Here is a 71,356-nt window from a genome sequence, read left to right as displayed (position 1 = left end):
AGCCATCTCCACTTCAGCTTTGAAAGTGTAAAGCAACTGAAAGCTTTCATTCCATGGACCATTGATCTTGTCAAGAGCCATTTCCTTTGCATAGAACATCCTCATGTAAGGTACTTCCATTTTATACTTCTCAACCACCTTTTTTACGAGTGCTGTTGGACCAAGTGAAGGATTTTCTCTCAGCCAATCTAGGATTATATCTGCCAACCACCTAGTCTTCGCTAGCTTTATTTTCAGCTCTGGCTCTCCCCCTAGAGGTGGACACCTATGGATCTCCTTATTCTTCTTTATCTGAAACATAATGATAAGGGATGTCAGTAATACATAACAAATTTTACACCATGATCTAAATACACAACTGGTTGGCGTAGTACCTGAACCAAGCTGCTTCTGCGCATTGTGGATGCATGCAGCCTAAACCTACACCTTAGGTACGGGCATTTAATTGTGAACCTACCTGGCTCACTTTTAATAACCTCATAATTATTCTTAGTGAGAATGTGATATGTAGTAATTGCATTACGGCAGTCCATCATCGTTTGAAACACGGTGCCTTCTGCAAGCTGGGGATCCTCCCTGTTCCACTCAATTGTTGGCAAGTCTTCACCTTCGTAATCGGCTAAAACGAGGCTGTCATCATTCTCATTCTTCTCTTCATCATCAGTGTCATCAAATCTGGCACCAAAAGCAATATCTTCCATGTATTGATCCTCCATTGCCCGCTTATCGCATCGATCTACCAATTCAGGAAACATCAACTCATCCTCATCATCTTGAGGAGACCGATCCTCAATGTCCGCATCGTTCTCCACATCGACCGTACGAACGATCTGGCTACCACTAGCACTGGGGACAGATGGTGCTGTTGTGGACCTACAAGGAGCGCCACGGCGCACACTATTAGCAGAGGCAGCAGCAGTAGATAGACATGATGCCCGACCACCTGATGATGCCCCAGCACAGATGATGCCTAGCCCCTGTCCACATGGATACGAATTTTACCGAACCGGCAAGAAGCATTCAAAGCAAAAAGAATTCCCAGATCGTCTTCAGAAATTAGTGGAACAAATCTTCCCTCCGGGCTGTTGAAATATTCGAAATGAACTGCATCGAAAGAGCTCCAGGTGTACTTATCGTAGATGTTAGCTTTGAAATCCCTTAACGAGATGGTGGTTACAACCACCGCAGGGAAGTAAAACCCAGTCTTACAGCATTTAGAATCACGCGTAAAGCTAGAATCCAGCCTAACCACCAGCCGAAAAGCCAGTGCTGGATCCATCCTATTCGAAAATCAACGCAGTTAGTTGAGCAACAACGATTGGCGCTCAAAAACTGCCTACTGTTAATTCACATAGGCAAACGATGCTTACCCAGATGGAATCCATGCGTTAGATCCCTCTGATTCCCAATCTTCTCCACGGCTGGCGGGAATAGTCGGCACACCTGTTTTCACCAGAATTTGACCGAGTCAGAGGTGGGCCGCGATCAAGATGGATTTGAAGAATATACATGGAAGAAATACGTGAATCGGCCTGTTATGCAAAGTTTGGGCTAGTTGGCCCGTGTATCTGTAATTTAGTAGGATACGTGTCGGTTAGGTAGAGTTTGTCTCATGCACGGTGGGGATTATTCCCACGTTAGAAAGTCCCCTGGACTATAAATATGTATCTAGGGTTTATGAAATAAACAACAACCATCGTTCAACACAAATCAATCTAGGCGCATCGCCAACTCCTTCGTCTCGAGGGTTTCTTCCGGTAAGCATCATGCTGCCTAGATCGCATCTTGCGATCTAGGCAATACAAGTTTATTCGTTACCATGCGTTGCTCGTATCGAATCCTTTTTGATGGCGAGCAACGTAGTTATCTTAGATGTGTTAGGGTTAGCATTGTTCTTCGTATCATATGCTCGTCGTAGTGCAACCCTTATACATCTAGCCGCCCTTACACCTATCTTAGGTGTAGGGGCGGCACCCCGCTTGATCATTATTTAGTAGATCCGATCCGTTACGGTTGCTCCTTGTTCTTCAAGGATTAGTTTAATATCCGCAATAGTTAGGCCTTACAAAGGGTTGGAGGATCCAGCGACGCGCAGGGTGTAGTTTGCTAGCCCTAGACAGGATGTTCCGGGGATCAACCTCGTGTTGGTTTTTAGGCCTTGTCTAGGACCGGCTTACGATCACCGTACGTGACCGCGAGGCCCAATCGTGAGTAGGATGATCCGATTATGCGGTGAAAACCCTAAATCGTCGTAGATCGCTTTAGCTTTATCTTGATCAAGCAGGACCACCATATATTCGTACACCTCGTACGAATCATGGGTGGATCGGCTCTTTGAGCCGATTCACGAGATAACCCGAGAGCCGATCGAGGCTCGTATTTAATGTTTACGTGTATGCCATGCAGGAAACTAAGCGAGGCATCTCCATCACCTTCCTGAACAGGTATAGGTCAGGTGGCACGCCCTTGCACCAGCATCGGACGTGCGTGCCGGAGGCTTTGCGGGCCGTCGCTCGGAGGGACCAGGGCCAGCCGCAGCCCTAAGTTGTTCCCGACTCTACTGTGTTGCCCGTCGCTACTCGCCGGTGGGTTTCTGACCGCAACACATTCTGGCACGCTCGGTGGGACGATCTTCGACATCAACCACATCGCCATCTACATCTGAGATGGCGGACGGCACCCCAGTCACGTACGAGGATCTGACCGACGAGCTCAAGAAGAAGTATGACGAGGTCAAAGCTATCCTCGAGGCCGACCTCATCGGCTCTTTTCACAGAACCCGTTCACATGGCATCAGGTGGAAAGGGTTCTCGCCTGATGGTGCGCTTGATGGAATAGACCTGTCTGCCCCGTCAGAAGAGCGCACCAGGTCCCTGCGTCAGGAGATTAACTACATGGTGGCTCACTCGCTGCACCGCCACTCTGAGAACCTGGTGAACACTTTGGAGCGTGTCGCTCTTCGGGTGATCCAGGAGATCATGAGGCACCAGTACTCTCCGTCAGGACCAGCTCTCGGGACACACCAAGGAGAGATGCCACTCCAGTCCCGTCCACCGCTGCCATTTGCGTTGGCAGCACCAGAAGTGCCGAATTCACCGGCATTCGTCGTCTACAAGATCGGTGGTGACCCTAGTGACTGCCGGCTCTTGCATGAGGCGCCTAAGGAGATCCCTCACGGGTACATGTGCACATACGTGCCGCACTGCGGTAATCGGGCACTCACAAACCAGGCCGCGACAAGCAGGGACTTCGGAAAAGCGGGAGGAACGTCGCCGACGGATCTTGAGAAGCGGACGTGGCTAGCTAAATATGCCACCCCGACGAACCTCCGGAGCTCAGCTCCTGCAGTTGGCTCAGAGCTGGAAAAGCAAGCATGGCTGGCTAAGTACGCTACCCCGGCGAATCTTCAGAGTTTGACTCCTGCAGCCAGCACCGCGGATCAAATCAGTACTATACTGAGAGATCAGTTCGGCATGGTGCCAAAAAGAAGGACAATCGGCTATTCCAAGCCGTACCCTGATGAGTACGAATTGGTCCCGCTACCACCCAAATATCGGCTCCCTGATTTCTCCAAATTCAGTGGATCAGATGGTTCCAGCTCCATCGAGCATGTGAGCTGATATTTGGCACAGCTAGGAACGGCCTCAGCGTCGGATCCACTACGCGTGAGGTTCTTCGCACAGTCCCTCACGGGATCGGCTTTCGGGTGGTACACTTCATTGCCACCGGATTCGATCCGGACTTGGAAGCAGTTGGAAGAACAGTTCCATATGCAGTTTCACTCAGAAGCTTCCGAGACCGGAATTGCCGATCTATCACAGATACGTCAGAAGCGTGGAGAAACTGTGGCAGAATACATCCAGCGCTTCAGAAATCTAAGGAACCGATGCTATTCGGCTCGTGTGACTGAGAAAGAAGCAGTCGAGTTGGCGGTGGTGGGCCTTGCCTCACAAATCAAGGATATGGCCTCCCAAGCAGACTACCCTTCACTGGCGCACATGGTTCAGAAACTGTCAGCATATGAACAGCGCCATCCGGACTTGTACCAGGACAAATTCAAGCGTGCGGTAGTCCTGGTTGAGGCAGATGAAGACGAAGGCTCTGCGGGAGATCAAGAGGTAGCAGTGGCTGAATGGACTCGGGGGGCAACCCCCGTGTCCTGCAAATGGGTTAAGCCACCAGGTCCGCCCAGAGGGTTCGATTTTGACGTGACCAAAACTGAGCAAATCTTCGACCTCTTACTCAAGGAGAAGCAGTTGAAGATACCCGAAGGCCTCAAAATCCCCACGGTACAGGAGCTGAACGGGAAGCCATACTGCAAATGGCATAACTCGGTCTCTCATGCCACCAACGACTGCAGGGTGTGGCGTCAGCAGATCCAAATGGCGATAGAACAAGGACGTCTGATTTTCAACCGCGCACGCCATGAAGGTCGACACCCACCCCTTCCCCGCCGTTAACATGGTGGAATGCACTTACCCCGAAGGTTGCCAGCCCAGGATCCTCGTTCAGCATCAACATGGTAGGACCTGGGCACCGCTCTGGCAAGGATGGAGACGAGGGCAGCTGCTCTCGTAGCAAGGACACAGAGGAGGCCGCTCCACGCGATCGGCTCCATCACGATGGCAAGCGCTACGTCACAGAGGGAGAAGTGAAGAACATAAGATATCAGCGACCTCTTTCTGATCACCTCCTCAATAAGTATGTGAGTCAATATAGCCAACGCCGACGATCCAGCGACGATGATGATAGAGACCATCTGGCTAGGGACGCTAGGAGACATCGTCGGCATGATCGCAATGAGGAGGAGTACGAGCGCCGTGCCAAGGAAGAATCGAGGGAGCAAGACGCCGAAGATAGGCACTGGGATTGTCCCTTCTTCAGACACTGCTGGGATTCAGGAATGAGCCGACTGCCTACAATCGGCAATTGCCCAGAATGTAACCAGAAGAAGAAGGAGGCAGCCAACGTGTCCGTGTTCCAACGCTTAGGGCCTCTCCCGCCTCGAAGCAAACACGCTGAGTCCCCTCGGGTGGAAGATCTCGAGGATTTGGAAGACGAGGGAGAAGAAGAAGAAGAAGACAGGTACCACCGGCCAAGGTGGTGCCCTGATGGACTCAGCCATTCCCAAAAGCGTAGGGTTCAGCGATTGCGCGGCTTGGAAGAAGCCGAAAGGTTATATCTGCACACGCTAAGGAAGGCGCGGCCTGATCTGGCCGCGAAGATCCAGCGAACCCTGGATGAAGAGGGTCGACCACAAAAAATGGAGTGGCGCCCCAAGCAAAGGAAAGCCGATGATGAAACATCGGCTGGCACAAACATGGTGTTCATCCTTCCTTCGGAGTTCAGTGCTCCAGGATTAGACGAGGCACCTGTGGCACAACTTGACTGCGGCCCACGGCCGGTTATCTTTGAGAAGCCACGAGAAAGAAGCTACGGACATCCGAAGGCCCCGTACTTGCGAGGTTATATCGATGGAAGGCCCGTCAATAAGATGCTCGGTGGACACCGGAGCGGCAGTCAACATCATGCCATACTCTATGCTACGTCGGTTGGGACGCTCTAGCTCGGATCTGATCAAGACCAACGTGACATTGAGCGATTTCAACGGCCAAGCGTCTGACGCACAAGGTGTTCTGAACGTGGATCTGACCGTAGGAAGGAAAACTATCCCTACGACGTTCTTCATCGTCGATAGCAAGAGCACCTATGCTGTTCGCTAGGAAGAGATTGGATCCACGCCAACCGTTGCATTCCCTCCACGATGCACCAATGTGTAATACGATGGGACGGAGATGAGGTAGAGGTCGTCCGGGCCGATGACTCAGCCGAGATTTCAACGGCTGGCATGAATGCTTGGGAAGCAGCAGGCCAAGAGCCACTCTCAGGTATCAATTTGGATGACTGCGAGCGCATCGACGTGACGAAGGGCAGGGTTAGGCTGGTCTTATCCACTGGCCTGACCGTGTAGCAAGAGCAAACCGATGAGCAAATGTGGCGAGGCCGATCCTTGGGATCGGCCCCCAAAGGTATATGAAGGAAAAGCACAACGCCTTCATTGAGCACTTCGATCAATATGGAGGCCGATTCCAGCAATCGGCCAAAATTATCCTCACCACATGTTCTGCTTGGAATCTACTGGGCAGCGGTTTTACGTCGGCTGATGAGTTAGGAAAAATCAACATTGGGCCTACCGGAGTCGACGTGCAAATACGATGCCTTGGCTAAATTACAGAGCCGATATCTGCAGTTCCCTGACAGATTCGGCTCGGGGGGCACCTAATCAGATGAACATGTGTGCAGTGAAACATTGGGGGCCGATAGAAAAATCGGCCAGTAAAAAAAAATTCATGACATACAGCCGATGCACAGCCATCGACTCTAGTACAATTACACAAGGTCTACCGGATTTCGACCAAGTCTAAGGCCCTCTGCTTCCTCGAGGGGGTGAACAATGAGAGCTTCCTCAGCTGCAATGAGCCGATTGCAACAGTACTGTCAGAAGATAGTTTTTGGTGTGCAAGGCGGCCTTTTGCTCGTTAAGCCGTTAGTGTTTCGTCTACAATATCGGCTTTCAACGGAGGAAGAAGCCATTGATGGGGTCAAGGGCGACTGGTTCGGCATGGTGGCTGTCTCAGAGTTACTTGGGTTCAAGGCCCTTGGTCTGATTTGTGCATCCTCACCGATATTCTCGCCTTGATTAAGGCTCGGGGGCAGCTCGCCTGGTAGATGCTCTGTTTAGGAGCCGATTGGGGTACCATCGGCTGATCCTTCGTCACAACCTTCTTCACAAAATGATGAATGCTCGCAGAAGAGGATCTCTGGAGCTGGTGGGAGAAATTTAAGGGCTTTCTTGAAGACTTCACATTATCCACCAGATCTCGAAATCATCAGTTGAAGAATTGAAGGATGGATTTTAAAGGACCGATGCGTTGCTATCGGCTCATTACGCATTGGCTAAGGGGACAAATCGGCAAAATCAGTATGAGGGGAAATCGGCTAAATTAAGCTCAAAGGAAATCGGCAAAATCAAATTGGGAGAAGTTCTTCATTGATAAGCAAGGTTTCTTACATAAAGAGCTGATTGCTCTCAAAAGGAAGTACTAGGGGATACATTGCCCCATCTACTACTACTGATCCTATGCTAAAGGTCCTATCTACGGGCCGTCGCTGCCCTCGTCGTCGCCGTCATCGCCGCTGTTGGCGCTACTCCCGGCGGGCTCGTCGTCGCTGCTCCAGTGGCCGCCGACCGGGCCCTCATTGTCCTCATCCTCCTCGTCAGCGTTGTCGTCATCGCTGTCGAAGTCACTGAGGTTCCCCGGCCAGGGACAGAAGCGTTTGGCCGGCGGCTCATCGGAGGAGGTGTCGTCCTCCTCCTCCTCCTCCTTCTCCTCCTCCTCCTCCTCGGGAGAGGTGAAGTCGTCGCAGGAGAAGCGATCGTCATCGCTCTCCTCCTCCGTTTCCCCGTCGGCGAGGAAGCGGAGGTCGCTTTCCCCGTCGGTCAAGGACTTGTCGTCCTCAGACCAGACGGACAAGTCATGGCTGGGCTCCTCCCCGGCCTCGATGGCGCGGCGGGTGTTGGCCGCGTGAACCTCCTCCTGGTTCGGCTCCGGCGTCGGCTCGCGGGACGAGGAAGACTGGGTGGAAAGATCCGATGAAGCAGAGGAGGAAGAAGACATGGTGGCGCAGGAGGGTTTTTTGAGTGCTAATGCGAAGGAGATGCGGAAGCAAACTGTTCGGAGCGGTTAAATAAAAGGGGATATAGTGGAAATTCAATGCCACAACAGTTTCCGAGGAAGTGGTGCCTAAAAGAAAAAAAACTGCCAGGTCACGCGGAGAAGTTGAGAAGGCAAGGCATCATCATGAAGGATACTGCGACGGTTCTACCACGACATGACCCAACGAAGAAAAAGCAGAGTGATTTTGGAATTATCAATTCCAAAACCAGGGGGGCATGTGTTATCACCAGAATTTGACCGAGTCGAGAGGTGGGCCGCGATCAAGATGGATTTGAAGAATATACATGGAAGAAATACGTGAATCGGCTCGTTATGCAAAGTTTGGGCTAGTTGGCCCGTGTATCTGTAATTTAGTAGGATACGTGTCGGTTAGGTAGAGTTTGTCTCGTGCACGGTGGGGATTATTCCCACGTTAGAAAGTCCCCTGGACTATAAATATGTATCTAGGTTTATGAAATAAACAACAACCATCGTTCAACACAAATCAATCTAGGCGCATCGCCAACTCCTTCGTCTCGAGGGTTTCTTCCGGGTAAGCATCATGCTTTGCGATCTAGGCAGTACAAGTTTATTCGTTACCATGCGTTGCTCGTACTGAAGCCTTTTTGATGGCGAGCAATGTAGTTATCTTAGATGTGTTAGGGTTAGCATTGTTCTTCGTATCATATGCTGTCGTAGTGCAACCCTTATACATCTAGCCGCCCTACACCTATCTTAGGTGTAGGGGCGGCACCCCGCTTGATCATTATTTAGTAGATCCGATCCGTTACGGTTGCTCCTTGTTCTTCAAGGATTAGTTTAATATCTGCAATAGTTAGGCCTTACAAAGGGTTGGAGGATCCAGCGACGCGCAGGGTGTAGTTTGCTAGCCCTAGACAGGATGTTCCGGGGATCAACCTCGTGTTGGTTTTTAGGCCTTGTCTAGGACCGGCTTACGATCACCGTACGTGACCGCGAGGCCCAATCGTGAGTAGGATGATCCGATTATGCGGTGAAAACCCTAAATCGTCGTAGATCGCTTTAGCTTTATCTTGATCAAGCAGGACCACCATATATTCGTACACCTCGTACGAATCATGGGTGGATCGGCTCTTTGAGCCGATTCACGGGATAACTCGAGAGCCGATCGAGGCTCGTATTTAATGTTTACGTGTATGCCATGCAGGAAACTAAGCGAGGCATCTCCATCACCTTCCCGACCGGGTATAGGTCGGTGGCACGCCCTTGCACCAGCATCGGACGTGCGTGCCGGAGGCTTTGCGGGCCGTCGCTCGGAGGGACCAGGGCCAGCCGCAGCCCTAAGTTGTTCCCGGCTCTACTGTGTTGCCCGTCGCTACTCGCCGGTGGGTTTCTGACCGCAACAACACCAGACGGAATTACAAAGAGGACAGGGGTAGATCCAGATCTGGTGGAGGCGGAGCCCGGGGGTGGTGGTGGGGGCGGGGCCGGCTCGACGGCGGATGACGCCATAAGGTAGGTGGGCAGGATGGCGTGGCGGCGGAGGGGCGGTGTGTGAGCTCCTCCAGTCTCGGGCGGAGGGGAAAGCTTTGGGTCAGCTCTTCCGGTCAATAGTCAACACATTTCGAAAGCAACGGTCAAGTCAAAACCACCGCGGCTCCCTAGCCGTTGCCGGTAACGGAAGGCCTCTGACCAGACGGCAACCCTCCCGTCTGAGCCTCTGCGAGGGGTTTCAAACTAGAGGGAGGGGAAAACTGAGGAAAAGTTAAGAGGCTGGGGAAAACTGAGTACAACTAACAAACCAGGGGCACGAAAATAGAAATCCCTTTAAAATTTGGGATGTTACAAACCCTTCCCCCTTAAACAAATCTCGTCCCGAGATTTTAAGAAAAGTTAGGTTCCTAAGAGAGATTGGGCAGATAGGTTAACAGGAGACCTACTTGGCATGGCATTGGGTGCTTTCTGGGCTTCTGAGGCACTCATGTGGTAGAGATGGCCGTTGCGGTTGTTCGGATTCCTTCTAGCTGCAAAGCGGCGCTGTTGCTGGGCAGGTGCAGCGGTATTGGGGGCAGTCTTGGCAAGCTTCTTGGGGCACTCATTGGAGTAGTGACCCACAGTTCCACATTCATAACAAGTCACTGTTGACTTGTCCTTTAGGGTGACGGGGACAGCGTTGCTTCCACTCCTTGGGGCAGTATTGGTGTTGTTGTTGTTACCATTGGAGTGGTTGTTGTTGTTGTGGTTGCTGCTGTTGTTGTTGTTGTTGTTGCCTCCGGGCTTCGGCTGTGCTCCATTGTTGCTGGGGTAGTTTGGGCGGTATGTCTGAGAAGGTGGCTTGTGGTGTCTTGGGGTAAATCCTCCAGATGAATTGTTGCGGTACTTCTGTGCATTGTTGGGTCCACTCTGGTTCATCATTCTGCGCTTGCGGTTCTCGTTGGCTTGGTGGAGCTTTCCCTCCATCTGGATGGCAGAGTCCACAAGGGCTTCGAGGTCAGCAAACGGGATGTTCACTAACACTGTTTGCATCTCATCATACAGTCCGTTCAGAAATCTCTCCTTCCTCTTTTCGTTGGTGTCGATCTCATCCGGGGCGTACCTAGACAGAGTGAGGAATCTATCACGGTATTCCACCACCGACATCCTTCCTTGCTTGAGTTCTCTAAACTCGTCTCTCATCTTCTTGATTAGTCCTTGGGGTACACGGTTGTAAGAGCAAAATCTAAACCCCGAGTTTTGTGTGTTTGATGACAACACTTGAGTAATCTCACCGTGTGCCTTGAGTATCATTGTTAGATTTGCAAGTGCACGGTGACCTCGCTGGACACGTCAAGATCGGAAGACTTAAGCGTAGTTTATAGGTTTTCTGGTTTTGTGTGTGTATCGCGAGGTGACATGGCTGGAGAGAAAAAGGGGAGAAAACTAGTTTTAGCCAGGCCGGTACTACCGGTACCTGTAGTGGTAGTACTGCTACCCCTATAGGTACCGCCCACGGTACCGCTCTGAGTCTGCGCTGAGATTGACCCAGGATACGAGTTGCGGTACCTCTGCAGTACCTGGAGCGGTAGTACCGCTCACGGTACCGCCCAGGTACCGTAACTAGTTACGGCAGTACCACTCTCGTACCGCTCCGGTACCGCTTCGAGTCCAGTAAGGTTTGGACCCTGTTGCGGTACCTCGAGCGGTACCGCGAGCGGTAGTACCACTCTGCGTCCACGTGGACCAGATCTGCGGAATTCGAACTCAGAGCGGTAGTACCGCTTCCCAGAAGCGGTAGTACCGCTTAGGCGAAAACTGGACATAACGGTTGGATTTGGAGGAGCCTATTTAAGGGCCCCTTCTTCCCCAACTCGTTTTTATCTCTCCTCTCTCTCTCTCCTCCATTGTTGCTGAGCCAAAACCTTGAGGATCTCCGCAACCATCCAACCAATCTTGCCCAAACTTTGAGGAGTGGTGGAGGAGACCCCGATCTAGCGTACTACCAAGAGAGATTTCACCAATACTAGCTATTCCTTAGTGGATGGGTTCCTATGGTGGGACATTGGAGATGTGCAGCTATGGAGGCTAGCTTGGTGATGTACTAGCTCTCCATAGGGTGTTGGGAGCATCCTTGTGTGTGGAGCTCGCCCCAACCTTGTGAAGGAATCACCGCCTCGACCGGTGCCTTAGTGGAGAAGGGGGAGCACCTTCGTGGAGCTCTCGAGGAAGAAGGTGAGGCCTTCCTTCGTGGTGTGGCCATCTAGTCTCTTGTGCGAGACTAGCACCTCCTCAACGCAGACGTACTTCCTATTGTGGAAGGAACTGCGAGAAACAAACCTCGCCTCGTCTCCGCGCCCCCGGTTGTCTCGCTCCTTACTCTTACTATCTTGTTGATTCCTTTGCTTGTTGCACTTGTCCTAGGATCATTGTAGGAACACCGCTATCGCTAAAGCTCTCACCTTTATCTTCCGTTGCACTAAAATTGAAAAAGGCTAAAACTTGTCGTAGCGCCATTCACCCCCTCCCTCTTGTTCGCTACGATCCATTCAAGTGGTATCAGAGCAAGGTTTTCTTGCTCGGGCTTTACCGCCTAAGAAATGGCCGAACAAGAGGCGGATGGGAATGGGTCACCTTCCCTTGTGCCACATGCTCCATCATCTCCCATCGATACCACAACGGCTACGTTGGATGACCTCAAGAAATTGGAGTCATCCATCGTTAACCAAATGAAGGCGATGATGATGGAGTTGGTTGCACAAAAACCGAACCCCATCGTTGATCCTAAAGCAAGTGCCGAGGATCCCCCACCAAAAGCTAACCCATTTCCTCTTGTTGATTTTATCACGCAAGCGACAAAAGATCCACAAAAGGAAGGGCTTGGGGAGACCGGCACTTCAACAAAGGGGAAGGATGAGACACCGGTTGCGAAATGTCTAGGGGTTATCATGAGGTGCCACCACCCCAAGTGATTACACCATAAATGTTCCAATACCTATGCCACATATCTTGTCGCATGGTTCACCACCGTTACTTGAGTCAAACAACTTTGAAAATTGGCAATTCTTAATGCGTTCTCATGTGCGCAGCGCATCTACCGAGCTTTGGCGTATCATCGAGGAGGGCTATTGACCACGAGACCCAAAGAGCTTGACAAGAAGAGAAGTGGTGGATGACCAACTCAACGCCACCGCCATCAACATGATTCACATGGCCATCACACCCAAGGACCGTGCTCATATCCGCTCGCTCAAGACCGCCAAGGAAGCATGGGATAAACTTGAGAAGCTCTTCCTCGGAAATGCGAGCATCCAAAGCTCTCGTTTTGATGAAGTGAACAACATGGCCGACAACTTCGTCATGAATGAAGGAGAGTCCCCCGAAGAAATGTATCGGCGCCTCATCGCTCTTGCCATGCAAATGCAAGATCTTGGAGCTTCGTTTGTGGATGACCATTGGATCAATCGCAAGTTCTACAATGCTCTCCTCCCATATGAGGAAGTGAAGTTGACGGCCATCCGCCAAAACGCCTCCTTCCGTGCTATAACATCCGATGAAGTTCTTAGCGAAGTCATCGCTTTGGACATCTCCAAGAAGAATGTGGAGGATCTTGTTGCTCGCGCCCACAACTCCCGCAAGCCCAACCTTGCATTGAAGATGAGGGTACATGAGGCTAGTGAAAGTGATGAGGATCCCATTGAGTGGGGACCGGATGATCTCAAGATCAATTATCATGAGCACATGGCTCTCACCGCCAAGAAATTTTGGGACGGAAACAAGTCCCGAAGCACAAGACCAAGAAGATCACATGATTCTCCAAGAAGTTTCTCCAAGAGCCCAAGGGAGGGGCAAAGGGGAAGAACATGCTACAATTGCGGCGACAAGAATCATTTTATCACGGATTGTATGTTTGAGAGAAGAGAAGATCATGGTGGAAGGCTTATCCGCAAGGAAAAGTTCAAGTCACTCTCCAAAGGATTCTCCAAGTTCTCCCCCAAGTCCGATGACGACAAGGTCTCCTTCACCAAGAAGCCTAGAGCCTTCATCATTCGAGAAGAGTACTCCTCCGATGAGGATGAAGAACGTGAGGACAAGAGCTCCAACAAGGAAGGAGAGGGAGTGGCCGCCATCGCCATTACCACTCCCTCTATCTCCCTCTTCGAATCTCCCAATGAGAACCTCGTCACCAACAATACTCGTTGCCTTATGGCAAAGGTATCCACGGAGACTCATGTTGGGGCTCTCTTGAGCCAACTTGGTGCGGCACAAGACCTTATAGAGGAGAAGGAGAGGTTGGAAAGGGAAGCGGCAAATGAGATTGCCTCTCTCAAAGAAGAGCTTGAATATGAACGAAATCTGCGCATGTCTCTTAAAGCTAGTGTCATCGTCCTTGAAGACTCCAACGAAGCTATTGTTTCTCGACTCACCAAGGATCAAGACCATGCTCTTGGTTTGATGGGTGAGCTCAAAAAGAAGATGCTCTCTCTTGAGGAAGCCAACAAAGAGAAAGATGATGAAGACCCCAACTCTTGCCATGACGAGCTTGTTGATCAAGTTGCTTCCTTGAGGAAGCACAATGCTCTTCTCTTGGAGGTCAATGCTCTTCAAGAAGAAGCCTTGGATGAATATTACCGCTTGTGCAAAGAGAAGACCTCATGTTGCAACCATGAAGAAGAAATTGCCGCTCTTGAGACCACCAAGGCCAAGCTATTGAGTTCGAGTAGCAAGCAAGAAGAGTCTTTGGTGGAATTTCTCCGCATGAGCAAGGAGAAGGACACTTGTTGTGATCATGAGGAAGAAATAGCCACCTTGAAGAGAAGGGAAGCCAAGCTCATGGAGGTCAATTCCATGCAAGAGGAAGCATTGAAGGAGTACTTTCCTTTGAGCAAGGACCGTGCGTGTTGCACTCATGAAAATGACATTGCCAAGATGGAGAGTGACAAGCGCTTACTCATGAAGATGAACGCTCTCCAAGAAGAAGCTTTGATGGAACACTTCCGGGTGAACAAGGCAAAGGAACTCCAAGTATTTGATATTTGCCACCCTCATCCGGAGCATGAAGATGAAGTCAATCGTTTGAAGGCCAAAGTTGATAGACTCCAAGTTCAAGCCAAGTACTTGGAAGGGGTCATTGAAGCTAAAGATGGAGCCAAAGAGGGCTCTTACAATGAAGGAGGAGTGGCTACCAAGCCAAAGAGAAAGAGGAATAAGAGGACCAAGAAGAAGAAGAACAAGGAGAACATGGAGATCAACCTTGAGGAGAGCGATGCTAGCTCAAGAAGGGATGGAGTACCCAACTCCGCCTCAAAGGGTTTCGCCGGCTCTAACAACCCTTCTCATGTTCTTTTTGTTGATTACTATGGACATATTCGTGCTCGCTTTATTGGTCCTCAAAAGGACAATGTTGATTGGACTATTTGGGTTCCCAAACCCCTTGTTACTAACATGCTAGGACCCATTGAAAAATGGGTACCTAAATCCAAGACTTGATTCCTTGTAGGACTATGCTTCCGGTGGCGCTAAGTGGGTGGTTGATAGTGGAGCCACAAGTCATATGACCGGAAGCAAGAATATTGTTGTCGACCTCGAGCCTTCTCACTCTACCGTATCATATGGCGACAACACGTGCTCTAAGGTATTGGGTCTTGGCAAGGTGGTGGTAACACCCGACATCTCACTTGTGAATGTCCTACTTGTCGAGACCCTTGGTTACAATTTACTCTCCGTTCATCAAATTGCTCGTATGGGTCTATGTACTTTCTTTGATGAACATATGGTGGTCCTCTTGTGGAGCAAGACACTCAATGTAGCTTTTGTTGGATATGTAGAGAACGGATTGTATGTTGTCGATTTCTCCGGAAAGACAACATCTTCCGCTCTTTGCCTATTCGCCAAAGGTGACAAGGGTTGGTTATGGCATCACCAACTAGCAACATGAGGACTTTGCAAAGTCTCCACAAGGGTGGCCACATTCTCGGACTAAAAGAAGATGTCTCTTTTTTGCAAAGATCGTGTTTGTAGGGCTTACGTACAAGGGAAAATGCATGGAGCTCCTCACAAGGCCAAGACCATCATCTCTGCCACAAGATGCTTGGAGCTCCTACATGTTGATCTCTTCGGTCCACCGTCTCATGAAAGTCTTGGAGGAAAGAAGTATTGCCTCGTCATTGTTGATGACTATTCACGCTATTGTTGGGTATTCTTCTTCAAGTACAAGAGTGAGACTCAATGGACCATGATGGAGTTTGCCAACCAAATTCAACGCAAGTACGACAACAAGATCCTCGCAATAAGGAGCGACAATGGAACGGAGTTCAAGAACTACACCTTGGATGACTTCCTCGGTGAAGAAGGAATCCAACACCAATACTCCACGCCATATACTCCCCAACAAAATGGGGTCGCCGAAAGGAAGAACCGAACCTTGATCGAAGCCGCTCGAACCATGATGATGGAATACAAGTCTAACTACAATTTTTGGGCGGAAGCTATCTCTACCGCATGCCATGCTACTAATCTTCTCTACTTTCGCAAAGGTCTTGAGAAGACACCATATGAGATCCTCACCGGCAACAAGCCAAATGTGTCATACTTCAAGGTCTTCGGATGCAAATGCTATGTGCTTGTCAAAGACACACGCCTATCTAAGTTTGATTCAAGAGCTCAAGAAGGAATTTTTGTTGGCTATGCTACGGATTCTCACGCCTATAGAGTCTTCAACAAGTCAAGTGGGCGAGTTGTAGAATCTTGTGATGTGACATTCGATGAAGATGATAGATCTTTGGAGGAGCGAAGTGCTTCTTGTGAGAAAGGAGATGTAATTCCCCCGAATACCATAGGAAGGATGGGTGTTGGCATTCGCCGACCTCAAGAGCTACCTTCTATGAGTACCGGGGAAGGACCAAGTTCCACCCAAGTGGAGCCATCTACACCACAAGGCCAAGCTTCTTCCGTTGATCTTACAAATGCAAGTCAACCTCTACAACAACCTCAAGTTCAACCTCAACCTCTACATCAACCTCAAGTTCAACCTCAACAACTACAACAACAATCAAGTCCAAGTTCACCGCAACAAGCTCAAGAACAACATTCACCGCAAGCTCATCTACCACAACAACCAACATCAAGTGACCAAGGCCAAGCTTCAAGTTATTCTCCGAGTGGTTCGGGGATAATCTTTTTGGACAACACTATTCCTAGTACCCCCGAGCCATCCGGCTCTCATGATGATGCCTCTTTCAACAACAACGGAGTTCAAGGCGAGGACCTAAACCGTGATGAAGGCCAAGAGGACTCACAAGAATCTTCTCCTTTAGCCGACACTCGCCGTGAAGATCCTACTACAAGACACTTGCGTCTCAAGTCTCATTCCTTGCATAATATCATTGGTGATCTAAAGAGCAAAGTAACCACCCGGAGGCAACTAGCAAATTTTTGTGAGCACCACGCCTTTGTCTCTATGGTGGAACCACTCAAAGTTAATGAAGCTCTCAAAGATCCCGATTGGTTGAATGCAATGCAAGAGGAACTCAACAACTTCAAGAGGAATGATGTGTGGACTCTCATGAAGCGACCCGATCATTGCCGCAATGTTATCGGCACCAAATGGGTTTTCAAGAACAAGCAAGATGAAAGTGGCATGGTCATCCGCAACAAAGCAAGATTGGTGGCACAAGGCTATTCTCAAGTTGAAGGCGTGGACTTTGGTGAAACCTTTGCACCCGTTGCAAGGCTTGAGTCCATCCGTATCCTTTTGGCCTTTGCCTCACATCATGGCTTCAAGTTGCAACAAATGGATGTTAAGAGTGCTTTCTTAATGGTCCTTTAGGGCATCTCCAACCGCGCGACCCAAAACGGACGCGCTGGGCCGTCCGTTTTGGGCCGTTTGGGTGGCCGAGCGGACACGCGGACAGCGGCCCGCGTCCGTGTGTCTGTTTGGGTCGCGCGCTGCGCCCCACGCGCGGACGCAGCGCATATGAAATAAATAAAACAAAAATCAAAATGAAAAAGGAAAACAACAAAACATAAATTTAAACTAGTTGGTAATTAAACTTAGCCCTATTTTGGGCAATTTTTACACAAAAGAAAGCCCTATATGGGCTTTAAACTAAAAAAACCTAGCCGGGGTTTGCGAGCAGGGCGGTGGCCGCCGGCGATACTACCCCCAGTAGTACTCGTCGTCGTCGGTGTCGATGACGACGACGCCCCCCGGCGGCGAAGCGCTGTTCCGGCTAGAAATGCCGGAGGGCGGCGGGGACTCCGGCCAGGGCGACCACTGCGCCCTTTCCCAGGCGGAGTGCGGGTTCGGCGGGCTCGCCGGCCTGCGCAGCCGCGCCCTCCGCGCGGACTCCTTGCGGAGCTGCTCCTCCTCCTCCGCCCAGAGCGCGTCCCGGCGCTCCTCCTCCGCCAGGAGCGCGGCACGGCGCTCCTCCTCCTCCCGGAGCGCCGCCTGGCGCGTGTCCTCCTCCTGCCGGCGCGCCATCTCGAGGAGGCCCACGCCTCCGCCTGGGCGTTCTCCTGGGCCTTCCTGACCTTCTCCGCCAGGGCGGAGGTGCGCAGCGTCTCGGCGAGGTGCTGCCATTTGGCTAGCTCGTCGAGGTCGCACTGCTTGCGGGACGCCGCGAGCGCCGCCTGCAGCTCCGGGTCGTCTTCGTCCTCCTGCTGCTGGGGCTGCGGCTGCGGCTCTTCGATGTACAGGCCGCCGGGGCGGCGGCCTGCCCGCCTTGCAGGTGTGCGCGGCTGCGAGCGAGGCCGCGCCGTCGCCGACGTGAAGCACGTGTGCCGGCGCGCATCGTGCTCCACCTCGAACCACAAGTCCCAGTTGGGACTTGCGTCGCCGTACGCTAGGTCCTCCTGGAGGTCCGCCGGCAGCTGCGCGCGGCACCTCCGGATCTCCACGACGCGGGCGCGGCCTGAGGCTCAGGTGCCAGCCGTGGGGGAGGTGCACGTCCCCCCACGGCATTGGGACGCCGGCGTCCCAGAACATTTGCGCCACCGCTACGGTGACGTAGATCCGGTCGCGTCTCAGCGTCGCCGGCGGCCCCATCACGAACACCGGCGGTGCAACTGGCTGGCTGCTGCCGGCCTCGTGGTCGTTGGCGGACACCGCGAACTCATGCTTCGGGGCCATGGCGGCGCGGAAGCTTCGAGCTCGCGCGTGCGGCCGGAGTGGATAGTGGGGACTGGATAGGGATAGTCCCCCTCCCCAGTCCACATTTAATAGGACTGGGGGACCGACATGTGGGCCAGCCAGGCGGACCAGGCGGACACGCGAGGACGCCGCGTGCCATCCGCGTCCACGCAAACCCGGCCCAGATTTGGGCCGGGTTTGCGTCGTTCCGGACGCCGCGGCCATCCGCTTTTGCGGTGCGTCCCCGCGTTGGGCCGCATTTTTGTCCGGCTCGACCCATCCGGACGCGCGGGCGCAGGATGGGTCACCCCGTTGGAGATGCCCTTACATGAGGAAGTATATGTGAAGCAACCCCCGGGGTTCAAGGAACCCCATTTCCCGGACCATGTCTTCAAGCTCAAAAAGGCCCTATATGGACTCAAACAAGCTCCTAGAGCTTGGTATGAGCATCTAAAGGAGTTGCTTGAAGACCGTGGTTTCGAAGTGGGGAAAATTGATCCCACTCTTTTTACTAAGAAAGTCAATGGGGAGCTTTTCGTATGCCAACTCTATGTAGATGACATCATATTTGGCTCGACTAACACAAAATTCAATGGTGAGTTTGCTATGTTGATGACAAATACGTTTGATATGTCAATGATGGGTGAACTCAAGTACTTTCTTGGGTTCGAGATCAAGCAAATGCGACAAGGCACCTTCATCAATCAAGCAAAGTACCTCCAAGACATGCTCAAGCGCTTTGATATGAAGGACGCCAAAGGCATTGGAACTCCGATGCATCTCAAGTGTCAACTCTCTCTTGACGAGACCGGCAAAGCGGTGGATCCCAAGCTCTACCGTTCGATGATAGGTTCGCTTCTTTACCTTTGTGCCTCTCGCCCGGATATAATGTTAAGCGTTGGTATGTGTGCATGGTTTCAAGCAAGCCCGAAAGAAAGCCACGTTGTGGCGGTCAAAAGGATCTTTCGATATTTAGTTGATACCCCACACTTCGGACTATGGTACCCAAGGGACACGGACTTTTCTTTGATTGGTTTCACCGACTCTGATTGGGTGGGCGACAAGGTTGATAGGAAGTCTACATCCGGAGCTTGTCACTTTCTTGGAAGATCTTTGGTGTGTTGGTCCTCGAAGAAGCAAAATTGTGTCTCCGTCTCCACCGCGGAAGCCGAGTATATTGACGCGGCAAGTAGTTGTGCTCAAATCTTGTGGATGAGGCAAACCTTGCGGGATTATGGACTCGAGTATAGCAAGGTGCCTCTTTTGTGTGACAATGAGAGCGCAATCAAGATCGCCTACAATCCGGTTCTTCATGGCAAGACGAAGCACATTGAGATACGGAACCACTTCATCCGGGATCACATTGCTCGCGGAGATATTGTACTATCCTATATTGGTACCAAGGAGCAATTGGCGGACATCTTCACGAAGCCCTTGGATGAGATGCGTTTCATTGAGTTGAGGCATGAGCTAAATATCATTGATCCATCGAACTTTGCTTGACCATCGTGCGCACATACCACTCCTAACCTTTATATCTAGATGAAAGGCACGCATGAACATAGGGGGAGTGCGGTTTAAATTTATTGAGCTATCCCTCCCCAATAATTCATAAAGAAATCCAAAACATATGCTATTCGTCAATTAAGTGACTTATGAGCTTCATGTTGAGTTGTAGTCCGTGAGTCCTAGATACATCTACGCGACCTCACACTACTACACTCTTACACGGTGGCTTCGGCCACCAACCTCCTCTTTGAGGAGTTTTTCGGTTCTTTATGTTTCTTTGTGACCTTCTTTTTGTCCTTCTTCTTTGCCTTCTTTTTCTTGTTTTTGGAGAACCTCCTTCAAGCTTGTTTTCTCGTGATTTTTGCAAGCTTGGTTGTATGTTCTTTTTCTCCATCCTTCTAGGTTCTTTACCCTCCTTTTTGGTGTTCCGATGCCAAAGGGGGAGAAGTTCCTATGTGGATGGGGACCTTTGTTGTTCGTAGCCTTGTGGTCCTAGTTGCTTATCTTGTCTTGTGGCTACATCAACAACTCTATGGAGGCATCTTACGGTGAGTTTGGGTATTCTCAAGGCTATGGTATGATAACTTCACCCAAATCTCATAACATGATCTCATGTTGCCTCCATATTGTGCATATGCTATTTAAACATGTCAATTATCCGTGTTGCATATGTGCTTGGTTTGTAAAAACTAGGGGGAATGATGCCTCTAGGACATGTGTATTTGTATTCAAATACATATTCATAATATGCACATGTTTAGGGGGAGCTCCGTCGAGCTTTCGCAAATCTAAGTATCTAATCATAATATTATATGTTATTGTAAAGTCTTGTGTTGTCATCAAACACCAAAAGGGGGGAGATTGTAAGAGCAAAATCTAAACCCCGAGTTTTGTGTGTTTGATGACAACACTTGAGTAATCTCACCATGTGCCTTGAGTATCATTGTTAGATTTGCAAGTGCACGGTGACCTCGCTGGACACGTCAAGATCGGAAGACTGAAGCGTAGTTTATAGTTTTTCTGGTTTTGTGTGTGTATCGCGAGGTGACATGGCTGGAGAGAAAAAGGGGAGAAAACCAGTTTTAGCCAGGCCGGTACTACCGATACCTGTAGTGGTAGTACCGCTACCCCTATAGGTACCGCCCACGGTACAGCTCTGAGTCTGCGCTGAGATTGACCCAGGATACGAGTTGCGGTACCTCTGCAGTACCTAGAGCGGTAGTACCGCTCACGGTACCGCCCAGGTACCGTAACTAGTTACGGCAGTACCGCTCTGGTACCGCTCCGGTACCGCTTCGAGTCCAGTAAGGTTTGGACCCTGTTGCGGTACCTCGAGCGGTACCGCGAGCGGTAGTACCGCTCTGCGTCCACGTGGACCAGATCTGGGGAATTCAAACTCAGAGCGGTAGTACCGCTTCCCAGAAGCGGTAGTACCGCTTAGGCAAAAACTAGACATAACGGTTGGATTTGGATGAGCCTATTTAAGGGCCCTTTCTTCCCCAACTCGTTTTTATCTCTCCTCTCTCTCTCTCTCCAACCATCCAACCAATCTTGCCCAAACTTTGAGGGGTGGTGGAGGAGACCCCGATCTATAGTTCTACAAAGAGAGATTTCACCAATACTAGCTATTCTTAGTGGATCTTGGTGGTAGGGTTCCTATGGTGGGACATTGGAGATGTGCAGCTATGGAGGCTAGCTTGGTGATGTACTAGCTCTCCATAGGGTGTTGGGAGCATCCTTGTGTGTGGAGCTCGCCCCAACCTTGTGAAGGAATCACCGCCTCGACCGGTGCCTTAGTGGAGAAGGGGGAGCACCTTCGTGGAGCTCTCTCAAGGAAGAAGGTGAGGCCTTCCTTCGTGGTGTGGCCGTCTAGTCTCTTGTGTGAGACTAGCACCTCCTCAACGCAGACGTACTTCCTATTGTGGAAGGAACTGCGGGAAACAAACCTCGCCTCGTCTCCGCGCCCCCGGTTCTCTCGCTCCTTACTCTTACTATCTTGTTGATTCCTTTGCTTGTTGCACTTGTCCTAGGATCATTGTAGGAACACCGCTATCGCTAAAGCTCTCACATTTATCTTCCGTTGCACTAAAATTGAAAAAGGCTAAAACTTGTCGTAGCGCCATTCACCCCCCCTCTTGTTCGCTACGATCCATTCAATGGTACTTGCTGAACTTGAGTTTGAAGTCTTCACAAGTCATCATTTGTCCCGCATTCATTGCGCGGGCACTTGTCCACCAGGCTCTGGCAGGTCCTGACAGGTAGTGGGTGGCGAACAGTACTTTCTCAGCGGCTTCTACTCCTGCAACTTCTAAGTTGTTCTCCATTGTTTGGAGCCAATCATCTGCGTCTAACGGCTCTTCGGTCTTGCCAAACATTGGAGGGTTTGTGTTCTGGAAATTCTTCAGTTTGGATCTAGGATGATCCTGATGACCATGTCCTTGATTGTTCTGGGCTAGTTGTTGTAATACGACAAGGTTGGCTTGTCGCTCAGCTCTTTCGACTTCTCGGTCTGCCATCATCATCTGCAACATCTGCAGCATTGCATCCTGGTTAGTGCTGTGGGTTGGAGGGGCCATCTGAATATTGAGGTAGATCATGAGATAAGAGGGAAATTTCTATGGTTTGTTTGGTTTAAGTTTGAAAAGTTCAAAACTTGAAAACTTGAGTAGTGTTGAGGGGGTAAAAACCAACAACACTTTTTCATTCATACCAAACATCACACATTACAAAACTAACACACCATTGGTTTTAAGAACCATTCATTCGTTCTACGATACAAGGGATCCTGGTACAAACTCACACCTATGAGAGTGCTCTGGTTACACTACTCTTCATCCGGAATGGTAGATTCTTCGTCTTCATGGGTAATGTGCTTGGCGAAAGGTGTGGGTGTTTTCCAACTCCTTGCGGGTCTTGTACAACATGAAGTCCAGGTATGCAACATAGTGGTTCATCTCCGGGTGTGGTGGCATGGTTATTGGTCTTCCCATGGAGTCATGTCTTGGGTAGTAAACAAAGCGAGTGTTCTTGATCTTGTTCACATTCTGTCCACACAGACAGGCAATTGCTTCTTGCATGGCTTGGGCTATTCCTTCCTTCCAAGTGTTTCCCCTTACAGAAAGCCAGATGGTTTCCCAAAATGGGGCTCCTAGCTTTCCTCTCAGATCTGCAGTAACTTCCCACCGAGGTTGTCTTCCCGACTGATTATTGAGGGGCACTCCAAAGAACTCGGGATACGGGCGTCCTAAATATTCAACTAGTTGCTCCAAATCCTTCTCGAACATTAGGTCTCCTCCGTGGCCAAGCTGATAGGACTCATAGTTGTACTCCATCTGTGAGCAATTAGGATGAGTAAGTTAGAGAAGTGATCAAGTGTGCAAAATTTTATGTAGATTTACAAGGAAAAGTAGAGTATGGATTTCTATTTTTGAAAAGATCTCAAGGATAAGGGTGAGAATAAGTTTTCATAAATATTCACTTCATTTGTTTTGAAACTAAGTTTTTCAGACGTCCATTCTAACTAGGGTCTCCTAAGGTCAAACAATGGCTCTGATACCAACTTGTCAACACCCGGGTTTTTAATTCCAGATGCCTATTATGCCGTACATCGCAATCCCAGGAATATTATTTTTGCGAGACATAATAGATTGATATCACAAAACATCATTCATTACAACCATAATTGTCTTACATCAAGGGATCACATGATCCAGTCTTACAACATAGTGGATCTAGAGATCCAATTACAAAACACATAGCGGAAGCGAAGTAGCGGTTGCGGTCCATCTGTTCCACAGGCAACTGTTGACGTCAGGAGTAGTCCTAGTTATCGTAGATGTCCTGCTGTCCATCTTCGTGGTACTGGTTCTCCTCTTCATACTCTGGCCATTTGAATAGTCAGGGACAAAGCCATGAGTACTTTAAAGTACTCGCAAACTAATACTAGTGTAAGTACTATCAACTATAGTAAGGGGGTTCTAAGCTCTAGCTTCATTTGCATAAAGCCAGTTTTATTTCATAAGCACTTCAGTAATAAAAGACTCTTCATTTGCCTAACTTACTCAAGTGGGAACATTAGTGTCATTCCCACAACTCTGTTGTGATCAATTCAAATTCACCTTTCAAGTTCAAGTCACAAGTCACCCTTCACATGTCACATTTTTTAAATTGGTCTGATGACGGAACAGTATGGCCTTTCCAACCGTCCATAACCGCGAACACGGCTATTCGAATAGGTTTACACTCTGCAGAGGTTGTACACTTGTGCCACAACTTTTGATTACATTCGTCAGGGATAACCCTGAATAATCATACTCAGTATGCGGATCATCAACCATAACCTTTCACTTACATACCCTATTATAGGCACCTCTCCCCATGAGCTTGGCCTCCCAGTGATAACAAACCGTCATCCTGGAAACTGCACAGGGCTTGGGCCGGACATTCACCTCATTTCACGTTATTTCACATCATTTCACTTTCAACGGAGGCAGCCTCGGCATAACCCCTATGATGCTTGTTTAGAGGAAACCCATACTAAAATACATAAACTTCCAGTTAAGCCCTACCCATAATCAGGTATTGTGGGGGTACTCTAAAATTGGAATGGTATCGCATCCGAACCCAACCATCAGTTTTTGTAAAGTTCACCATGTCATTCACAAGTCACATTCACCTTCAAAATCGTTCAATAGAATGACTCATCATTCCAAGGTTTTCAAAGTCAAAAGATTCACATGTTCCCAGCTAGAGTAGTCACTTTTCATTTTAGCACTAGCAACTAGTCATGAGGGGTGCTAACTTGCTCTTAGCTCTCTAGGCTAACTTTGATGTTCTTGTACTACTCCTTATCTAGACTTAAGTTAACTATAAAAGTAAACCTTGATAATCAAAGTAAAAGCCTTGTAAGATAAAAACTGGGACTTGGGAAGTAAAGCACAAAGTAGTATGGTATTAGTGCCTTGCTCAAGTTAAGCTTGCACTAGGGTAACTTGCAAGAGTATAGCTTGCCTTGATTGGTACAGTGGTTAAAGTTCTCTTCTTCTTCTTCTTCAAAGTAGACCTCCTCCTCCTGGTATTCCTCGGTACTAGCGTCTATAAACGAATACGAGGTATACAATCACCAAGCAAATCTTAAGGGCTAGACTAAGCACACAAATGGTTCACACAAGCTATTCTAGCATCACAACATTATTAACATGTTGGTTGACTTTGTTTTCTTTTTAAGAAAAATAATTTCCTCTCATTGAAATAATTATTAGGGTTGCTATTTATGTTCTTTGAGAAATAATTTCCTCTCATTGAATCTTGTTAAGATTTAATTTCCTCAAATAATAATAAGGTATGAATACATGTTGACCAAGGTCAACACTTCATATTTATTATTTGGGAAAATGATTTAAATGAGGTATTACACCTCATGCAATTTAACACTACCTTAGTAATAATTTAATATCACCAAATAATACAAAATGAGATTATATAGACCAAGGTCACTACCTCATGTGGAATTACTTGAGACAAAGATTTAAATGAGAGGATACCTCTCATACTATTTAATAAATAATTTTGGATAATTTAAATGGGCTAGAAATAGCCACATAGCCATTATTTATTCTAGCCCATGATCATATGAAGCAACCATGTCATATTTTTACATATTCAGCTAGACAATACGAAATGTGATTTTTGAGAGTTCGAATCAACTCAAAATCATTTATGGTTAATTTTTAATAAATGTTGGAAGTTTGAAAAGGCCCTGCCTTGTTATATTTACTACATAAGTTCTACCATGAATCTTGGGTTGAGACCAGTGTAGTTGTTTAGAGAATTTAATAAGCTTTCCAAATATATAAAATTCATTAAATTTGGCTTAGTAGATTTGATTTTATTTAATTTTGAACATAGCATCTGTAAGGAATTCAAACTAAATCAAATAATTTGAATTTGAATTCATGGGCTTGGCGGGAGTTGCTAACGGGCTAGGGAGAGAAACAGGGAGGAAATGGGCCAGCCCATTTGCGCGTCTCGTTCGCAGCGGGCAGCCTGACAATGGGACCCACTGTCAGCGGCGTTTAAACGCCGAAGCGGTATGATCTAATGTGGGACGCACGATTAGAACACGATCCAACGACGCACGGCCGTCGTCGTCTCCGGCAAGACACTGGCTCCCTGGCGGCGCGGGTAGGGGGTCGGAGAGCTCACCGATGGCAGGCGATCGTCGGCGAGTGTGCGCAGCAACGTTGTCGACGGTGGCGGAGCGTCTGGTACCGGTGGCGTCGCCTGAGGAGGCTACAATCGACGGCGCCCTTGCTACGGTACTGGCGGTCCTCCGGCGAGCAATTGGCGAGCTACAGTGGATAATGTGGAGAGGGAGAGGGTCGAGGAGAGTCAGAGAGGAGAGGAGAAGATGATGGTGTGAAGGATTCGAGAGGGGAAGGCCTCCTTTTATAGTTGCACGAGGTGCTGCGGCTCGGTGGATGAGGTCATCCATGGCGACGTCGCTACAGGGGCGGCATGGCTCGGGAGATGACGCAGGGAGGTGTTCGACGTCATGGCGATCACGACAGGCTTGACGGCGGTGAAAACAAGGCAGTGACGCGCGCGGGAGCTTGACGGGAGCTTGCAGTACAACGGCGAAAGTCGTCGACGATGGCGTCGTCTACTGTCCTCTCCGGTGCAGGTGAGCGTGTCTGGTGGCTAGCTGGTGTCGCGGCGGTGCTACTGGCGCGAGGAGAGGGCGAGAGGTGGTCTGAGTCAGCAGGGTGACGTCATGTACTGGCGCGCTCCGGGGCGTGTCGTGGCACGCTCTGGAGCGTGCTGGACGTCACTGGGCGCGTGCATTCCGGCCACTGCAGTGCGTCTACTGGGCGAGAGTTGGCACGAGCGTGACGAGGAGAGTGTGAGGGAGGTACAGGACATGGTGGTACACGCCTGAGATGGGTGGAGAGAGGAGTGGCATGCTGGAGTGTCATCATGCCACGGCATGGTTGTGTCCTCGAATATTTTGTGCAATATTGTGTGTCTCCAGGCCTGGCATCGTGCAATGAGTGAGAGAGAGGACTAATGGTGACATAGGGTTGATGGTTAGGGCAAATATCTGTTGGATATTAGGCTGTGTGTAGCTGGCAGAATGTTGCTCACCAAGTGCTCGACCAAATGGCCGCAAGAGATGAACTTTGGAATTTTGCAAAGATTTTTTGTGGAGTTCATTCAAATAATGTTTGGAACACAATGGTGGTAGTGGTGTGCTAAATTGAGTTGATTTGTGAAATTTCAAAATGGGCATAATCTTAAATCTGTTTTGAGGTTGCTACTTTGCTTGATGATATTAAGAAATGGAGAAAGAATTTGTAGGGATGATCATTACCAAAGTTGTTCATCTTGATGAGGTCTTGATGAGGTGCAAAGAGTTGGGAGGTTTTAGTTTAGAAATCTCTTAATCCAGGGGCTCAAAGTGGGTATCATGATATAAATGGCAGTTTTGACCATTATCATATGTGAGTAGGTTTTGCATTTTATTTTGATTTGATTTGAATTTCTTTGATTCAAAAGTGGTTCTTAAGTGTTTAGTAACATTACCCAACCATTGACACAATTCAAAATGTCCTAGGTTAAAGATTTACAAAAATGGCCATAACCTCATATGTGAATTTCATGTTTTTCTTTTCTTTTTCTTTGACCTAAGGTCACCAATTTGGGTTCCTTGTGTGTTAGATTAAGTGTAGTGATGGTTTCAAACCATTTGGGTAAAGTATAATGGTATAGGTCAAGATTTGCCATTATGGCTATATGACACATATGTCTTTTTCTTTTATTTTCCTTTTATTTTGTTTTGTTTCTTCTTGACCTCAAAGAGCAAGGGGTAAAGTTTAGGAGCATTGTTACTTAACTTCAAACATTCATCATAGCAAGATCACAACATATAAGCATGAGCACTATGCACAACCCCTAACTCAATTAAAGTTTTTGTTGGGTCCAAATTTTGGAAATAGGAAAAATTCATTTTCTCTTTGTTTTAAAATTTGGGATGTTACAGGTTGATATAAACATTACAACATGTGTACAGTAGTAACAGAATTGTAGAGGAGGCTAGCCCATCTAAAACAAGCTAAATGTAGCCACCATATCATAGATGCTAACCGATCATGATTATGCTACGAAGCATGAAGCATTAGTCCAAAGTAAAGAAGTCAAGCACTTAATTATAAGAAGGTCCTAGAGTCATGGTCCACATTTCTAATAAAAACTAATTTGCGTTGATGGACAAAAAGCTGTTCGAGAGCAACCACTAGTTAGTCCAAGAAGAGAGATCGCTGCTTCCATTTTTTGCATTACTATTGTGATCATATCCTTCCCCCAAAGTATCATATTTTTCTCCAATTTATCTTTTTTCTAGAGAGGGCTATATCCTATATATTTTTTGGAGTATTTAATTTCTTATTATATTTTTTCAAAAATTAATTGTTTCATAAGATACATATTATCAATATCTAGGATTTGGAACTATGCAAATATACTCTTCTCCATGGTTCAGTACTTTGCATGCGAGTTTGAAGGAAAACATTCTACAAATATACCCTTCTGCATGTCAAAGTTCACAAAACAAACCTTTAATAAAATTTCATTGACTAATGTTTTTTTGTCGCATTGTGCAAGTTAGATTTGCAAAGAGCCAAGGACACGTTCATCCGAGGGCCTTGAACATTTTAACCAACAAAAAAATATATTCTCCTAAAGTAATAATTCACTCCTATTTCCCAACCTCTAGAGACTGGTTCTAGGAACACATACGGTGGTTGCATTTATAATTTTCATTTTGATATTTGGTTGTACTGGTTTCCTTAAATATCAACATGCATACATTTACATTCAAAAGAATATCTAAAGGTGACATAAAGGTATTTGGTACCAAACATCTTTTTTGGTGGAAATAACCAACTCCTTTAATGGTAACCAGCATCTTCACCATGATATAGGCGACATAAATGTGAATTAGGGAAGCGACCCGGCCTGCGGTCCAACCGACTTTGGTGTTTTTGGCCGGTCTAGGTCTAGGCCTAGTTTTTGTGTGTTGGGTTTTTCCCGGCCCGGCCCAAAGGATGCACAGGTGATGCAACGAGCGGCTTCGAAAAGGTAATACTCCCTCCATCCATATTTTGATAAAGTTGAGATATCCCACCTACAACTTGTATTCTTTTTCAAAACTAACTTGCAATGTCCTCACACCATCATTTCACAAACGGTACTTTCTTTCAAAATCAGATACTCTCGTAAACAACCAACAAACTCAATCTGAGTAGGAAAGATCAATCATAACTAGTAGTAGCAAATATTGTTAGAACCAAAAATCGCACGGTTAAGAAGGGGTTATTGTTATTAGATCGGACGACTCTCGTTCCCAACTCCCCCTCGGTTCCTCGCGCTGAACGCAACAGCCGCCCACACCATCCCCTCCGCCCCTGCAACGCACCTCCAGATCCGGCGGCCGGTGGGCGGTGGCGCCCCCAACCAACGGCGCTGATAACCTCCGCCATCTCCGTCCATCCACCCCGAAACAGGTAACCTCTGCTGCTTCTCTCCCCCGAACCAAACAGAGACCTTTCCCTTTTCGTCACCTCACCGCCGGCGCTCCCTCCCACGGGCCACGGCGCCACCCATGTCCAGCTGCAGGCCTGCGCGATGTCGGAGTCGGTCGACACGCCCGAGAGCGGCGGCGGGGCCAAGGAGCAGGAGCGGTTCTTGCCGATCGCCAACATCGGCCGCATCATGCGGCGCGGCGTGCCGGAGAACGGCAAGATCGCAAAGGACGCCAAGGAGTCCATCCAGGAGTGCGTCTCCGAGTTCATCAGCTTCATCACCAGCGAGTCAGTCTTTCCATTCTCTATCTGTTCCGCCCCACTTGCCCAGATGCGAAGTTGCATAGTACGGCGAACTCATCGCGTGCGATCCCTCACCGCAGAGCCAGCGACAAGTGCATGAAGGAGAAGCGCAAGACTATCAACGGGGACGACCTGATCTGGTCCATGGGCACGCTCGGCTTCGAGGACTACGTCGAGCCCCTCAAGCTCTACCTAAAGCTCTACCGGGAGGTATTCCCCTTTTCTCCCCTCCTCTATGCTCTGTTCCTAGTCCTGATGCTACAGGCGAGCTAATTTTGCACAGAATGTTTGCGTTACACATGTGAGATGCCAGAAAGGTTTGGTCTTCAGGATTTCTTGAATTTTGCCAATCGGGGCTCTCTATTATGGATGTTTGTCTGCATTACTTATCGAGTAGGATGATGGGCAGGCAAGATAAGGCTGTTGAGTAGGGTTTGATTCTTGCTGTAGGATGCTGCTGGTGTCATGGTCTGACTGTGCCAATCAAGGCCCTGACTTTAGTTGGGGTACCACTCACATGGGTTTATTGATTCGCTACTCACTGTGTCGATGAATGCTTGATGGAGTTGTCAACATCAGGGTAGTGTGGAAGATCTGTGGATAATAAACATCCTAGAATTTTTATTCAAAATATGAATCTTTACACCCGCTGCTTATGACAATGAAACACAACCTAAATCGATTAAAACTGCCTTAATTTTGCGACTGGAAGGATCTGGATAGTGCAGGCTGTCAAATGGCCTGGTTAACAAAGACTGCAAAAGGAGTTTTGCCTTCACTCTGCTGACTTAATGTTCAAAAAATTTACAGGTTTACCTAATATGCCAAAAAAAAAAAGATGAACATAGTATGTTGCATTCTTGCTGAACTGAATATTAGCGTGTGGCCAGAACTACAGATATTGCTTGCCGGTTGTGTCATGAGAATGAGGTATATAGCGAAGTAATATATGGATCGAACATAGAACATGTTTTTTCGTAGAATTCTTTTGTAAACTTCTCTTTACCAATAAAGGCCTAGGAGTCTGAAGTATGCATCTCTAGGGTTAAATTTCCTGTGTACGTATTGACAGTAAAACAATAACTAATTCGATTAAAACTATCCTAATTTTGCTAGTGAAAGAATCTGGAGAATGCTTGTGGTGAAATTGCCTTGTTAGCGAAAATTGTAGCAGCCGAATTTACCAAAATTACCATCTATACATTGATGAACAAAACATATGTTGCATTCTTATTTGACTGAATATTACTGTGTTTGAACTGCATAAATTGTATGCCAATTGCTTGATGAGATATATTTAGCAAAATAACATGATGTTAATTGTTATGAAATATATATAGGCCAAACACAGGTCATGTCTTGTTTTTTTTTCTAGTAGTATTGTTAAGCGGACTGCTCTTTTCGGTTAGAATTATTACTACTTACATTTTACAGGAAATAATTGTGTGCTGACTAGTTTTTTTACTCTTCTTTCATGAATAATGATGATTTGTCGTTGATGACCTGTGATGTTTATAAAGATGGAGGTATTTATCATTGCATTATAGTACTTATTGATCTTTCATGTTTCGATGATTCACTATCTAGGGGTTTGCTAAACTACTCCTTGTTTTCCCTAGGGTGACACATCGAAGGGTTCGCAGTCAGGAAAGAAAGAGGTTGTACTTAATGGGCAACCTGGATCATCGGTAATATGTGCTTCCTTGTGTTAAGTTTGTCGAATCAATATGTATTCCATTACCTTGGCTTTAATACAGTTACTTGTTCTTTTGCTTTACATAATCTGGCTTGACATATGGACGCAAATCTCACTGGAAATTTTGTTTCTTGGCAGTTCAACGGCATGTAAGATGGAGGAGGATGATATAGTCAGGCATATCACTCTTTGGAAGCGTGATGGCGGAACCATTGTGGTCAGCGAATGAACCCAAGAACCCTGTTAGTTCTGTACTATCAGGATGCTTCCAGTGCTATCTATAGATGTTAGTTGCTCTCTAAGACAGTGTTTGCATTAGCCGGTATGTGCAGACCTCTCGTGCATACGTAGCTCGTAGTTTAGTTCAGTCTCTGCTGTATGGATTCATGTAACCGTATTACCCATTTAGGGCTGCCTGGTATGGTAAATTCAGAAGATATCTTGTAGACCTCATCTTGCCCCCTTCTACTTTAGGAAGATCCGATCAGGTGAGAACTGTAATAAGTTCGTGATGCCTGGGTCTTATGGTTGAACAGGTCTGGAACAATGTCTTTAGCTTGGCTTTGGTGTTGACTGGAGAAGAGCATGCAGCTGATCTAGCTCGGCTTTGGTATTGACCAGAAGTTTTCTCCGAGGATATTTTCTTTTTGAGAAAAAAAGAGGTATGTTTTGGACAACATAGAAACTTGTATACACTATGACCTGGGAAAGACTCAGCACCCTGTTAGTTGTGTAGAATCAGGATGCTTCCAGTACTGTGTTATTTATAGATGTCAGTTGCTCTATCTAAAACGCCGTGTTTGCGTTAGCCTGTACGCGCAAGCAAATTTCATGCGTACGTAGGACGTAGCTCCTAGTTTAGTTCAATCTCTTGCTGTATGGATCTCCCTGGTATAGTGGTATGGTAAATTCAGAGCTATCTTGCACACCGCACCTTGCTCCCTTTTACTTCAGGGAGATCAGAGCAGGTGGCAACTGTAATAATAGCACAATGCTGATGCTTGCGGCTTATGTTTTGAACAGGTCTAGAGCGCTGTCTTTTACCTCGGATTTGGTATTGACTTGTGCGTTTTGACAGCGGTAACTTGTCATGTATGGGTTTGACTAACCTAAAACATGTCCACGCAAATCACACACGTGTGCGCTGTGTGGACGTCATGTGATGCGTGTGTTGTCCTGCGTCGAAACTAAAAGAAAAAAGTGCTACCGCTTCTTTGTCTGGCATGTTAATCTGTGCTGCTGTACAGAAGTCGTATGTGTTCATCGTCTCAGTATTCTCTGGAGCTTCCTAGCTGCTATTTCCGTGACTGGTTCAGACTTACATCACCGTTTTGTAACAGCACGTCAGTGCCATTACAAGTATATGCCGTTTTAATATTTCGCACGTACTCATAGGTAGCACCTTGACCATCAAGGACTCCTATACTTTTCTTTTTTGGACAAGATAAAAAAACAAGTGTAGATATGGTAATATATTCACGACGGATAGGTTGGTTGTAGAAATTTGTTGCTGCAAATGTGCACGTCGATTATTGATGGTCAAACCTTAGCACGTTTGACTTGCTACATTTTACACGTACGCAGAGAAAATATGGTTATATCCTTTTTTTTTTTTTTTGAGAATAAAATATGGTTCTATCCAAGAGCCCCAAAGAAGGAAGAGTTCCATGGTGGCATAACCTCGTCAAAGCCATGGCCGTGCCGTTTGAAGATCACACGTCTCGCTCAGCTTCTTTTACTGAGCGCGGTCAAACCCCTGCCACTGACGGCTCATCGGCTACTTATCTCCCTCCTGCGCTTCCTCTACCTCTAGACCTGCACTCCCATTCTCTCCTCTGACATTCTGCTCGATGTCGGGTGAGGAGCAAGGAGCGAAGGCGGTGACGACGACGGTGAGGATCGTCGAGACGGTGTACATCGAGGCCGGCACAGCCGACGACTTCAAGGCCGTCGTGCAGCGGCTCACCGGCAGGGACTCCTCTGCCACCGCCGCCACCACCGCGGCGGAGAATGACCGGGCTGATCCGCACGCTGCTGATGCTGCTGATCGGAGGGGTGGCGGAGGAGGGAGCTCCCGTGGTGGTCACGAGGGAGGCAGCACCTCCGACGTGAAGCGGAGCAGCTGAGATCGATGCTACATAATTACACTAATCGTGGTCTAAGTTCCAGCCATCTTAATTATTAGCAGTAACTTCCATTTTCTCTTCTTGTTCTTCTGGTCTTTTGTTTGTAAGAAGTGGTTTCATGGCAATTCTTTGTATGTAATCGTGTTTCAGGCGCCTATCAGCTGTATTACTGTATAACAATTGCTTTTTAGGTACACCATGGCATTAACATTTGAGTTATTTACAGTCTTCATAAATGAACACGACCCATCAATTTAGGGCACTGGATATAAATCGTGCTCCACAGAAGATATTTGTGCATCAGCGCAATATTTTGCTCAAATAAGGCTAACACAGAATGGCAAACGGGGCGGGACGCGGGACCAAAGTTTTCACTAATCCTTTTCTAATTCAAACCTAATTCCACAACAACTTTTGCTGCGAATTGGCTTTTGCGGGGTAAATGCGCGATGCCTTGCCACCCTAGCATCGGATTATATCAGATTTTGCTCATACCATATTCTTTACCATATATTTTTCTCGGATTTGGATCGGAGCGGATATTGATCGGTTTCCGATTCGAATCCGAATATACCTGTGGATTTGAATCGGAAATAGGGTGGACTTGAACCGGAAACAAAAATAGTGGGATATATGTTCTCATCGGTAGATAGTTATAGTTCTTTCAAATCTTGAGAGACATTTAAACTTTCAGTCTTGTGTAGTCAAGAAAAAAGAGACATGGTGCGCTAAAATTTAAGCATTAAACATGCTCGCCAAATAAATTTAGTAACTTAATAACTACTAACTTTGCAAGATTGGCCTTGGTTTTTGACTATAAAATCAGATTATCCGGTTTAAAATATTCAGATTATTCTAACTAAATTTCGGTTTGGCATGCTATTTGCTATACCGTACCATATCTTATACCGTTTCCGGATCACCACTTCTGAATCGAATATCCTTATTCGTCAGATTTTTTTAAAAATCGGATATAGATACCTTAAAATAGATTGGACGCTGGTGTAGGTGCAGAAATTATCCTTCCTCACTCAAACGTTTCACCTCTGTGCTCGCATTCTCTTTGGAGACAGAATTTCAAGGTGATATTGGTCGTCTGCGCAAATGAATTCAGTGCTCCTCTACCTTGGACGAACAATTGACGCGCTAGGGATCGAGCTCCATGGATCACGGGCTGTTGAGAAGCAGCTCTAGATACTTTTTTTTTTTTTGAACTCAGCTCTAGATACTAGTAGAGAAGGTGTTGAGATGAGGGCGCACATAGGCATGACCAATGCCAACCGTGAGGTCACTGGAGTTGCCCGACACTCGGCTGATGAGGCCATCAGCAAGTGAAGGGGATAGCAGAACCGACATTGAGGGAGACGGAGGGTAGTTTTCCTCGAATGCATTGACACAGGCTCAGACTCGTGTGCCCGCCCGCCGGAGAGGACACTACGAGCTCGCCATGCCTTCACAGTTATTGTTCAGCAAAATGTCTCTGGGAAGTGCTACGCTTGCGAAGCTTACGACAGAGGACACCACGAGCTCTTCAACTACGCTTGCTAAGCTTACGACAGAGGACTGAAACAGTTTGTACTGTGAATTCCGCGAGTGGTGGCAAGCGCAGCATCTAACCGGACGAACTAACTTTATTCTTGAAATGACGACAGTTCAGTCCAACCCGACCATGGGCTCTCTAATCTGACAGCAGCTCACAAGTTCACACATGCTCCGCACACATAAGTTACAGTCCAAACATCCCATCAAAAAACTACTCTTCAGCCCGCAACAAACACAGACCAATCTAGGCAGACTGCCTGAGCTCAGGGCGCACAAAGTCAGCATCGGCCGTCACCGAGATGTCGACAGTTGGCCTCAGCTCGGCGCAGACCTTGATGGCGCCGTGGACAGGGTCCGAAAAGAAGTTGCTGATGAGATCCTGGTTGATGGGCGCGTTCTTGTCAACAGTCACGAAAGCCTGCTGGGTCAGGATGTAGTCGAAGCGTGGCGCCCACTTTCTTGATCCCAGACGGGCAGTGGTGGAGCAGTTGTCGACCATGAAGGCCACCCCACTCGCGTGCATGAAGGGGTTCAGAGAGTCTACCGACTCGATCACGCTCTCGTTGATGATCTCAGAGTACGAGTGGCCCTTCTTCCTGAGGACCTCAATCTGCAGCATCGTAAAAATGAACAGTTCAATAAGATTCATGCAATGTAATCTACTGCTGTGATATGGCAAGGTGATCCAAATAGGGCCTCAATCAGCCTTATCATACATTCATACATGCTAGTATAGTGGTATGTAACAAGAGGAAAGGAGCATGACCTGGGCCATCATTAGTGCAACATAAACTCCAGCGGTGAAGGGGTGAAGTGGCCCAAGGTCACCCTGTGGCCGGGTTGCCCGCACCTTTTCACCAACCTTCCACATACGGGTTTGGTCAATTTTGCCCATAGGGAAAGCAGGAAGACCTTCCTTATCCTGTGAGAGCATAATCAATAAGGTAGTGTCAATTAATGTCTTATTTGGTGTCTAAACTCCAAACTTAGTCATGAACAGAACCATAATCAAAAGTTGCAGTTCAAATAGTGCAGAAACTCACATAAAACCTCCGTCCGGCCAACACAACACTCCTGATTTCACTTCCAGAGGCAACATCTTCATAGCACTCATAGAGGATATCCATGCAAGGATAAAATGATGCGCTGTACGCCTTGTTGAACTCCTTTTTGCCTTCCTCACTCAAGGAGTTGTACACTTCAAGCATACCCTGGGAACAATATGGGGAACGAGTGAGTAAAGTTGACAAGAGGTAAGAAAAAGATTAATAGTGGTGTACCTTCTTTGAGATGGTTTTTGAGATAATTCCAGTGATGCCCTCTACAGTGGTTTTGTATGCCAATTCCTCATCCATTCCTTGCTCTGTGTATCTCCTAAATAAAGCCTCCACGATGCCATGGACAGCACCGAGCAAAATTCCTGGAGAAACCCTAGTTAGTTGCAGTACAATCAGAACAGGTAAGACAAAGTCCAAAGATAGAGGAAACAGAAGGTTCACCTCGCTCCCCAAAGATATCACTCTTGTACTCCTGTTCTAGAGTAGTAGCGAATGTGAACGGGGATCCTAGTGCAACCGACCATCCTAGAGCAACATCAGTTGCCCTTCCATCAACATCCTATACATCAAAAAGAGCACACGCGCATAAGCTCTCAGTGCATAGCTGCTGCAAGTCTCCACACCAAATCAACGGTTGAGAAGTTTGTTTCTCAGTGAAATTACCGTACCTGGTGAACAGCAAAGCTAGCGTTGATACCGGCACCATTTACTTCTTTGCCCTGAACATAAAGTCTCCGCACTGATGGGCCCATTCCCTTGGGGCAGACAGCAACCACACTGATGTTCTTGGGAAAATCAAGGCCAGCTGATTGCAAATGTCCAAGAAGAAATCCATGGGATAAACCAAGAATACTGTTTGGTTTCATGTGAGAGAAGATTTTCTCGTAGTTGTCTGCCTGCAGAGAGTAAATGGGAACTTCAGTTACAGGGATGGAATAAAGTGGCAGCGAGTAGAAGAATGTATCATGTAGGGACTGATAAAAAGTATTCTCCAGATACAATAAATTAATTAATTAAACCAACAGGTTGCAAAGCAACGCCATCCTGAAACTGTGCAGAATCTAGCTAAGCATAAAGCGCACCTGTGCAGAATCAGATATGAGCAGCAACACAAGATCACTGCCTGAAACCGTCTCCCATATATCCCCCAAGGTTCCGTTCTCCTCAGTGAACCCAGCTGCACGTGCTTCCTCAAAAGATTTGGAACCTTTCCGGAGACCAATCTGGAAGCAAAAGGCAGCTTAGTGAACCGACATGACAGTGCCAAAGCACATATCAAATGGGATATAAACTATAATACAAATCCTGGCTGGTAAAATTTCCATGTTCAAGTCGTATGTGATCAAATGCTCACTGTAAGTAAGAGCGAGTGATAAACTGTGGCCAGTGTTACAATTTAGCAAAGCTGAACAAAAGAATACACATGGTATTATTGAATTATCCTGGGCTTAAGACAAGGCTTGAGCGCTTTTTACCTTGACAACAATGTCAGACTTGGCTTCAGTCAAAGAGTCCCTGAGGTTCTGCGCCTGTGCCGGACCCTGCAAAAACACCACCAGTGACTCTGTTATTTCAATCACAGACGATTCTGTTGCTCTGATAGAAGAAATCGATTTCAAATCGGCGACAAGCTCGACCGCGTGACTGCTCAGGCAGCGGATAGATAGGTAGACAGGGTAAATCTCGGCAGTGTAGAGCGAAACAGTGCGCTGGCTGAGAGTGAGGGGAGCGGAGCTGGGAGCGAACCTGAGAGCCCCACCCGATGACCCCGATCTGCTTGACGCCCTTGAACGCCTCCGGGAGCAGCGGGAAGAGGTTCCGCCCGCCCCTCACGATGTACTGCAACCACAGACGCAACAAATCTCCAGAAATCAATCCTCCCCACGTAGGAAACCTCGAAGCGAGCAGCAGCAGCAGGGTTGGGCAGGAGAACGTACCTCCTCGTGGCCGGCGAGGGAGACCTTCTCCTTGTTGAAGACGGCGGTGTCGAAGTCGAGCGAGGGCATGGCGGCCCCCACCTTGGCCGGGGCGGCGACCATGGCGGCGACGGCGCGGCGGCGGGTGGCGAGGGCGCATGACGGGTGGGTGGCGGGGAAGGCGACGGAGGCGGCGGAGAGGGTGGCGGCGGCGGCGGCGGCTAGGGTTTTGGGGTGGGAGAAGGCGAGCGTGGAGGCCGCGGAGGTGGTGGGCGCCGCCATTGCGTCTCTCTGGGCTGCCAAGGGCTGCTGCAACGGCGATGGTGGTTGGTGGGAGAGAGGGGTTTGGGGTCTGGATGACCTGGATGGATTTATACGGCCTGCCCGACCGTTGGATGGCCTCGACGGTCCAGATTGATCCGGCGGGAGGTGGGGCCCACGTCCTGGCTCGAGTGACCTCACGTGCACCGCACTAGCAAAACTTTTTTTTGCTTCGGCAGCAGCGCATGGAGATCCGCGAGGGGTCCTTGTCTCTTTCTGCCTCCTTGGCGCAACCATGAGTTTGAAGTTCGCTTCCTGTCATGAACATGGAGATCAGCTCTTCAGGTTTCAGACTAGGAAACGCTCAGGTTTCCGATCGCGATCCAACGTCCAGAATCAATCGATGTGATTTTTGTGTTTTATCCCCTAGTTTTTAGAAACTCAACCCGCAGTCCTTTCCTTCACCAATTAAACCGAAAAAGTAATATTATAAAATATGGTTAAATAACAACTATTTTCGTACATGTTGGTTTACAACAAATATCGGCAGCAAATTACAATAAAAATCAAAAACTATTACTACAAAAAAAACACGTGTTTGTGGCTATGAAAAATTGGTTAAGCAATAACAAATTTGCTACATATTTAGTTACAACAAAAACCACCAGCTATTTTAACATAAATAATAGCTGTTTACAATAAAAACCACAAACCTATGGCAAACTCCCAAGTAAAAGATTACAACATCTCTAACCTGCTTTCGCTATAAAATTATGTGAAAATATTACAAAATATGCGCTACAAAATTTTAAAAAGTAACGTTACGAACAAAGTTGTTAAATAATAAATATATTCCTATGAGTTTGTTTACAACAATAATCGTTATCAATTCTAACAAAAAGTCGTAGACTAATACAACAAAAAATCATATGTTTTTAGCGATGGAAAAGTGGTTAACAATATTTTATTTTGGTACAAATTGAATGACAATAAAATCACCAACTATTTCAACGAAAAAACACAAACAAATACAACAAAAACCACAAACTTGTGGCAAACACCCAGGCGGACATTACAACATCCCGCGTGTGTTTTTACTACAAATCTTGTGATGCGTTAGTTACAAAAATAAATAAGGTATACAACATCGAGAAAAAACTGGCGTTTTCCATATCATTTTGTAATAAAAACGTGGTTGCATATTTCTGGTGCCTAGGTGGTGGTGGGCTTCACCGCAGCTAGCCTTGGTGGTGGTGGGCTTCAGCGTAGCTGGCCATGGTGGTGGTGGGCTGCGAGCGTGCATGGATGGTGGCCCAAAACGGGGCAAGCCAAGGTGCGATCGGGACGATCGATCTTTTGCTTGGATCGGTCGCCTGATACGAAGCGTTTTCCTTGCCTAAATTATGCAGTGTGGATTATTTCCAGCAGGCGGGCACGCGATAGATTGAGAACACGACTCATGTGCATGCTGCACGAGACAGTTCCGGGGTCGGATCTTTTTTGTTACAGCAGCCACATCAACAAGAAATCCAAACACCCACATCAACATCACTCTTTTGCGCATGAAACTCCAACCAAACTTTGTTACTTTGATTTACTTATTTAGAAATCCAAACACCCACATCAACATCACTATTTTGCGCATGAAACTCCAACTAAACTTCGTTACTTTGATTTACGTTATTTACTTTTTATTTTACGCTCAGTATTCTTTTCAGCAAATCATTTCGAATTCACCATTTTCATTTGCAATACTTGCAGTCAATCCACTCAAAACTAGTAACATCCTAGGTGCGACAGAAATTCACATACTAATAAAGACTCGCTTACGCTGCTTCATTGGAATTTAATATAAAACAAGAGTAATACTTCCGTGGATATATGTTGTGAGAAACATGTGTTCTTGCAGGCCTGAAGCTATTTTCTGGCGTCGTTGCCAATGAGCTAAGTTCCGAGTGCTGTTTATCGGCAGAAGTATTGGGATCACCAATGCTCTTTGTTCACGACAGAGGGTCAATCGTTCCAGGAAAACTTTTTGCCTAGATATTTGGAGCGTCACTAGTAGAAAAGAGGTCTTCCATCCCAACCCATTAGTCCCCAAATATTTTGGCCCGAGACTAATGGGGTCTTTAGTCCCAGTTCTGCTGGGGAACCGGGACTAATGCTCCGGCTTCCATCGCCAGCGGTTTTGAACGTGTCCCCAACCGGGTGTAAAGGTTTTTTCGAGTTTTTTACTACACACGTACCCCTCACACACCCCATCCCCCGTGGATCGCCTTTTTTTGCTTTGTAAAATACAAAACAAAATGATAAAAAATTCAAAAAAAAATGTTTTCAGATTTTTGTATGTTATGCAACATACTATTCGGTGAAATTAAAAAATTCGAATTTTGACATTTTCCAAAATCATCGTGCGAAAATGTTACATCCGATTCACCAGGGTTTACCAAGTTAGCCAATTTTTAGATTCTCAAAATTCCAAATAAAAATATGAAAGCAGGAAGATTTTAGTTTTTGCTATAAATTACGGATTTGTATTTTTTTATTTTTCAAAAAATTAAAATTAATAATTACATCGTGCATAAAGATTACTATTAGTTTTACCCAAATTTTAGATTTTCAACTTCTTAGGTTTTAGGTTTGGCAAAAAAATAAATATTTAAAAAATTAAAAATAATACAAATTAAAAAGTTAATGTTTATTTATTTATTTATTCAAGATTATTATCACAACATTAATTTTTTTATGAAAATAATTATTTGAAATTCAAACAATAAAGAAATGTGACATCGACCAACATGTTAATACGATTGATATGATATACATGCGCGCGAATCACTTGGATGCGGGACGGGATGGAACTCAGAAGTTAAGCGTGCCAGTGCTGGAGGATGGATGACCGAGCAGGAAGTTTGACCACGAGTAAGCAATTTGACTAGAGATAAGTGTAGTTGGAGACTAAAGTATGCAAATAATTGAAAAAAATAGAGGAAAAAAGGGAGTGGAAAAAATTAGAAAAAAAATAAAAAAATTCACCTAGAGGCCTTTAGTCCCGGTTGGTGTTACAAACCGGGACTAAAGGTACTCCGCCCTGACGCACGTCTGCAGCCCAGGTGGATGGACCTTTAGTCCCGGTTCGTAAGCAATCAGGACTAAAGGGGGTGGGCTTCAGTCCAAGTTATTTAGTCTCGGTTGCATAACCGAGACTAAAGTCTCTTATGAACCGGAACTAAAGGCTCTTTTTCTACTAGTGTGTGTGCCCGATGAAAGACTTCAGGAGTTCGTAGAAAATTTTCTAAAGTCAAAACTATTGACTTAAACTCAATATGTTAAAACTTAATCATCACATCTGAACCTAAAAAAGACTTTGAGAGAGTACGGTGCTCCATCCAAACAAGTCATCAAAACTATCAGTGTCGGTCTTATCCAACAAGTTTAGCATCATGCTTTTGCAGGAAAAGATGGAGAAGACCCTACATTCCATTTATCTTCATTTGATTCTCTTTGCAGGACTTTTAAACAAAAGTAATTATCGCTAGTCTTAATTTTAAAATTTGTTTTGGGAATAAGACTTAATTGATGAAAAATTATATGTGGCTAGGAAAGAGAAGTTAGGTGCAACCTTCCAATATTTCTATCATCTCGTCTAAGGTTGCAGGTTTTGTGAAGGACAAATGACATATCATGTCCACTTGGTTTGATCCTCTAAGTACGATCGACTCCTCTCTATCTTTCCCCAGCATAGATCTTGCATAGAGAGAGAGAGAGATTCAACTTTGTAAATCCTATTTTCATCAAGACATGATATTGAGAGGGAGATGTGGATTTGTGAGATGTGATTTGCCTTAATGCTATTTCGTAGACTTGTGAATATTATTCTTATTATTGCTTATGAGTTTGATTATCTATGTTTTATACAATTGTTGTTGTCTAATGAAGGGCTTATGTAGGTAAGAACTAGTTTTCTAGCGACTCCACAACCCCCTAGTAAAACTGAAGATATCGGAGAGAAGCGAAAACAATTCAAGGATAACAAGGAACCGAAAACCTTAATGTGTTGGTTTGGTCTCAAAACCTTAATCATTCACGCTAACCATGAGTCTATGCTAATACGCGATAAGACAATAATGTCAGTTGATCTCGATATGAAGGCTCGCCTACTTGTATCATAATAAAAGGGGTTATGATCACATACTTATTTCATTCACCGTAACTCCACCATGCACATTCAATATCATAGTGAAATGAGTGTTTCAGCGTCTATCTCTTTTCGGTAGGAAAATCCAACCAATTTTGGTTAGTTTCATTTACGTTATTTACTTTCTATTTAACAATCAATACGTTTTTCAACAAATCATTTCTCATTCACCACTTTCATCTTCAATACTTACATTTAATTCACTCAAGAATAGTGACACCTTAGGTGCGACAAAACGCCCATAATAAGAACTTGCTTACGCTCCTTCATTGGATTCGATATAAAAGTGGAATAATACTTTCAAAAATATATGCTCTGACGAACGTGTCTTCTTGCAGGCCATTCGATCCTATATCCTAGGAGTTGAGACGATTTTTGTACTATAATCGGATAGTCCAGCTCATCTATGACGGGGAGGACTAACTCGTTTTTGCCCATAGCTTGAAATGGTTCAGAAATGGAACCGGCGTAGCCAACAAAGTGGTGATTATTGAGCATGGAGCTTCAACTAGGAATGTGGATTCAAATTGGTCTTCCACCACGATCTTGGCCTCAAGGGTGTAGATATAGAAAACTGCCACCTGGGTGGAGAGGGTAGATCTAGATCCGTCTTGCACTACAATCTTCGTGGATGGGCCAGCAGGGTGTTGTCAAAGTCAAAGCCAACCTCCTGGCTGGCCTTCCGCAAAAAAAAAAAAAAAAAAAAACCCTCCTGGCTGGCCACCTGATGAAGATGTGGAATTCGCCGAACAAACCTCAGTGTACGCATTAGGGTTGAAAATATATGGAACACATGTTTCGTTAGCCGACACGAAAGGGATGTCCTGGTAGTACATGATGCGGCCGATGGGGTTGCAATCGCTGCAGCCGCCAAAAGCTCCCGTCGGAACTTGAATTCCATGGGCTTGACACACCTTACGGTTGGCGCCAACTATCATGGTATTATTCATACAGTAGTCATGATGGGTCCTCAAGGAATGGGGAGAAGTAGGGAATTAGGTGTGTGGATGCATAGGACGGTGATACGCACGAGTTTCCTAGGTTCAAGATCCACAACGTGGTAGATCTCTACTCTTGCTACAGTTCACTATGATGGCAGCAAGTGCACAAGATTTCAATGAGATTTTCTATACCCTAAAAGCTGCTCGGAGATCTTCTTATATAAAATGTCAGGCCTAGGGATTGCATGGTAGTCTCTAACCAACTATATCATAGAATCGTAAGATGTCACATGGGCGAAGCCGTATACTCCAAGTCGCTTCCACCTAGGGACGCCCGTCTTGTATGACTCCAGCCAAGCCTACGGCCTCCGTCTAGGTCCTTGGTTGATGGGCCACCTGGTAGGCCTCAAGGTCATACCTCCTTTATGGGCCATCCCGGTCCACCAATATATGGCTACATTGTGTCTATAGTCTATACGCATTTATTATATCCACAATACAATTGGCAATGACGTGAGGGCCTAGGAGGCATTGGGGTCCAATGTCCATTGACGTGGAGGAAGGGACGGACGCGTGAGAGAGGTCCGCGCATGGAAATCTTACGGCATGATGCGTGGTGGGATTGGGGGCAGGAGATGGGAGACGGGGGCTACGTCACAATGAATCAGCGTGTCCTCCCGGAAATTGGACGGCGCTATAGCCGAAACTTTCGACAACTATTTTTTATACCTATTTTCTTGCATAAATTGATGGTCAAAGTTGCACCCAGTTTACAAGGTGGTCTTGTACATAGAAAAATGGAGACAATAATTGATAGATAGGGCGATGAACATAAAGCTAGTATGCATGACATACAACTTAAAAGAATAAAAACAACGTGAGCAGTTTCCTTGGTTGTAGCTACATCCAGAAAGCCACGGGCGAGAACGACGAGAGTTGCTTAGACACACGACATGAAGTAGTGTTTTTGTCTTTGATCCGTAGATTGCCCTCACGATCGTACCTTAGAAGAAACGTGGTCATGCTGAGCACGCAACCACAAGTGTCACCAAAAGCATCCTGGAACTCTAAGCCATCGGCCGCCACGCAATCAACAAGGATAAACCTGGAGTTGCCCATGTAGGTGAGAGTAGCCCCTCGCCCTTTAGCCAACTGATGCGGCGGGCTCCACATCTGGTGCTCCTTGGCCATCTTCCAGTCGGGCTGTTGCATTGTGCTGTTGCTACCGCCGAGGGAGGGAACTTGGCAGGAGCGGATGTAGCCATCCCGGTGTAGCCCAACCCATGCATCTAGCTCGGCGTCGAAGTAGGCTTCGAGATTGAAAGGCAACATCCAATCCCCAAGGTGCCTCCACTCACGGCTCTTGGTGTCGAAGGAGAATGTGCCACCACCGCGGACACGGCCGATGTACGCGGAGACAAGTACGGTGTGTCCGTCCGGGTGAAGGGCGTAGGATTGGATCCTTTCATCCTTGGTGAAGGGCGCCGGCACACTTTTCCAAGACCAGTCGGTGCTTGGGCACAGAGGGTTCATGTCATCCTTGGTGGTGGTGGTCAGGAGTTCAAAGGAGTGAGGGTGCAGCATGAAATCGTAGCTAAACGCAAGGAGCGCCTCGTCAGCGGTGAGAAAGTAGTTGACGGTATTGTAAAGTGAATCAAGGAGGGGACATCCCATGGTCAGAGCGGCGGTTTCGGTGTCAAAGACCACAGTTGCAGCATATTGGTTGCTAGTAGCTATGATGTTGCTGCCCAGTACTGCAAAGTTCATGGCATGGTTATACTGAGGTGACACTAGCCGGACGACAGGAGAGGTGCTTAGATCTGGGATGTCAGCGTCAAGCTTGCGGATGGTGAATCCCCTGTGCCAGTCATCTAGAACAAGATAGAGGCTCTTGTGCTTGTTGCCGCTGCAGCCAGGGCAGTAGGCCTGACTCTCCTCGCCCTGTCGTCCCTTAGACATCCTATGAGCCGGAGGCAAAAGTTGTGATTTTTGTTAGATCGGCGCAATGAATCTGATCTCGTGTGCGTCTGGGCGGATCTAGATATATAGTACCTCGAAGCCAAATCACCGACGGGGAGGAGACAGGCGGGGGCGCGTGAGAATGTTTGTGTAGACGGGAGCACGAGACACTTCCGGAGTCGGATTTGGTTCCTGCCGACGGGAAAGAGGAAGTGGTGATCCGCCTAGACGACGTGCAACTATCACGCAAAGCTAGCCAGACTGGTTTTGGAAATCGATCGGTGATACGGGAATCGATGTGGCCAAAGGCGATCGAGACTTGCAAATTACAGGGGCACACATGTATATATAACATCCTGGCCTAATTGGATTTGGATTCCCTTTACTGGTCAGATTAGCTAACAAAGCACTTTGCATAATTGTTCAACAAGGCAAGCTCTTGGAGCTAGAGCTCGCCACCAGCATCTTAGTAGTATCATTTGCCGTCATGTCCACGGACGCCGTGGCTCGCCGCATGATGGACTTCATGTTCCTCTCGAGGCTCTGCTTCACTATCCTGTCCACGGCGTTCGGGCAAGGCTTCTGCGCGCCGTCGTCATCACCGTCGCTGCCATGGCACGACGATGTTTCCGCGCGCGGGCCGGAGTGTGCCCTGATCCTGTCCTTTCCGTCGTCCTTAAACCATCGCAGGATCTTTGCCGCCCTGCTCTGAGCCAGCGGGCTCCCGAGCAGCGACACCTCGAGCAGCGCCTGCACGGCGCCGATCCGCCGCATCCGCCGCATGAGCTCCCGTCCGGCGTCGCCGCCGCCGTGCGCGAGCACCATGACCAGGTACGTCGCGTGCTCCTGGCACCGCGCGTTCTCGTGCCGCGCCACGGCCTCCACCAGCGCCCCTGCCGCAGCCTCCTCCTTCGCCATCTCCCGCCGCCCCGCCGCGCTCGCAGCCGCCACGTCCGCGAGCACGCTCAGCGCCGCCTCCGACGTTGCCTCGTCCAGGGAGAGCGTGAACAGCGCACGAACGGCGCCACTAGCGGCCACGGCACGGACGTGCTCGAGGTTGGCCGAGAGGTTGCCGAGCGCGGCCAGGCATGAGAGCTTCGTGTCGGCCGGGACGTCTGCAGTGGTGCCGCTGAGGGTGGCGACGAGGAAGGGGAGGAGGTCGGCGGAGGGGAGCGGGAAGTCGGTGTTGGCCAACGATGAGACGGAACGGAGGAGGAGCGCGAGGTCGTGGCTTGTTGCCAAGTCCCTGTCGGCCATCAGCAGCGGCAGCTTCTTGAGCAGGCCGGCCTTCACTATGAGCACCTTGTTTCTGAAAAAACAAAGCAGCATATGTTAGCAGAGGATTAGCCATAACAGAAAACACACAATGGCATTATGCAAGCACTGAGGAAGAGATAGAATTGAACATCTGCTGAGCCGCATTTCATCAGATGTCGCCCTCGCCCGAAGATGATTTCTTAACCCAAAAACCTTAAAACAGCCACCCGGTACGTGTCACCGTCTCGAGATCATGTAAGATATTAGTAGGAGATATCAGGATTAGATCAAGGCGCCATCCACCCATCTTATCGAGTATCGACAGACCTAAGCAAACAGTTGCTAGAAGAAAAAGTTGTACTAGCAAAGACATTCCAAAAGAAGATGGAATTTTCATGGATTATGGTCTTGGTGCACCTATGACAAAATTCATGTGATTCGTGGGAGATGAGTTGCCCAACAGGAAGATCACTATCGTGCACATCAATATCAGCGTCGTCACGGGCGATATAATCGTGCACCTTGTTATTTTTAACCATCGTGCACCATGTTGTGCGGCTTGGATGATGTACGTGGAAAAAATGCAGTGCAAGTCTGCATCATGACATTCAGTCATTCACTTCCCTCTGATGGAAATATCTTATCTAAACGGAGCACGTGAGTACTACTAGTTCCGTAGGCATACGCAAGATTTCTCCATCGAGAGAGAAGAGAAAAAGGGTACTGGAATAGTAAACGAGACAGTTGGGTATAGCATCATCGCAGGTCAAATTGCAGCAAACCCTGCCGAACATTGTACTTACGTCTGGCCTGCCTGCCTAACTCTCTAACGAACAATGATGCTAGAATCATTGCAGAGTAGTCGGATAACGAGCTGACATTTCGTGCAAGGTCAACTAATCCAAAAGCATCCGAGAAGAACAGAGAAAAGGAGCATCAGTCACCTAATGCCTGCAGGTAGGAAAGCAGGAACGAATGTTGTGCATATTCAGAAATCATTTTGGATTTGTTTTTCCGGAAAAGACTTCTGAATATGAATACTCTCTCAGTCCCGTCTCATGAAGATTATCCCAGATTTATTGAAATTTGGATGTGTATTTAGATGCTATTTAGTGTCCAGATACATCTAAATTTTAACAAATCTCATAGGGAGCAAAATATTTCAGTAATTCTTCATGAACAGACTTTTGCATGGCATGGTGAATTGGTGACACTAACTCGGATATCTTTCAATGGCAGCGTAGCCAGTTTCAGTATTCGGGTCACAGGGTTCAATCAATCTATCTAACTAAGCTCCTGAATTTGACTCTCATGAAGAACAGGGAAGAAGAAAGCTGGACCAGTCGATCAGTAACTAAGCTAGGAATCAGTCACTGACCTGTGCGTTCCTCTGGCGAGCTCGAGCAGCGCCCTGACGGCGGCCATCCGCGCGCCGGTGCTTCCCTCTCCCCCGGCGTCCACGAACATGGACAGGAGCGGCGGCACGACGCCGAGCTCCGGGAGCGCCCGCTTCGTGCGCTCATCTGACCGCGCCAGCCTCCCGACCTCCGCCGCCGCCTCAGCCTTCTCCTCCCACGACGCCCCGAAGCTCAGCCGCTTCACCGCCCTCCTGATCACCGCCCCGTCGCTTCCCGCCGAAGTAGCCATCGCCGGCTTGCGTGATGTATCAGCGCCGGCGCATGTAGGCATCGATCGATCGATCGAAGAGGTATATACACGTACGTATGTGAGCTCGGAAGCGACGGGGTGTTGGCAAAAGATGGGTTTGGGTTGGCTACTTGGGTTCGTGACTTTGTGGTTCCGGCGGACGTGGAGAGCACCTTGGGCTTGAGAGTTTGGGTGGAGAGGTTTTGACATGCAGGGTACGAAAAGGTGGTGCTTTTATTGAGGTGCGCCGCCGCCACGGCCGGCCGGCGACAGCTGCCTATCGTCCCGCGCGCGGCCAGGGGGCACGTACGCACGAGGACGCTAGTGAGCGGCGATCAATACCGCCCGCTGTACTACGTGGCCGTGCTTGCTCTTCTCGGTACTGAGGTCTCAGGGAGATTATGGTGCACCGGAACAGGGGAGGGTGAGCTGCCCGAGTTAATTGACCTTTGGCTTGTCACCGGAACACATAGTGCTGTTCAACTTGTCCAGAGATGGGTTAGGGCATCTCGAGCAGGCCGACGCAAAACGGCGATCCAAATGGTGTTTCAGTCGGTTCATGAACAGATTTTCGAGGGCTGTCTGGACAGCGTGCAAAGCGGCACGATCTATTTGGTCCGCGCTGACTATTTGACCCGCTAACCACATACAGAAAAAGACTGAATTAAAAGGAAGTTCAAAACCGCGAAAAATTGATAAATATTTCATTCATTCAATCATAATTTGCATAGAAAATAAATAAAAAAAACCCTAAAAAGCTAATTCCCATTTCCATCATCTTCTTCGTCGTCAGAGACGAGATCGATGAACGCAGTGCGCCCAAGCAGGGATCTCCGGCAGATGTGTTGTGGCGGCTGCAACACGTACTACGGCGGATGCGGCACTTACTACGGCGGAGTGGCGGGGACCGCGTACTGCGGAGGAGGTGGCACCATCCGGCCGTCCCACGCGGCCCTGCGCGTTGGGCGGCGGTGGTGGTGGCGGTGGCGAGAGGCGACATGGTCCGCCATCATGGCGGTACAACTGCGGGACATCCTCAACATGGGCGGAGCCACCACCGGGTCGAGGAGGGTCGGTCGACCCGGCTCGAAATTGGGGAAAAATAATCAACCCTTAAGGGCTTCTCCACCGGAGCGACGCATTTCGGACGCCTAAAAGTGGTCACGAGCGTCCGTTTGCGTCGCCCGCGGACATATTTTGTTCGCTCGTCCGTTTGCGTACTGGGTGTGCTCCCATCGGGGCAACCCATTTTTAAAATTTGCAACATATATAGAAAGCATAGAAACCTAATACATTCAAACTATACAAAGTAGTTCTAGAAGCCTAGACTACTTGCTGCCTGACGGGCCGGTCTCGTCGTTGCGTCGCTCCCTCGTCTGCATCTCCGCCGCCTCCCGTGCGGCCGCTAGTGCTCGGTGCGCAGCCGCGTCCTCTAGCAAGCACTGCCGTAGCCTCGTGTTGGCGGCGGCGTCCTTGAGCATCTCGAAGGACTCGACTATGGCCCTCTGCTCCGCCGCCTTCTCCTCCGGGGTAGACGCATCAGGGTCATCGGAAGACCATGATATGTCGGAGTCGGAGTCCTCTGCGGCTGCGGAGGTCGCCACCCTGCGCTGTTCCATCTCGGCATCGACCGCTGCATGGGCCGCCCGCTCCTCCTCTGCTTCCTTCTCCGCTTCAGCCAGGGCCTCGGCGTCCCTGACCAGGTCGAGGAGGTCGGTGTTGTCGTCGTTGTTCCGGCGGCCCGCCTCCGCCTTTCCCCGCCGCCGCCTTCATCTCCAGTCGCCTCCCCCTGCTCAGCGCCTCAGCTCGTCCCCATATCCGAATCCAATCGTCTGGCCTCTGCTCGACCGGTCGGCCCTGCCCGGCTGCCCCCAGCTCGGCTCGTCCCCGGCTTCCTTCGATGGACGCCGACGAGGAGGCAACTTAATGGTATGAAACTATCTTATCAAAATGTAGCTCTATTTTGGTGTTCTTGTTTTTTATAGTCATTTTGTTGTTGTACTTGATGAAATATGCAAATTGAATCTGATTGGATCTCTTTTATTGAATATATTTGCTCTTTTCTTGAATACATTTGCTCTTTTCTGTCAAAAAAAATATTTAGAGGTTGATTTCGACCCCTCTCAGTTTAATTCCTGGCTCCGCCACTGATCCTCAAGGTTGGGCCAAGACCACATGGCCTCCTCCTTCGCCTTGGACAGCTCCATGGCGGCTGCAGTAGCCGCATCTTCTTTGTAGTCATCGGGGACGAGGGCCTCCGGCTTGGCGGTGGCGGGAGGCGCCTCGTCCTCCATGTATTGGGCGACGTTTTCCTCCTCATCGTCCTCCTCATCCTCGGCTGGCCGTGGCGGCGAGAATGTCGTAGTTCTCGCCAGTCGGAAATCCCACGCATCGCGGATCGCTCGTTGCGCCTCGTGCTCCCGCGCCGAGGAACACGCACCAGAAATCCTCGCTCAGGTACGTGCGATCGTACCCGAAGCACCAGCGGTAGCTGCGGATGCGGCGGCGCATCCCGTCATGGAGTTTAAGCCCGTCCATCGGTGCTGGCGGCACGGGATCCTCCCCTTGTTAAGTATCCATCCGTGCGCCGGGGAGACATCGCGGTGGCGGCAGCGGTCGGCCTCCGTCCACCACCGCCGGTACTTGTGCAAGGGCACGTAGCGCTGTTGCGACCCGGCTGCTGCGCGGCCTGTCTGGATTGCCAGTGCCGCCGCAGCTTTAGGCCCAACGAAATCTACCGCATGTGGAGGAGACAGCTGATTCCGCAAACGCGTAGGGTTCCAGCGAGGCAGATATTCCCGGTGGCATCGGTGGTGCAAGAAGACGACCCCGCCTTGTGGTCGTTGGCGGTCTTCTTTAGCCATTCTGCATCTTCATTGGAGGCGCTTTGTTTCTGCCAATGGTGTTGGCGCTTGGCTTCTGGCAATGGCGATGAGCGTTTGTCGTGGGATGACCGACGGGCGCGGGGCCAATTTAAGTAGCCCCCGCCATCAATGCACGTGCAGCGTCCCAGCGCCACCGGCATTAATGCCGGTGCAGAATCTGAGGCCGCGCAGTGGTCACTGATGGTTTTTATGGCCGTGGATATTGCCGCCGGTCAGCCTTATCGCCATCGGGTCGTTTCATATGGGCCTGCAGCACGCGTTGTTCATGAGCTCCCTAACTTTGGTGGACGGGTCACGTCGGATGAACCAGTTCGGTTGGGTAGCTCCGCTAGAGCGCGGCCGATCCTTCTGGCCGCACTGACCGAGTCGGATGGCCAGAGCGGAATAGGTAGGAGTTAGAACATCTCCACCGGTAGACCCCAAATAGGCGCCGGCAGGGGCGCCGGCACCTCCGTTTGGGGGACGGCGGCACTGCATCCTCTATTTGGGAAGCCGTTTCCACACCGACGCCCCCAAAACGGTGGCCCCGATAGAAGTTTTTTTTACACAAACTACATATTATGCTTAGAGTTTCATGTAATGTCATTCAGGTTCGAGGAATGAATAATATTTTCGAGCAAATCCGAGTAAAACATTATTCACTCCTCATCCCCAGATGACATTTGAAACCTATTATCTCTAGCCTACTACCTACTGGCCACCCGGCTCTGTGGAGGTGGACGATCGACCAGAGCTCTCTCCCATGCTCTTTGCCCTGCTCCTCCGTCGTTGATCCCATGTCGCTCTCTCCGCCACGAACGTCAAGTAGGCGGCTCTATCCGCGGCCACCGCCTCCTGACGCAGCTGCTGCTCCAGCTCCTCCCGCCGCCGACGGTGATCCAACTCCTGCCTCTGTAGCTGGAGCTGCATCTCCGCCAAACGACGCGCCTCGTAGACTTCATCCTGACGCTGTGTCTCCTCCCGCAGCAACCGCCGCAGCGCAAGCTCCTCCCACCCCTTCTGTCGTCAACTTGTACAAATGCTAGTCAAACCATAGCTTTGACCAGATTTGAAATGAGGATAAAAAATTCAAAAAAATTCAAAAAAATTCAAAAAAAATATGAAACCTGCTCACATTGTCTTCTTATGTCATGTAGAAACAACTCAAGTTGATAAAAAGGTCTGGATACATTGTAACGAAAAAATTATGTGTACAATGTGATATCTTGAATTCTGCCGTATGAAGTCGAGCATTTGAGAGAAGGGTTTGAACTTTGAATCATGGAATTGAACCAAAATTTGGAAATAGGTTCATTTTGGTGTAAGTAAGAAGGATCCAGGCTTCATTTTTCAATTTTGTGTTTTGAACTTGTACAAATGCTAGTCAAACCATAGCTTTGACCAGATTTGAAATGAGGATAAAAAATTCAAAAAAAATATGAAACCTGCTCACATTGTCTTCTTATGTCATGTAGCAACAACTTAAGTTGATAAACAAGGTCTAGATACATTATAACAAAAAAATCATGTGTACAATGTGATATCTTGAACTCTGCAGTATGAAGTCGAGGATTTGAGAGAAGGGTTTGAACTTTGAATCATGGAATTGAATCAAAATTTGGAAATAGGTTCATTTTGGTGTAAGTCAGAAGGATCCAGGCTTCATTTTTCAATTTTGTGTTTTCAACTTGTATAAATGCTAGTCAAACCATAGCTTCGACCAGATTTGAAATGAGGATAAAAAAATTCAAAAAAATTAAAAAAAATATGAAACATGCTCACATTGTCTTCTTATGTCATGTAGCAACAACTAAAGTAACATAGGATAATTTAGACAAGGTTAAAAAAAAAAGTTGCTTAGAAATTGGGTCGTTTACCCTCACCCGAAGGCCGTTTTTGAACACATCTTTCATTAAACTGATGAAAATGAGTTTACTCCACATAATTGTTCCAATTGATTAACAAGTTAGAACAAACTAGTGCAGAACATTCAAATAGCATTGCAACATCAATAAAGGATGTCAACTTTCAAATTTTGTTCAAATTTGAAATTGGTTCAAATTTGAAATTTATTCAAATTACAAATGATAAGTTTCCACATCATAGCACATAAGTTTAAAACATCAAATTACGAGAGAACCATTACATCAAACTATTTCTTCTGCTTCTTCCTACCACTTCTCATTGCAGTACCATAACATAGTTTGTTCATCCTTCTGAACTTTTTGCCGCAACCACTAGGCCCCCTCATCTTTTGCACATCTGGCACAAACACATCTGGCACAGGCACAAGCACATCAGCCACAGGCACAAGCACATCAGCCACAGGCACAAGCACATCAGCCACAGGTTCATCAGGCACAAGCTCATCAGGCATATCTGGCATAATCTCCCGAGCTTTAGAATTCAGCACAACCTCTAGAACAGGTTCAAAATTCATCATAACCTCCAGAACAGGTTCATCTGGCAACTCAATAGTCAAATCTGGTTGAGGCAACAGAAGTAGCTCTGAAACAAGTTCATCTGGCACTGCTGCATTGACCAAATCACTTCTTTTCTTTCTATAGCCATTGAGTCTTGGCTTTTTCATTGGCCAGCACTGTTCAACAACAAAAGGTGGGGCTTTTTCTCCACGCTTCCTCCTGAAAAAAGCATTTAAATTGGAACAAGGATATAAATTAGATACTGAAATAAGCAGATGAAACAAGGTACATAAATTGGAGCATTAACATTAACATACTTTGGTTGCACAGGAGTGTAACGGCATTTTGGGGAACCAATTCTATGCCCAAGTTCCTCACACAACTTGCACCTGTTTTTGTTACCTTTTTGAGCCCTTTTAGGCTTTTCTGGATTTTTCCTTTTCCCCCTTCTTACTACAACCCCCTTCTCAAACCAAGCTTTGTATCTGCTCTGTTTGGGCCTCCCAGCCTTTCTTTTACTGAGAGGGGGACACGGTGTAAATTCTATATCCACCTCGAGCCACCGAGATTGGTCGATCAGGGCTGGAATTGGAGTTGCATATGCAGCCTTAAACTTTTGTACTCGAGTAATACTCATCCAAATATGGGTGCATATTTAACCTGGGTTTAGATGCCAAAAAATTATGGCATGCTCACATGGTTTTCCAAGTGTGTTGCCACTCTAGGCAAGTGCACTCCTGCAACTCAATGTTTACCACATGCGTCTTGACACTCCTTGCATCTTTAACTTCACATCAAATAAGGAGGATTTCTCAACGAGATAGATGTGAAAGGTTTCTACTCTTGTTGACCACTTGTTGTACCACCTGCCTGGAAGCTTGTCCCCTTCCAACATATCACCAAGTCTTCCTTTCAAGTCCCACAAACGCATGATCATGATCCTTATTTAGTCCACCATGTCATGCACAGGCAAATCTTTTAAATCTTTCACTTTATTGTTGAAACTTTCTGCCAAGTTGTTATTGATGTGATCACATTTTATTGCGGTATTAAAACCTGATCCGTACCACAACACAACACGAGAATGGTATGTGTTCAACCGAGAAGCAAATTCATTGTCAGCACAAGCTGCCATGATCTTACCAAGGTGGTAGGAATGTGTTTGTGCTCTGTAAGCTCTTGCTGCTGGCCACATGCGCCCAAATTCATCTCCTCTAAATTTTTTTATCAGATTCATCCACATATGTCCAAAGCACTCTCTGTGCTCAGCATGGGGGAAAACATTTTTTACAGCATTTTCCAGCCCTTTACATGCATACGTGTGGATGGCCAAAGGTGAACTGGCCCTATGCATCTTTTCAGTTGCATCATGAACCATGTCCAGCTTGCCTCTGTCTCTGATTGGAACAGTCCAATTGCAATTGGGAATATCCAGTTGTGTCCATCCAAAGCATTGCATGCAGCCAACTGACCATTCCACTTTGCAGTCAAAAAAGAAGAGTCTATGCTTAAATATGGACGACATCCTGCTTTGAATCCATCTATGCAAGGCTTCAAACACATAAAAAACTTGCTGAAGTAAACATTGCCATCCTCTGTAACCTCTGTATCTATCTCCACCACACTTCCAGGTGACCTCTTCTCCACCTCAGCTTTAAAGATATACAACATCCTAAATGTATTTGCCCAGCCACCATACAATGATTTCATTGCCCTTTGTTTTGCCTTCCAAACTATGGTATATTTCAGTTTGATGGGTATAGCTTCTCCAAGTCCACTTTAAGCCTTTTTGCAGTAGTGTTTGGAGTTTTTGCTAAAATAGGAGTAATATTCTCTGTAATCCAAAGCTGGTTTGTCATATTTGAAACTCTCTGTGAAGTGGTCATACATGTATGCTGGTTTGGTATTTGATTTACCCTGGCTGTACTGCCATCAGGTTTTAGTCTCGCAGATATGTACCATTTGCATGGATTTCCACCACCATCATAACCTTTGCACCTAGCATAAAATTTCTTCCTATCAGTCCACATAATTTTGGCATCGAACTCTTTTTTCACTGCATAGGTCCTAAAAGACATCCTAAACTCATTCATATTCGGCCACAACTTTCCAACCTCAACAACTGGGTTCTCTTTGTCATACAAACAGACCAGCTCATTGTCATTTGCATCATCCACATCATCTGCAGCCTATCTCATCAGCTCTTCTTCATCCTCATTTCCACGGCCTGCATTTGTGTTACCATGTGCAGGCAAAGAACTGTCATCCTCAGTTGCACGGCCTTCATCTCTGTCATCAACTGGAATGCCAAAGATTTCTGGCCCAACGGTCGGGCCGGGCCAGGCCTGGGCCGAGATTTTCCGCGTCGGGCCTTGGTCGGCCCGGCCCGAGGCCCGGCCCGGCCCGAGGCCCGGCCCGGCCCGAGAAATGCTCAGGTATAGTCTCATGAGACGGCAAAGCACATATATACTCCGTATATAGAAACCAGGGAGATCGTATCTTAGGTCGTGTCAAATACGCTTACGGGCGGAGCCAAATTGACGTGATCATGGATCTTGATCGATGGATGTTGATTGGAGCAGCACCGGCCGCTCCCGGCGAAATTAGTGAGCCGGCGTTATCCGGCTCGGCAGCGACGGCGCATAGGGCTGTTCTCTAGCCTCCGGTTACGGTCAACGAACTGGCACACCATGCCGTTTCTTTGTATGTAGGTTGGTAATAAAGCCTAGATAGGCTGGGTGCTAGGTTCTAGCTGCTCGCACGAGTGCTAGCTGCCGCTAGCTGGCTCTTGTCTATGCGCTAGCTAGTAACTACAAAATCTTTATTTTTATTAATACTTCTACAAAAATAAATGTGGTATCTCACAGAAAAATACAAACTATAATTAGATTTTTATTACAACAAAAAATTTCCTATATTTTTAATAATAATGTTATAGAAAAAGAGGTTAAACAATAATATTTTTTGTTGCAGATTTGTTTTACAAAAAAATTAATATCGACTACAACAAAATTCACAAACTATTACTACAAGAAAACATCTATTTGCACTAATGAAAAATTGGTTAAACACGGTTTTCCGCAATAGATTGATTTACAACAAAAATCATCAACTAATTTTTCAGAAGTCACAAGCGATTACAATAAAAATCCATATGTTTGCAAATAATGCAAAAGTGGTCAAGCAACAATTAATTGGCTGCATACTGAATTTCAACAAAAATCACGATCTATTTTTACAGAAGTCACAAATAATTACAACAAAAATCCATATGTTTGCAACAATGCAAAAGTTGTCAAGCACCAATTTATTTTGCTAAAGTTTTAATTACAACAAAATTCACCAACATTTTTTTTACAAAAGTCACAAACGATTACAATAAAAATCCATATGTTTGCAAACAATGCAAACTGGCCAAGCAAAATTTAATTTGATAGATATTAAATTACAACAAAAATCACCAACTATTTTTACAAAAATCACAAATGCTTACAACAACAAAAAAGGCTTAGTTGCGGTGTAGCGGCTGATTCGTGCCCATGCTCGCCATGAACCGCAGCTTGGCCGGTGACAAAGGACATCAAAATACCTCTTAAATAATTGTATGTAACAATATAAAAGTAGACATGTGTGAATCTAGCAAGATAAACATTCATAGGAGTACATTTGGTCCTAGCCTGGTATTGCATGCATATCAGGTTGCAAGCGGCGTGGGATGTCCCGCTCCGCCGCTACGCCGCCCCGCAAAGAAGGCATGCGCGGCGCCGCTGCGTTGACCGTGTGTTCCGAGCGGGCCGAAGCGGTTAGATTGGTCATAGTGGGAAGTAACATAGAGTAGTAACATGTGCATGTTACTACTCTATGTTACTACCTTCATAGTGGTTAGTAACATCAAAATAGTATCATAGATGTTTTTATTAATTAGCTTATAGACTCATTGTATCTTGGGAAGTGTGATGTTACAGTAACTAGCTATGTTACTCCATCCTCTTCTCTCCTCATTAACTCACTGGCACATAAGCAAATTTGCTGAGTTGGACACTTAGTTACTAGTGAAGTTACTCCCACTATGACCAGTCTTACGCCCGCATTGTCCACTAGCCATCCCGCAGAACTGCATAGTCCCGCAAAAGGCAAATCAATGAGAGCGATCGTGCGTTTCTGAAAAAAGGAAGTCTCTTACGGTTATACGTTTGTAGTATATATACGTAGCGGTGGTGCAGTATACAAGTCGTGTACGTACCCTCGTGATTAGTTTCAGAAATTCTATGGGTATGTGCGTTTAGTGTATATCTAAGAGCATCTCCTATCGCGTTCCCCAAACCGTCCCCCAAAGGTATTTGAGGCGCGCCGGACAAAAAAAACGTTCCTAGCCGTGTCCCCTAAATCCGTTTTTGTCCGACACGGCCCGATACGGTGTCCGGTGCCCCGAGCCCGTCCCCGCCCCACGAGGGATGCTCCGAGCATGACGGACACAACAAAAAGCGACGGACCTAACCGTCGCCTACCTCGCGGCGGAAGTTATTCGCGCGCAGTGACACCCGACCGAAGCGACGCAGCTTTGCCTTAATAGCGACGGAGGGGCAGGCGAGACGTCTCGTCGGTGTTGTGCAGCCTCCACGCCTCGCCGGCGTTCTCACGCCACCGCGCGTTCCCTCGCTTTCTTCCCGCCATTTCTCGCCGCTTCCCGCGCTTTCTTCCCGACGTCGGTGTCTATAAAAGCCCCCCCCCGGGAAAATGGCAGCCACCATAGCCGCCGGCACCCGTTTCTCCGCCACAAGCACAACCCTCGTCGCTCGAACAACACTGCGCAATGATGAGCGCCGGCGGCAGCGCGAGGAGCAGGAGGCGCAGTACCGTGAACGGTGGGAGGCGATGGAGCGTTAGCAGCAGCTGGCGGCGGAGGAGCGTCGGCAGCGGGAGGCGGCGCTGGCGGCAATGGAGGCGGCTTGAGGGCCGCGGGCGGATGCGTTGGCGGCAAAGGCCGACGCGTTAGCGGCGCGACTGGAGGCGCGAATGGAGGAGGAGGAGGAGGACGAGGCGGCGGAGGAGGAGGCGGAGCAGGAGGACGACGATGACTTCGAGTGGTCCGACGACGACGGGCCGCACCCGGACGAGACGGTTGATCAGCAATGGGTGCTCGTCGAGTCCTTCGAGTCGGAGAAGAAGCTCCAGTACGACGCACATGCCCGCAAAGAGGTGCAGATTCACCGCGCCGTCGAGCTCTCCCTCCAGACGGCGCAGCAGGGGAGGGCAGGCGACGACGCGCTGCTGGAGCAGTGGCGTCTGCTCACCGCCCTACGCATGGAGAGGCGCGCGCGCAGCAGGAGCTGCACCGGAGGGGAGGCGACGATGGGGCAGGGCCGTCGAGCGCACCACCGGGCGGTCAATAGGCTAGGGGCGTGATGCGTGTGGTTGGCACGTCCGTTGGGAACCCCAAGAGGAAGGTGTGATGCGCACAGCGGCAAGTTTCCCTCAGTAAGAAACCAAGGTTTAATCGAACCAGTAGGAGTCAAGAAGCACGTTGAAGGTTGATGGCGGCGGGATGTAGTGCGGCGCAACACCGAGATTCCGGCGCCAACGTGGAACCCGCACAACACAACCAAAGTACTTTGCCCCAACGAAACAGAGTGAGGTTGCCAATCTCACCGGCTTGCTCGTAACAAAGGATTAACCGTATTGTGTGGAAGATGATTGTTTGCGTGAAAACAGTAGAACAAGTATTGCGATGAGATTGTATTTCAAGAAAGAGAATTGGACCGGGGTCCACAATTCACTAGAGGTGTCTCTCCCATAAGATAAACAAGCATGTTGGGTGAACAAATTACAGCTTGGGCAATTGACAAATAAAGAGGGCATGACCATGCACATACATATCATGATGAGTATAGTGAGATTTAATTGGGCATTACGACAAAGTACATAGACCGCCATCCAACCGCATCTATGCCTAAAAAGTCCACCTTCAGAGTTATCATCCGAACCCCTCCAGTATTAAGTTGCAAAGCAACAGACAATTGCATTAAGTATGGTGCGTAATGTAATCAACAACTACATCCTTAGACATAGCATCAATGTTTTATCCCTAGTGGCAACAAGCACAACACAACCTTAGAACTTTCCGTCACCGTTCCAGTGTCAATGCGAGCATGAACCCACTATCGAGCATAAATACTCCCTCTTGGAGTTACAAGCATCTACTTGGCCGGAGCATCTACTAGTAACGGAGAGCATGCAAGATCATAAACAACACATAGATATAACTTTGATAATCAACATAACAAGTATTCTCTATTCATCGGATCCCAACAAACGCAACATATAGAATTACGGATAGATGATCTTGATCATGTTAGGCAGCTCACAAGATCCGACAATGAAGCACAATGGGGAGAAGACAACCATCTAGCTACCGCTTATGGACCCATAGTCCAGGGGTAGACTACTCACACATCACTCCGGAGGCGACCATGGCGGCGTAGAGTCCTCCGGGAGATGAATCCCCTCTCCGGCAGGGTGCCGGAGGCGATCTCCTGGATCCCCCGAGATGGGATCGGCGGCGGCGGCGTCTCGGCAAGGTTTTCCGTATCGTGGCTCTCGGTGACCGGGGGTTTCGCAACGGAGGTTATTTGTAGGCGGAAGGGCAGGTCAAGAGGCGGCACGAGGGCCCCACACCACGGGGCCGCGCGGCCAGGGGGGCTGCGCCGCCCTAGGGTGTGGCCCCCTCGTGGCCCCTCTTCGTCTCCTCTTCGGATTTCTGGAAGCTTCGTGGCAAAATAGGACCCTGGGCGTTGATTTCGTCCAATTCCGAGAATATTTCGTTACTAGGATTTCTGAAACCAAAAACAGCAGAAAACAGCAGAATCGGCACTTCGACATCTTGTTAATAGGTTAGTTCCAGTAAAATGCACGAATATGACATAAAGTGTGCATAAAACATGTAGATAACATCAATAATGTGGCATGGAACATAAGAAATTATCGATACGTCGGAGACGTATCAGCATCCCCAAGCTTAGTTCTGCGCTGGAGTGACATGCCATCATAACCTTGATCATACTATTTGTAAAGCATATGTAGTGAATGCAGCGATCAAAACAATGTATATGACATGAGTAAACAAGTGAATCATATAGCAAAGACTTTTAATGAATAGCACTTCAAGACAAGCATCAATAAGTCTTGCATAAGAGTTAACTCATAAAGCAACAATTCAAAGTAAAGGCATTGAAGCAACACAAAGGAAGATTAAGTTTCAGCGGTTGCTTTCAACTTATAACATGTATATCTCATGGATATTGTCAACATAGAGTAATATAATAAGTGCAATATGCAAGTATGTAGGAATCAATGCATAGTTTCAGAAAATGCACGAATATGACATAAAGTGTGCATAAAACATGTAGATAACATCAATAATGTGGCATGGAACATAAGAAATTATCGATACGTCGGAGACGTATCAGGGCGGTCAGTATCAGTCGTTGTCGAGCTCGATGTAGCAGGCGTCCTGCACCGCGTATTCGCGGAGCCACTCTGCCTTCTTCTCGCGTTGCGGCGGCTCTTCTCCTCCAGTAGCTTTGTCACCGTGCCCGTGGCCGCGTCGGGGACGAAGTCGCCGGCCATCGGCGCCGGGGCGGCAAGCTCGAGCTTCGTGGCGAGGGTGGGGATGTCGTCGTCCTCCGCATAGTCACCGGGATCGAACCGCGGCGACATGGCGGAGGCGCTCGAGTTAGACCCCTCGGTGAAGGCGAGGCGACGCGGCACGCCGGAGCTCGACGCCTCCAGTGTTGCCGCGATCGAGCGGCCCGGCGGCGAATCTCGCGACCTCGACGGCTCCGTGTCGCGGTAGTATTGTGACTCGCGTTGTGCGAAGGCACGCGGCGGCTTCAGCCCGTGGTGGAGGAAGCGGTACGATCCGCGTATGCGGGCGGTGTCGGAGGTCCGGACAGGTTAGTCCGTTTGAGTCACCCCGTTAGAGATACCCTGCTAGAGATGCCCTAGTTACTGGACAACTCTCCAAGCATGCTTTGTTGCAATCAACCTTGTTTTGTTCAAAATTCCAGGAGTTGCTAAAATTGCATGGTACTTAGTTATTTTGTTCCCTAAATGTCTCTCAAGTATTGTTTGCATGTACTGTACTTCCAATCTGTTTAGCTAGCTGCTCTAAGCACTGGCTTCCATCGATCAGTCAGCTAGCTAGCTAGCTGCTCTGTGCCGCGCCAAGTATGCTCCGCGCGTGATGCGGGATGACGCGGGATAGTGCGGTGTGCAGCTGCGTCCCGCGCTTCTTCAGCGGAATGATGCGGCGTTCCGCGACGGTCCGCACAGCATGCGCTGCCCCGCCTGACTCTCTGGCGGGCAGCCGCAACCCGCCCTGCTTGCAACCTGACATGCGTAGGACATGCATCGGAATAGATGTATGCATACGCAGCACGTCAGCAACGAGCTAGCAGGTTATTCCCGTGGCCATATGCGCGCAGGTGCTATGTGCAAATACCGAAATAAACCGCAGGTTATGCTGGCCGGTGGCGTGCGGATGCTGAGCGCGCAGGTCGCGCTGGGCGTGCGCTGACTCCGGGACGACCGATTTCTACAACCCGATCGGTCGACGGATGTAAGGGCATGAGCAGCTGTCCAACTAGGATTGGATAAAACTTTTGACATATGCATGCCATGTTATGGTCTCATTAATATGTCTTTCTTTTAAAAGCTGATTTGGGTTTTCTCTTTCTCGCTCACATTTTCACTTTATGGCTGAAGAGGCTACCTCCTGACGAAAAGGCTGCCTCCTTATCCGAACCTAATTTGGACCACCCGAATCAAGATAAAGTCATGTGAGAAGACTCCCTCAGGCTATGCATTGGGCATGCCCTAAAGCATTTTCCTTTTTCATTGTACTCGAATCGATTAGATACAGTGGCAATCGACGGCCCCAGTATTTAAAGGGTCGGTCGGGATAATCGAAGTTTGGACCGGGCTCAGAATCAAGATCTCTCACGAGCTACACGGAAGGAAAGGAGAAACTTTTCCTAACGCGGTCGATCGGGGAGCGGGCGACTTAGCGGACGACGGAAACACACCGAGCGGACGAAGGAAGATTTTAACTTACGGGTGACGAGTGGTGGATAATTTGTACCAACTTTTAAAACAGTTTTAAATTAGACGAACGATCAAAAGAAAAATCATTTTGCTTTTATTATTAGGTATAGACTAGTAAAAATACCCATGCGTTGCATCGGGAGAAATAAATCTTCAAACATAGCAAACCATTTTGCCAAACCATTTATGGTATAATTTACCTATTTTTGGCCTCTTCCTCTTATCGTCATTTCTTCTTTTCAATCTCTACTATTGTAACAATGAAGTCCTTTGATCCTTTGATGTTTACTTTCTACTTTTTGTTAAGCAGTCCACCTACGTCTTGGCATTCATCGGGATGGAAATTGGTCCCACTCTCGCAACGCGAATACAAGCTCGAGCGCATCACCTGAGGCACGGCGTCTGTATCGAGTCATGGCACACGCGGAGCAGCATTGCTGGAGAGCGGCGCTGCAAGATGCCAGTGTTCGTGCGTTTCGATCTGTGTCTCTTGCCTCCTTGACTTTCGCACCCGGTTTGCTAGTTTCGATTCTCTCCCCAACTCTCGGACCATCAACTCATCTCTGGCTCTCCCTCGCTCCCCCGCATCTATTCGCTCCCCAACTCTCGGGCATCACGATTGTGCTGCTACTTCATGTTTTTCTGAGGAGGCCTTGCTGATATCTAGAAACTTGGCGTATATAAATCGGTGTAAATCCAGACAAGAAAGCGATGTGGGACTAATATTTGAGAGGCGTCTATACTTTATAGAAGGTGATGGAACTTTCTCCCCCCTCTATGACATTCAGGCGTGATCATGTCGGTCCTCGACTAGCTTCCTGGAATGAACTGCTTCAGCGGTTAGGTTCTATCCAGCTGGTTCAGGGGACGGATGAATTCCGTTGGAGTCTCACCAGAAATGGCATATTTTCGGTTAGCTCCATGTACAAGGCATTATGCCTATCTGAACAACCAGTTTTAAATAATAAATCCATCTGGAAGATGAAGATACCTCTAAAAACAAAGGTCTTTGCATGGTATCTTCGTCGAGGTGTGATTCTTACTAAAGATAACCTTGTAAAGCGCAACTGGCAAGGTTGTACGAAATGTGTGTTTTGTCACGAGGAAGAGACAATAAAACACCTTTTATTCAACTTTCGAGTTGCTAGATCTATATGGTCAATCATTCTGATAGGTTCTACCTTATACCTTCCCCGTACATTGCAAACATTTTTGGTAATTGGCTTAATGGGGTGGATTCTAGGTACAAAACGATTATCAGAGTGGGAGCGATTGTGGTTGCATGGTCTCTTTGTCTATGTAGAAATGATAAGGTTTTTAATGACAAAAATTCTTCTCTTATGCAGGTCATTGATACGTCCATTTTGCATCACTATTTTATATCATAATTTGCTATTATTCATTGATATATTTCATATTTAGAGATGATACTTATGTTATTTCACCTATTTTGCATGTTTCATGATTATTGGAGAATTATTCACCAGAGTCAGGATTCTGCTGGAAAAAGCACCGTCAGGACACCATATTTCTGAAGATCAACAATTGACGGAAATTACATAGAACATCTTATTTTTCCAGAAGACGAAGCCAGCCAAAAGGAGGGACCGAGGAGGGCCGCCATGGCCCCCCATAGGCCGGCGCGGGCCCAGGCCTGGCCGCGCCGCCTTGTGGGGAGGGGGCCCACAGCCCCCTTCGGCCGCCTCTCCTTCGCGTACTTCTTCGTCCCGAAAACCTAAGGCACGGGGATAAGCGAGAAGAGACACAGCCGCCTCTGCGGGGCGGAGAAACACCAGAGAGAAAAGAGCTCTCCGGCGGGCAGGAATCTGCCGGGGAAATTCCCTCCCGGAGGGGGAAATCGTTGCCATCGCCACCGTCATCGAGCTGGACTTCATTGGGATCATCATCATCATCATCTCCACCATCTACACCGCCATCTCCACCGCTGCACCTTGATGGCGTGTAACTCACACGTTCGTTGGGAACCCCAAGAGGAAGGTATGATGCGCACAGCAGCAAGTTTTCCCTCAGAAAGAAACCAAGGTTTATCGAACCAGGAGGAGCCAAGAAGCACGTTGAAGGTTGATGGCGGCGGGATGTAGTGCGGCGCAACACCGAGGATTCCGGCGCCAACGTGGAACCCGCACAACACAACCAAAGTACTTTGCCCCAACGAAACAAGTGAGGTTGTCAATCTCACCGGCTTGCTGTAACAAAGGATTAACCGTATTGTGTGGAAGATGATTGTTTGCGAGAAAACAAGTAGAACAAGTATTGCGAGAGATTGTATTTCAAGTAAAGAGAATTGGACCGGGGTCCATAGTTCACTAGAGGTGTCTCTCCCATAAGACAAACAAGCATGTTGGGTGAACAAATTACAGCTTGGGCAATTGACAAATAAAGAGGGCATGACCATGCACATACATATCATGATGAGTATTGTGAGATTTAATTGGGCATTACGACAAAGTACATAGACCGCCATCCAACTGCATCTATGCCTAAAAAGTCCACCTTCAGAGTTATCATCCGAACCCCTCCAGTATTAAGTTGCTAACAACGGACAATTGCATTAAGTATTGCGCGTAATGTAACTAGTGACTACATCCTTGAACATAGCACTAATGTTTTATCCCTAGTGGCAACAGCACATCCATAACCTTAGTGGTTCTTGTCACTCCTCCAGCATTCACGGAGGCATGAACCCACTATCGAGCATAAATACTCCCTCTTGGAGTTACTAGCATCAACTTGGCCGCAGCATCTACTAATAACGGAGAGCATGCAAGATCATAAACAACACATAGACATAGCTTTGATAATCAACATAACAAGTATTCTCTATTCATCGGATCCCAACAAACGCAACATATAGAATTACAGTATAGATGATCTTGATCATGTTAGGCAGCTCACAAGATCCGACAATGATAGCACAATGGGGAGAAGACAACCATCTAGCTACTTCTATGGACCCATAGTCCAGGGGTAGACTACTCACACATCACTCCGGAGGCGACCATGGCGGCGTAGAGTCCTCCGGGAGATGATTCCCCTCTCCGGCAGGGTGCCGGAGGCGATCTCCTCGGATCCCCCGAGATGGGATCGGCGTTGGCGGCGTCTCTCGGAAGGTTTTCCGTATCGTGGCTCTCGGTACCGGGGGTTTCATCACGGAGGCTTTAAGTAGGCGGAAGGGCAAGTCAAGAGGCGGCACGGGGGCCCACACCATAGGCCGGCGCGGCCGGGGGTGGGGCCGCGCCGCCCTAGGGTTTGGCCACCCCGTGGCCCCTCTTCGTTTCGTCTTCGGTCTTCTGGAAGCTTCGTGGAAAAATAGGCCCCTGGGCGTTGATTTCGTCCAATTCCGAGAATATTTCCTTACTAGGATTTCTGAAACCAAAAACAGCAGAAAACAAGCAATCGGCACTTCGGCATCTTGTTAATAGGTTAGTTCCGTGAAAATGCACGAATATGACATAAAGTGTGCATAAAACATGTAGATAACATCAATAATGTGGCATGGAACATAAGAAATTATCGATACGTCGGAGACGTATCAGCATCCCCAAGCTTAGTTCTGCTCGTCCCGAGCGAGGTAAAACGATAACACGGATAATTTCCGGAGTGACATGCCATCATAATCTTGATCATACTATTTGTAAAGCATATGTAGTGAATGCAGCGATCAAAACAATGTATATGACATGAGTAAACAAGTGAATCATAAAGCAAAGACTTTTCATGAATAGCACTTCAAGACAAGCATCAATAAGTCTTGCATAAGAGTTAACTCATAAAGCAATAATTCAAAGTAAAGGCATTGAAGCAACACAAAAGAAGATTAAGTTTCAGCGGTTGCTTTCAACTTGTAACATGTATATCTCATGGATATTGTCAACATAGAGTAATATAATAAGTGCAATAAGCAAGTATGTAGGAATCAATGCACAGTTCACACAAGTGTTTGCTTCTTGAGGTGGAGAGAAATAGGTGAACTGACTCAACATTGAAAGTAAAAGAATTTTCCTCCATAGAGGAAAAGCATCGATTGCTATATTTGTGCTAGAGCTTTGATTTTGAAAACATGAAACAATTTTGTCAACGGTAGTAATAAAGCATATGCATCATGTAAATTATATCTTATAAGTTGCAAGCCTCATGCATAGTGTACTAATAGTGCCCACACCTTGTCGTAATTAGCTTGGACTACCTGGATTATCACCGCAATACATATGCTTTCACCAAGTATCACAAAGGGGTACCTCTATGCCGCCTGTACAAAGGTCTAAGGAGAAAGCTCGCATTTGGATTTCTCGCTTTTGATTATTCTCAACTTAGACATCCATACCGGGACAACATAGACAATGAGATAATGGACTCCTCTTTTAATGCTTAAGCATTCAACAACAATTAATTCTTTTCTCATTAGAGATTTGAGGATGTTTGTCCAAAACTCGAAACTTCCACCATGGATCATGGCTTTAGTTAGCGGCCCAATGTTCTTCTCTAACAATATGCATGCTCAAACCATTCAACTCAGTGTTGATCGCCCTTACTTCGGACAAGACGAACATGCATAGCAACTCACATGAAATTCAACAATGAAAAGTTGATGGCGTCCCCAGGTGAACATGGTTATCGCACAACAAGCAACTTAATAAGAGATAAAGTGCATAATTACATATTCAATACCACAATAGTTTTTAAGCTATTTGTCCCATGAGCTATATATTGCAAAGGTGAATGATGGAATTTTAAAGGTAGCACTCAAGCAATTTACTTTGGAATGGCGGAAAATACCATGTAGTAGGTAGGTATGGTGGACACAAATGGCATAGTGGTTGGCTCAAGTATTTTGGATGCATGAGAAGTATTCCCTCTCGATACAAGGTTTAGGCTAGCAAGGCTTATTTGAAACAAACACAAGGATGAACCGGTGCAGCAAAACTCACATAAAAGACATATTGAAAACATTATAAGGCTCTACACCGTCTTCCTTGTTGTTCAAACTCAATACTAGAAATTATCTAGACCTTAGAGAAACCAAATATGCAAACCAAATTTTAGCATGCTCTATGTATTTCTTCATTAATGGGTGCAAAGCATATGATGCAAGAGCTTAAACATGAGCACAACAATTGCCAAGTATCACATTACCCAAGACATTTATAGCAATTACTACATGTATCATTTTCCAATTCCAACCATATAACAATTTAACGAAGGAGAAACTTCGCCATGAATACTATGAGTAGAAACCAAGGACATACTTGTCCATATGCTACAGCGGAGCGTGTCTCTCTCCCATAAAGTGAATGCTAGGATCCATTTTATTCAAACAAAACAAAAACAAAAACAAACCGACGCTCCAAGAAAAAGCACATAAGATGTGATGGAATAAAAATATAGTTTCAGGGGAGGAACCCGATAATGTTGTCGATGAAGAAGGGGATGCCTTGGGCATCCCCAAGCTTAGACGCTTGAGTCTTCTTGATATATGCAGGGGTGAACCACCGGGGCATCCCCAAGCTTAGAGCTTTCACTCTCCTTGATCATGTTGCATCATACTCCTCTCTTGATCCTTGAAAACTTCCTCCACACCAAACTCGAAACAACTCATTAGAGGGTTAGTGCACAATAAAAATTAACATATTCAGAGGTGACACAATCATTCTTAACACTTCTGGACATTGCATAATGCTACTGGACATTAGTGGATCAAAGAAATTCATCCAACATAGCAAAAGAGGCAATGCGAAATAAAAGGCTGAATCTGTCAAAACAGAACAGTTCGTATTGACGAATTTTAAAATGGCACCAGACTTGCTCAAATGAAAATGCTCAAATTGAATGAAAGTTGCATCCATATCTGAGGATCATGCACGTAAATTGGCTTAATTTTCTGAGCTACCTACAGGGAGGTGGACCCAGATTCGTGACAGCAAAGAAATCTGGAACTGTGCAGTAATCCAAATCTAGTACTTACTTTTCTATCAACGGCTTAACTTGGCACAACAAAACACAAAACTAAGATAAGGAGAGATTGCTACAGTAGTAAACAACTTCCAAGACACAAAATAAAAACAAAGTACTGTAGGTAAAAACATGGGTTGTCTCCCATAAGCGCTTTTCTTTAACGCCTTTCAGCTAGGCGCAGAAAGTGTGTATCAAGTATTATCAAAGGATGGTGCATTCTCAGCGGGGTGCGGAGTTTTCTCAACTATGCATATTATCTTTTCTATGTGAGTTTCAGAGGCTCCCTTTTCATTAGTCTTGGGCTTGCTACTCTCATCAAACAAATCTTCAGGAACAATCCAATCAAAATTCTTTTCTAGTGCCTCACACATTCCCAAGAGCTTGCAAGGTATTGATGTTTTAATATCCCCCTCATAATTAACTTTATTAGTGTACTTTTGTCTATCCTTTTCCATCTTCTCAAGGGTACTGGCAAAGTTGGTATAAGAACCTAGCATATTATATTTAGTGAAAACTTTTCTAGCTTCTCTAGCTATTCCCCCAAATTCTTTAAGAAGGGTTTCTAATACAAAATCTTTCTTTTCTCCTTCTTCCATATCATTGAGTGTAAGAAACATATGTTGAATCACAGGATTAAGATTAACAAATCTAGCTTCTAATGCGTGTACTAAAGAAGCAACAGCAATTTCATAAGTGGGGGCAAGTTCTACCAAGTGTCTATCTTCAAAATCTTCGACCGTACTAATATGAGTGAAAAAATCTTCTATATTGTCTTTCCCAAGGATAGACCCTCGACCTACCGGTACATCTTTAAGAACAAACTTAGGAGGAAACATTATGAAATTAGTAAAGTAAATGCAAGTAAACTAATTTTTTTTTGTGTTTTTGATATAGCAAACAAGATAGCAAATAAAATAAAACTAGCAACTAATTTTTTTGTATTTTGATTTAGTGCAGCAAACAAAGTAGTAAATAAAACTAAGCAAGACAAAAACAAAGTAAAGAGATTGGGAAGTGGAGACTCCCCTTGCAGCGTGTCTTGATCTCCCCGGCAACGGCGCCGTAAAAAGAGCTTGATGGCGTGTAACTCACACGTTCGTTGGGAACCCCAAGAGGAAGGTATGATGCGCACAGCAGCAAGTTTTCCCTCGAAAAGAAACCAAGGTTTATCGAACCAGGAGGAGCCAAGAAGCACGTTGAAGGTTGATGGCGGCGGGATGTAGTGCGGCGCAACACTAGGGATTCCGGCGCCAACGTGGAACCCGCACAACACAACCAAAGTACTTTGCCCCAACGAAACGAGTGAGGTTGTCAATCTCACCGGCTTGTCTGTAACAAAGGATTAACCGTATTGTGTGGAAGATGATTGTTTGCGTAAAACAGTAGAACAAGTATTGCGAGTAGATTGTATTTCAAGTAAAGAGAATTGGACCGGGGTCCACAGTTCACTAGAGGTGTCTCTCCCATAAGACAAACAAGCATGTTGGGTGAACAAATTACGATTGGGCAATTGACAAATAAAGAGGGCATGACCATGCACATACATATCATGATGAGTATTGTGAGATTTAATTGGGCATTACGACAAAGTACATAGACCGCCATCCAACTGCATCTATGCCTAAAAAGTCCACCTTCAGGTTATCATCCGAACCCCCTCCAGTATTAAGTTGCTAACAACAGACAATTGCATTAAGTATTGCGCGTAATGTAACTAGTGACTACATCCTTGAACATAGCACTAATGTTTTATCCCTAGTGGCAACAGCACATCCATAACCTTAGTGGTTCTTGTCACTCCTCCGCATTCACGGAGGCATGAACCCACTATCGAGCATAAATACTCCCTCTTGGAGTTACTAGCATCAACTTGGCCGGAGCATCTACTAATAACGGAGAGCATGCAAGATCATAAACAACACATAGACATAGCTTTGATAATCAACATAACAAGTATTCTCTATTCATCGGATCCCAACAAACGCAACATATAGAATTACGTATAGATGATCTTGATCATGTTAGGCAGCTCACAAGATCCGACAATGATAGCACAATGGGGAGAAGACAACCATCTAGCTACCGCTATGGACCCATAGTCCAGGGGTAGACTACTCACACATCACTCCGGAGGCGACCATGGCGGCGTAGAGTCCTCCGGGAGATGATTCCCCTCTCCGGCAGGGTGCCGGAGGCGATCTCTCGGATCCCCCGAGATGGGATCGGCGTTGGCGGCGTCTCCGGAAGGTTTTCCGTATCGTGGCTCTCGGATGCGGGGGTTTTGTCACGGAGGCTTTAAGTAGGCGGAAGGGCAAGTCAAGAGGCGGCACGGGGGGCCCACACCATAGGCCGGTGCGGCCAGGGGTGGGGCCGCGCCGCCCTAGGGTTTGGCCACCCCGTGGCCCCTCTTCGTTTCGTCTTCGGTCTTCTGGAAGCTTCGTGGAAAAATAGGCCCCTGGGCGTTGATTTCGTCCAATTCCGAGAATATTTCCTTACTAGGATTTCGAAACCAAAAACAGCAGAAAACAAGAATCGGCACTTCGGCATCTTGTTAATAGGTTAGTTCCAGAAAATGCACGAATATGACATAAAGTGTGCATAAAACATGTAGATAACATCAATAATGTGGCATGGAACATAAGAAATTATCGATACGTCGGAGACGTATCACACCTCGTCTCCGCTGTAACATCTAGGGTTGAA

At 47.3% G+C, this 71,356-nt stretch overlaps 4 protein-coding genes across 5 annotated transcripts; 1 reads left to right on the top strand and 3 right to left on the bottom strand.

Annotated features, from left to right (window-relative positions):
• The first annotated feature begins 29,246 nt into the window (after positions 1-29,246).
• On the top strand, positions 29,247-31,671 carry LOC124649429 (nuclear transcription factor Y subunit B-4-like). Of its 2 annotated transcripts, none has more exons than XM_047189072.1 (6): positions 29,247-29,369; positions 29,482-29,675; positions 29,771-29,900; positions 31,211-31,216; positions 31,310-31,378; positions 31,525-31,671. In XM_047189072.1, the coding sequence occupies exons 2-6, from the start codon at positions 29,491-29,493 to the stop codon at positions 31,537-31,539; spliced, it is 405 nt and encodes a 134-aa protein (XP_047045028.1). In that variant the 5' UTR covers positions 29,247-29,369; positions 29,482-29,490; the 3' UTR covers positions 31,540-31,671. The 2 variants fall into 2 exon arrangements, with proteins under 2 accessions (XP_047045028.1, XP_047045027.1); XM_047189071.1 differs by having other exon boundaries at positions 29,476-29,675.
• A 3,454-nt stretch (positions 31,672-35,125) lies between these two features.
• LOC124707043 (ketol-acid reductoisomerase, chloroplastic) lies at positions 35,126-38,325 on the bottom strand. Its single transcript, XM_047238703.1, has 10 exons — positions 38,050-38,325; positions 37,859-37,951; positions 37,588-37,653; positions 37,195-37,335; positions 36,781-37,008; positions 36,554-36,671; positions 36,335-36,474; positions 36,098-36,265; positions 35,821-35,976; positions 35,126-35,664 (listed from the first exon to the last, which is right to left on the bottom strand). The coding sequence occupies exons 1-10, from the start codon at positions 38,308-38,310 to the stop codon at positions 35,299-35,301; spliced, it is 1,737 nt and encodes a 578-aa protein (XP_047094659.1). The 5' UTR covers positions 38,311-38,325; the 3' UTR covers positions 35,126-35,298.
• Positions 38,326-44,328: 6,003 nt separating this feature from the next.
• On the bottom strand, positions 44,329-45,387 carry LOC124648254. The gene has a single exon (XM_047188045.1). The coding sequence runs from the start codon at positions 45,385-45,387 to the stop codon at positions 44,329-44,331; it is 1,059 nt and encodes a 352-aa protein (XP_047044001.1).
• A 423-nt stretch (positions 45,388-45,810) lies between these two features.
• Positions 45,811-48,291, bottom strand: LOC124648253. Its single transcript, XM_047188044.1, has 2 exons — positions 48,023-48,291; positions 45,811-46,696 (listed from the first exon to the last, which is right to left on the bottom strand). Exons 1-2 carry the CDS (start codon positions 48,289-48,291, stop codon positions 45,811-45,813), a joined length of 1,155 nt encoding a protein of 384 aa, XP_047044000.1.
• Positions 48,292-71,356: the final 23,065 nt, after the last annotated feature.

This window comes from Lolium rigidum, chromosome 4, assembly GCF_022539505.1.
Source record: "Lolium rigidum isolate FL_2022 chromosome 4, APGP_CSIRO_Lrig_0.1, whole genome shotgun sequence".
Lineage (NCBI taxonomy): Eukaryota > Viridiplantae > Streptophyta > Magnoliopsida > Poales > Poaceae > Lolium > Lolium rigidum.
This window is presented reverse-complemented; position numbering and strand designations above follow the sequence as displayed.

Excerpts from the sequence above, each read along its gene's own strand:
- LOC124648254 (XM_047188045.1), bottom strand. The coding sequence starts at position 45,387 with ATGTCTAAGGGACGACAGGGCGAGGAGAGTCAGGCCTACTGCCCTGGC.
- LOC124649429 (XM_047189072.1), top strand. The coding sequence starts at position 29,491 with ATGTCGGAGTCGGTCGACACGCCCGAGAGCGGCGGCGGGGCCAAGGAG. Across the intron at positions 29,676-29,770 it reads ATCAGCTTCATCACCAGCGA|AGCCAGCGACAAGTGCATGA; the intron begins GTCAGTCTTTCC and ends CCCTCACCGCAG.
- LOC124707043 (XM_047238703.1), bottom strand. The coding sequence starts at position 38,310 with ATGGCGGCGCCCACCACCTCCGCGGCCTCCACGCTCGCCTTCTCCCAC. Across the intron at positions 37,336-37,587 it reads AGTCTGACATTGTTGTCAAG|ATTGGTCTCCGGAAAGGTTC; the intron begins GTAAAAAGCGCT and ends TTTTGCTTCCAG. Across the intron at positions 36,672-36,780 it reads CTAGCTTTGCTGTTCACCAG|GATGTTGATGGAAGGGCAAC; the intron begins GTACGGTAATTT and ends TTTGATGTATAG.
- LOC124648253 (XM_047188044.1), bottom strand. The coding sequence starts at position 48,291 with ATGGCTACTTCGGCGGGAAGCGACGGGGCGGTGATCAGGAGGGCGGTG. Across the intron at positions 46,697-48,022 it reads CTCGCCAGAGGAACGCACAG|AAACAAGGTGCTCATAGTGA; the intron begins GTCAGTGACTGA and ends TTGTTTTTTCAG.